Raw genomic sequence first — 57500 nt, 5'->3', positions numbered from 1 at the left:
GAAAAATCTGCGAAGAAGATTCGTGCTCCTGCATTGCCGCCGTCTACGGCTTCATAGATAACTTGGAGCATGTACTGAAAGCGCATCTATTGTCGAGTGCCCCTTGCGTGCATATTGTCGCACGTCAATCTTTCCGTCAAGCTGTGATAATAATCTTGAACGAAGTAAAACCCTCCAAGACTTTAGCCAGAGTACATGTTAATGATATAAGTCTCAAGTCAGACTCAATGTGATTTGGTGGATTAACTTTAGGAACTGGTGTAACGATTGATGATTTCAAAAGAGAAGGGAACGCCCCTTCTCTTAAGGACTGATTGTATAAGTCCTCTATGAGTGGCGCCAGCTCGTAGGCAAATTCTTTCAACGGCCTGTTAGGTTAGCAATCTGGTCCTATGGCTTTGGACACATTCACTGATGAGAGAGATCTAATGACCTCATCAACCGTTACATACAACTCTTCAGGGACAGGTTGAGCGCCAGTGTGGACTATTGGTGAAAAGTGGTCTGTAAGACTCACAAAGAACTTATTAATATCATCTGCCAGAGTTTTTGTGTCCATATTCGGTTCCAGGAATTGATGATACCATTCCTTCAGTGCAGCTTGGCCAGCTAACATTTTGATTTGCCTCCATCAAGTTCTTGGATTAGTGTTCTGTACATCTGCCACCTTGTTGCGATAGTAGAACAGCTTCGCTGACTTGATTTCACGCTGGCCTTTGTTTCGCCAAAGTTTATATGGGAAAGAACCTTTTTCATGGTTGAAAAATGCCGCCTGTCGTTTCCGTATCCATGACTTGATCTTACTTGTTATCCATGCGCGGTCTGTTGGATGTTTCTTCACAGTCCGTACAGGAAGGAATATATTAACTCCTGAGGTTAGCTCAGACATTAGTAGATTATATTTTTCCTCCCATGATGGAGCGTCCAGAACGGATTGCCAATCATTTTGGGTCATCCAGCGGGCTAGTGCAAGCCACGCACTATCGCGCATATCACGAGTCTTAGATTTGATGACTGTATGCTTTATCGTCGGAGCTATTGGTCTTGCTAGTATAGCGTAGTGGTCTGAAGAACCAATTTTAGGTAGTTGGAAAATGTCGCTGTCGTTTTTTCGCTGCAATACAATTGTCGCTGTCGCTTTTTTGCTAGAATACAAATGTTCCCTAAAAGTGCTTACTTTTTGCGTCCTATAATTTTGTTTAATTTGTATCGATAATCAAATGGTGTCAAGTGAATTTAGGGAATATAAAGGTTCGAGAAATTATTGGATTTTGGACAAAATGCGCGTGAACTTATTATCTAATTTCATAAGTAGAACATTTGATTAGCTATTAAATATCATGGGCAACAAATTACGTTCATAAGACGCCATTTTGTCACTGTAGGAAAAAAAGTTGCCATGGATGCATTGTAATTTAACATGTGAAATCATTAATTAACGCTGAAATTTCACGCCAAACATAAGGAGTAATTTGACACCCATGTTATTAAAAGAGTAAGCGCCCGTAAAAACTTCCTTGTTTTTAATACAAGATCAACCACTTTAATTTATAAAAAGTCTAATGTCTAGATAGCCTCTCGCGCAGACTCTCTTAGGGATTCATCACGCGTTCCTCCCCCACGAGCGTCTGCTGAAACGAGCCTTCCTTTCCTTTGTTTAATAAGAAACTGTCATCTGGAAATCACGTGCGGGTTACTTACGAACCAATCAGCGCTATGTAGATCTCCCCTGGGAGCGTCAATGCGTCAACTTCTTCTGAAAGGGACGAAACGGCCCTTTCAAGATATTCCACAGAAACATAAATTTTGAAACTTCGGTGGGTTATGCATTTGCACTCTCGCGAGTCAAAATGTGAGTGCTTAGTAAGGGTATGATGTCGTTTCATCTACTAGTAAAATTGAAGGCGCCGTGGAAATATATAAATACGAATACAAATATTAAAGTAATGCCAGTGTATTCGAACTGCACGAGAACCATTACCTTCAAGCGCAATAAACACCACTAGGATAGTAGCAAAAAGAAAGCTTAAAAAAAAATCCATTACTTTTAAGATTAAAATTTTCAGGCTGTTTTTGGCGATGGTCCTCTCTAACAATTGATTTAGTGTTTTTGTATTGCGAACTGATCGTTCGTAATCAGTGTTTCTTCGATTTGAAATATAAAGCAAACCTTAAATCAGTTGAATCGAAGGACAACAAGAAATGGGGTTATTCAAAGAAACAGCGCGGAAAGAAATGTAAATATGATATCAGTCCGAAGCGAACGCCACAAATAGGTTTGAATCGCACAGGAGCAAAATGTTTCAACCATACGAATTCTACCGTACTCATTCTGCCGATTCTGTGAAGGGCCGCAAACATCGAAGCCAAAGCATGAAATTTATACGTTCCAGTTTCTCTTTGATAAGAATTAAAGTCAGCCCAATACACGAAGCCTATCTTCTTGCAGTTTTCTCAGGGTCTAAAGTGCACTTCCTATTTTAGTGCATCTTTAAACAAAATATACCCTTATGGAGCTCAAGAATGGAACGTCAATTGGATAAACAAAACTGGCGGTGAAAAATAAATATCTGGAATCTTAAAAGTGAGGAGTAATGGACTTCGACAACAACTATCGCCCGTCGAGCCGAAATCAAAGTGAGCTGTATTTCTAATATTTTACCAAGTATGCTGTTATGTAGAACACTGAAACCAACTGGAAAATTCTCTGGTAACTTATGGGTTCAACAAAGATAGAGAAGGAATCGAACACCTTAAGTGGATCTGTGATCTCTGTTCTCAGGTAAAAAAAATAATTGGAAATGTGACAGCCAAGAATCTTTTGAAAGAAAGATTGCCTCTAATAGAGAATATGTTGTTTGTTTCAAAAAATATTTCGCTGGAAAAGGTGGCTTTTATGAATTCATCATGTTTTGTAATATGCGAGCTTAACTGGATAGTTTTTATGGTCATAGTAAAGCATTTTCGTGTCAAATTGAGGTTAGCTAGCGTCCTTTTGTTGTTAACTTAATTAAATATACCATGTCTCGTGAGTTTGTATTTATCGTCTGCCGTAAACTTGATTTCCACTCTCAAAATTACCTTCAGAACCTCCTTTTGGCGTAGAATAAGCTTTTAGAATGATGTTCTTGTCTTCTGTGGTGATAGTGGACGATTCGGGAACATTTTGTGAAAAAATATTTGTAACGGGTCACACGTGCAACTTGATAGACCGAACTTGCCCGATTATGCATAACATCCACTTGGCCTTTTGACATCCCATTGAAAAAACTCATAAAATATTCGCAGACCGGTCGATTTCCCTGAAATTTGAAAGGGTGATTGCTAACGAATAGAGAAAGATTTTCACAAGAACTAAAAATTCCTGTGTTAATCATGAGAATTCGACGAAGAGGTAAATGCGACTAAATTTGTTGCGTGTGTTTCTATTTTGTGTTTTGATTGTTGTGCAAATTTTGACAGAGAATATTATTATGAAACAATATCTACGGATAGATCGTTAAAAAATCTTTATTTTTAGCGGTTATTTGAACATAAAAGATGCAACGCTTGACCAGAAATAATATTTTTGTTAATATTTGAAAGAAGAAAAATTTCGCGGGAATCGGGAAGCGGTGAAAATGAGTTAACAAATTTGCATACGTGCGTTGAAATGTGATACGCGAGGAGACAGGAATTTTATTTCTCTGACAGATGATTTTGTCATTGTAGTGTAAAATGAAATTTATTTGGGAAGCCAACAATATTTCTTGAACTTCCTGGTTAATCCGATTCATTGCTACGACTTGCTAGTGCGAAGCTTGTTTACATGAAACTCACGCTTTTTTGCGAATTTCGATTGTCATGAAATAACATCATTTGCGTGATAATATATCCCTTTACTCTAACACAAAAACATTCAGATAGTAACAAACTTCATATTTATTAACCATTTCTTCTGCTTTTGTGCTTGTCAGCATTGTGATTTGCGATACGTTTCTCAGGAACCCGACAAAGAAGGCTTCCTGATCCGACAGATGAAATCTAAATATTCAGTTAAATATTACAACAAAATTAAAAAACCAAAGACGGAAGTTTCTTGGCTAAAAAGTACTTTGTTTTACTCTGAAAACGACGAACGATTAACATTCTTTCCCGTAGTTAATTCAGTTGACGCAAGGTGATCACGTGCACCTTTATGGTTGCCTAGCACGTGATCAATTTCTTCCTTTTGACAAAATATGACCTTTCCATTCGTTCATAAAAGTCAGAGACTGCAGAAATTTTCGTGTTTTTATGATCGATTGTCATTAATCTTTCGATGAGAATTTGATTCAGAGACATGCATGACATGCTGGAAAACGTCGGTCAGAGCAATTTGCAGTTAGTTTTTTGCAGACTAATACTATTTATTAAAAGAAGAAAGGAGTGAATTTCACTCAAGAGCGTGTTTTGTTATCTTTAAACTGAATTTATTACCAAAGCTTAAAAAACTAAAAGACCTCAAAATGGGACAGGACATTACAAAATAATTAAAGGTGTGAACGTGAAGGGCCTCTGCTGGCGCGACAAGTGGGTGACCCTCAAATGGTCTTGATGACCCCCCCTTGAAAAAATTAACTAGAACGCTGCAGTTCACTACCACCCTACCGAAAATTTGTATACTTCAAAACCAACACATGACAAGTACCTCAAGGAACACCAACTTCCATCTGCTGGCAACAAACCAGAGAAATTGAAGAGGATCACCGCAGATTTCTATCTCAGAAATGACAAGAAGGCCACCTCAGAAGACAAGCCAGCTGACCCTGAGAGTGATTCTGTTTGGGAATCTGACTCGGATGACGACGATGTCTTCGCCGTCATTGGTGATATTGACACCGATGAAGACTCTACAGTTGAGCCACTTCAGACCACGGAAACAGAGACGTGCCAATTTTCCAGATCTGGCCGGAGGGTTGGGTCATGGATGAGCCGCTACTATGAAAACTATGTGTGAAGCATCGGAGTAGAGGTAGGCACTCTGCGACAATAAGTACTCGAGAACTCAACAGGGATCTCATCACAACTGGATCTCAAGTCTCAATAACGGTAAATATATTTAATCCAGTCTAGCGATCTTTTTTCAGGGGAGCAAAGGAATTGAAGGAGGAAGTGGGGCTCCCAATCTTTTTCGACTACGAAAGAGGGAGGGGGGAGGGGGGCAAGGCTCCTAAAAAATTGAACCGCTAGCGAGGGGGGCTGCTAAAATTTCAAGGTTCGAGTTCCAATCTCTTCATTCCCCACCCCCTTGTCATAGTAAATGAACTTTCCCTTAATGGTTTGTTTAAGAAGAGTAGACAAAGTGAAAAGATGTCGCTCTGTCGAAATTGAAAATGGATTGTCGCTGTCGCAAATTGTCGTTTTTTTCCCGTTAGGTTATGTCGGCTGTCAGTCTTCTAGAACAAGTTTGTCGCTACATTTTTTGCAATTTTGGAGCGATGTCGCTTGTCGCCATAAACCCTTGGAAGGCCTCATTGCGACTTCATCTATCAAGGACAAGTTTGTTCCACGCTACGTTTTGCAGGAACAGGAAGCACAGTTTTGACGTAATTCTTGAAATAACAAAACAGATGAATTGTATTGTTCAAAAGGAGCAATTTAATGTTTGTTTTATGGCTCAGGTACACATCTTAAATAGGTCAATTTTGTGTCCACGAGTGATGGCTACGAATACTTTTTTTCCTGTAACTTTTTCTTCTGACGTAATTTTTTTTAATTTTACAGCACAGAGGATGAGTGAGAATAAAATTATGCCAAAAAAAAGATAGGTCACCAACCTCGTTTAGGAGAAAACAGAAAGCAAACCAAGTTCGACCCCTCGACAACACGTCTCCCCGATAGCGCGGTTTCACTTTCACTGTCGGACTGAAATGACACATCAAGGCTATCACTCGACTTTTTGTTTTGCGAGAGTCCAAAAAAGTTTCTAGTTTTGCTCATTACTGCTGTGCTCTGAAAATGGCCATTATTCTTTCTAGCGTGCTTTCCCGCACGAATTTCGAAAGGTCGCCATTTTGAAATGTTTTTGGCCACGTTCGATATATCAATATTCACACATGGCTACGAGTCTTTATAGTTAAATTTAAACATTGTTTTGTTTAGAAATATCCGTTGAGACAAAGGAAACAGAACTGAGCCGTGAAATTTGACCATAAAGCCTCTTAGCCATACCTGAATACGAACGTGGCCTACGCTGTGTTATGCACAGTGCAATACTAGGGAATCAAATTATTTTAGCTCCTTAATTGAAGAATTCCAAATACATGAAGTAAATGGTAAATACGTCATTATACTTCTTATAAAGCCGAGATTCCGTTCTTCTTTTGTACAGCAGTTTTTCTCATTTTAAAAGGAAATGGCCTTTATATAGCCAAGGAATAAAAGATTTATGGCTTATCCGGCCATTTCTCCATGAAGAACGAATGATACATTCTATACATAACTACACAAAACTCAAACTCTGAGCCAGTTGTATTCCTTGTTCTATATATATTTTTTTGCTTCGTAACCATTAAAAGGTGGATCAAAATTCACATTTAAAAAAGTGCTTATGGCACATAACTGCCAAAATTGATACACTGATAAACTTTTTCATTCTAAAGGAAGATGAAGAAAATTTGTAACCTGTGCAAAAATGTGTTGAAAGATAAGAATAAAGGACCCTTCATTTATCTGAAAAGTTTTTGTGAACTTGTAGTCTTTACAACAGCTAAAAGCGTCATTTTCCAGTCATTTGGAATTCAGTACTCAACGTACGCGTAATACTTAAGTTCACGTTCTTATAGAATAAGAGAGTCATAAGGTACCGATTCCATAAAATAAACGGACCTCTTATCCTCAAAATGGCAAAGAGTAACACTGGGCAGTATACGGATGAAAAGAAAAGGATAAAGCTTGTTTGAATATCACATTAAAAATACTCAACACTGCAATGGGCTAGGTAATTGGGCCGAAAAGAGAGATTTAAAAACACGTTTAGGGCAAACGTTAAGCCCAAATTTGAGTAACGTCATCTCATTTCTTGCATCAACTAAAGCTTTCGTACAGGTTGTCAAACTAGAGAAACAAGTTACTGAATGAGAATAAAAACAAAAAATGTATAACGAGCAGAAACACGCGGCCTTTGCCGTCAGCCGCAAACGAGTTCCTTATCTCTCTAAAAATGTAGTTCACATTTCGCTGACATATTTGTGGGTTAATAAATTCTACTGTGATGAATCTGAAAAAAAAAGTATAATTATTTATGGTTTGCCTATTCTCTCATAAAAGACAGAACAGAGCTTGCTTGAACGGAATAACCGTAGAAGTCCATTTTAAGTTTTTAGGAAAAATATAAACTCTTTGAAATAGCCAAGATATTCAAGTTTAGAAGAGAGGTAAGGTAGCCAACCACATAAGTCAAGTAAATCTAATTTGCTTCTGAGCCTCTCGAAACTTCAGACGCCTAAAGTATGTCGACTCACACACAAGTGTTAAGCGTCTAAGAGGGCGACTCATGACCCAAAGGGAGTGACAGACGTTTGGAGACATCAGATAATAGCTGGATAGTGTTAGTAGTAGGCGTTTCCATTGAAACACTACGGTTTAAGTCCACAAGTTTTACGAGTGGCGTAGTAATTTTCAATTGCGCAGAGCCGGGATCTTGTGTGAACATTTGTGGGTTGGTTACATAATGTGGAACTTGAATCGATAAGGCCTGCTGCACGGGAATTCCACTGACTGTGTTGCCCGCCTGATTTTTAATCACTACAAGCTGGGATTCCGCTGTCGTCACCAAGGGCGTGGCAGCAACAACTTGTTGATTTTCAACTATGGAGGAGACCTGGGACGAGTCCAAATGACCAGGCTCTGGAGTTGGAGTAAGAGACCTGGGACTGTACAACAATGGAGTGTTTACAGCTGGTGCCGTTATCCTAATCAGCTGATCAGGTGAAGGTGTAGAGTTACCTGAGGGAGGGGTAGGCGTTGCCCATAGGACAGAGGATCCATTGCTTGCCTGGTTGGGAATGTGCAAAAACAATGCATTTCCTGAACATGCATTGCCAACTTGAGATTGCGGTCTCTCGGAAGCAGGAAGAATTGGAATCGGTGAAAGCGCGTGCGGGTTGGATAGAGAATTGGCTGTCGATCCTGCCGCTGTCTGGAATTGTACAGGTGATGGCGTCGGGGAAGCTTGACTAGAACTTTGTAAGGAGTCTGAGTTATGCCAAAGCGGTTTTACCTTGCGATAATAGCTAAGGGGTTTAAGCGGACTAACGTCATCAATGAGGCTGGCTTGAATGGCGACTGAAGACTGTTCCACAAGTGCATCGTATGGTAATGGTGATGAAGACTGGTGGACCATCATGGGCCGGCCTGGACCACTCTTAGGAAAGGCTTTCTCCAGTTCGCGTTCGATTCGTTTCCACCGTTCGTCCTGAGAATCAAACCCTTGCTGCTCTTCTAACAGTTTCTGCTGCTTTTGTCTTTCCAATAGAATCTTTTGCTCGGGAGAGGGCAAATGAATTTTTACACAAGAATTCACAAGGACTGGACTTTTCGGCTTCTTATCGTTACTTATGCTTTTAAATGGTGAAGATATCGAGTGAAAGAAACTACCGTTGCCATCGCTCTTGATCGATGAAACATCGTCAGCACTTCGCCTTCGTTTCGGCAATGGAGAACCTGCGGGTTCCGCGTCCCCTGGAATGAACAGAGACCGCCGGCTCTTTTTGGCGTCGCAATCGTCCGACTGTCTGCAGGCAGATAGCAACTGCGACATGCGTGAAAATAAATTAAGGGTAAACAACTCTTCGAACAACAAAGACATCGGGAGCAAAGTAAATGAACATCCCATCTTCGTGCTGTATTCAAGATTAAAACCGTGCTCGTCGCATCAAAGCTTTGGAAACAGACTTAGAGGCATGCAGAGAACCCCAGTATTTTAGTGCGGTATCTCGACATTCGTTTGATTAAGTACGGGCACATATTCGTCCTCTTTCCGAGGACAAGAAAATTTCCAAAACAAAGCCAAAGGCAAAATTTTGAATAGCTTTAAAGACGTTCTATGACACGGCTTAATTTGTCACATTTTATCTGAACCCCGACTTTAGTACCTTAAATTAGCACTTCATTATTTTTATTGCGGAGCAGGCGCCTCAATAGAGTTTTCGATAACGATTTTTTTGCACACATTGTTTTTTCTGTTGTGCTTGGCCAGTGAACGCGAAGAGCTCACCACACGGACAAAACTGGGGTAAAGACAGGAATTTAAAGGTGTGCAGAGAAATAAAAATTGAACAAAAGGATATGATCTGGGTACTGCTGTTGGAGTTTCTGTAGTTCCGCGCGAAATTTCACTTCCGTCGGACTACCAGTTGACAGATCAGCACCTGAGAATCAATGAGAAAGAAAAGCGAATTGAGGCAAACAGTTAAAGACTCACGGAAAGGTTTAACACTCATGCTTGACTGACCTAGTGGGTGATTGAAGCACGACAAATTAAGAAACAAAAGAATGGCACGGCACGTTTCGGTCGGACCGGTCAAAGAGGACCACCTCCAGAGGTGGTCCAAAATATTCCGGTTAGACCGAACCGAAACGGACCTTTCCATTTAACTTCACAGGGCTCGAAATTGCGACTCACTGGTCGCCAATTCGACCAAAAATTGAGTGCTGCCGACTAGATTTTGAGAACTGGTCGCCAGCTGGGGAATCACGTTTTGTCTGGTAACCCAGAATAAACAGTAGACAACGTCTGTATTTGAATCTTTATATGATGAAATCATTCGAAACTGGTAGCTACAACACGACTCACCTTTCTTTTCCCACTAAAAGAATGTCCAAATACAACAAGAAAATAGGTTCCACACACAGTTAATTGATAGCGCACACATGCATTGCACGTAATTTTCTCCTCGATCCAGCTCTCTCTAAAGTTAGTAATGGCAGACCATTAAACAGAAAAATTCCAGTTCTCAATAAACAGGTTCTTTTTGAAATCAAGACATCAAACGTCGTAAAAAAGGTTGCTGTTAAAACTTCGATCAGTTACTGTTTAGTTAGCATAGTTTTGAAATCCAAAGATAAATTTTTTTTTGGTCGTAGTAGCACTTTAACGTAAAGTAGGTTGGAGAACTTGTCCCCTCTGTTAGAAGGCGGACAACTGCAAAATTGACTACACAAGTTGGTTAATAAAAGGAGATGAAAATCAGTAGAAAAGTACTTTAAGAAACCAAGTTCCTCTGATTCTAGAGGCCACTGAAACCGTACGAGCATTGCGGTTGTGTGGGGGCCGAGGCCGAGCAACTGTAGTATTGCGTTTACTCGCGAGCCTACGAAAGCTATAGGAGAATAAAGAACTACGTTTGAAGAGGTGAAAAGCAAGGATAGAGGCCCCATGTTTGCCTTGCTATGGAAAACACGGACTTAAAACGTTCTGTGCTTCGCCTCATTTCAAATAACCGTAAAGAACACCATCACCAAACTAAAAACAAAAGCCGAAAACAATAGTGGTTTTAGAGGACAGGTTTTTCTCGTGCTGTTTTTGATAATTATGACTTTCCTTGAACGCAAAGTAACATTTAAAATCAAGTTCTTACGTAAGTCATAAGTTGGCGACCAAAGTTTATGATCTGGCGACCAAATTTTTGCCATTTGTCGCCAGCTGGCACCTCAACAAAAAAAGTTAATTTTGAACCGTGCTTAAGCCCGAATTTTTTAAGAGACGACCAAGAGTAACACCAACTAGTGATCAGAGCGGGACTGGGACGGACTACCATACATGTCCAATTCCCTTTCTTTACGCAGAATTTTGACTTTTCAATATTTTACGGTTTACCTTACCATAAGGCAGCCTTGAGTTAAGGCCGCCCATAAGTTTCTGTGCACCGGCAGTGCAAGAAATAGAGGAGCGTTGTTGCTGAATTTGCGCAGTGCTTACTAACATGTACTTTTCAGAATGGAAACTTGATCACAGACTTACCGAATGAAGAGGTAATCTCTTGAACGGAAAACCCATCTTCCTCATTGTCATAAAGTGCCCTGTTTTTCGTGCCTAAAATTCTTTCTGATCGTGAACGTTGCAGCTTGCAATTCCTCGCGTCTGTGTCAGCCGATTTCACTCTAATTTGCTGTTGGCTAGGTCTCCGTCTGATAAGGCGTCCCACAGCACCTGATGAAAATGCCACTTATCAGCACGGTTAACACAATGTCACGCTTCACCGAGAGATGTGTCCCGCTCATTTTTGTTGCTTAGGCAGAAGCTAACAAGTGCAAAATCTGGGTTAACATTCCTGGCCAAAACGTTTTGAGAGACAGCCATTATCACTCCTTTCGGCAGATAAGTTTTAAGTTAAGTGTGGATGGGGAGGGAGGAGGAGTATTGAAACCTAGGGAAAGTGGAGGTTGTTTGACACATTGAAAGAACTTCCCTATGTAGTGATGTACATGTATACTCTTGACTTTCTTCACTTTGAGTTCTGTTGACCGTTTAACTTACTTTCCTCTCCATCAAGATTCTTTGCTGCACAGAATCTTTTCACAGCTGGTGGGTTCTGAATTTTTTCTGATTGGCAAAAAAAGGAACATCACATAATATAAACATCAAGCAATAGACAAAATCGGCCAACTCAATGTTGTACCCAATTCAAGTCTCCCGGGTTAAGATTCTTTGTGTATTGTATTTGTGTTATAATGTGCATTCAGGTTTAAATTGGATATGAAAATACCTGGAACAAAACGTTTTAATCCCAAAGGGTTTGAATTGGGTACAACATTGGGTTATACAATTAATTTGGTCTACCAGTCTTTACTGATCAAGTAATATAATAGCAAGGAACTGACTCAGTTGGGTCTGAGACAAAATAGAAAAGAATGAGAAAGTGAGGCAAAATAATTACAGGTTCAGATAATGTACTGTAAGTTGTGCATACCTTGACTGTAAGCGACTAATTCCAGCTTATCAGGGTCAATTCCTATCCATCTGAAGCCAGGTTTTCTTCCTGTTTGAATACTATGGATATGTACCTTTTCTATAAGCTGCAGGCTTGACAAAATGTTGGCAATGTCATAAAGACGACGCACTTTGGCTGAGGAAGGCAAAAAAAAAGTGATTTGGTACAAATAAATGTTTTAATTACAACTGTAGCTTTCCAATAACAATCTTGACAAACCAATTAAGTGTAGTGAGTTGCTAATTCCTTTACTTAGTTTTATTTGTTCACAAAAAATATAGCCAGTGATATGAAGTGAGTACCCAGGGTTCTCATTAGAATCTTTAACAACCGTTGCTGTGCTATTTTCTGCCATACATGTAACACTGCAACTGATTGACAAACTGTTCTACTTGATGGGGACAATTTTGAAGTTGTGACACCTACAAGTGACACCCGTGACAGGTGTTACAGGTTCAATTGAGAGCCCTGAGCACCTAGCGGAGCTCTGGTGGGAGCTGGGTCTTATTGAAAGCACTTCTTCAAATATTGGTAAGTGCTTCATTCACATTAATAGTTGCCACTACATTGTTAAGGTGACAAAAGGAAAGGGAAATTGAGAGAGAAGCAAGGTTTCAGTTGAAAATTGAAGAGCAAGAGAACAGCATTAAGTAACAGGAGAATTGTCTGAATGAGCAAATGCTGTTGCGACAAATAATGGTCACTAAGAGAAAAATTTAGTTAGAGAATTCCACCCAATACCTTATGAACAACCTTGAGAAGATGTCTTAACCTTATTAATTCTAACGAGAGTGATTATTAGTAGCCAAAGAGGTGATTGTTGTTTTAGTAAAGTCTTCTTACTTTTATACTTTGTCTGGCCTTCTTCTTCTTCACCTATAAGAACATTGGCAGCATCCTCTAGCGTCACATACCTTGTCTAGAAAGAAAAAAATGATTGAACTTTTGTAAGTGTTACAACTAAATTCATAAATGTTTTTGAACACCAGGAGATTTCTATGTATTTGTGTAACAGTTAACTAACTCCAAGATTAACCTTACCTCTGAAACTAAAAACATCATCAAGAATTTTTGACTGAGTACCCCTAAGGATTTGTCTTTTCTGCAGTATTCATTGATTGTATCTGCTGACAAAGAGAAGATCAAGTTTCAAGTTTAGACATCAAAAGAAAAGAAATATCAAATAAAGTGGGATTGAAAAAGTTCAGGAACAAATCATTTGCAGGGATGGCTGTAAATTTATAAACCCAGTGCCTATATATTTTTATCTTATCTGCTTTTTTCCAATCACTTTGCTGTAAGACCCCTACTCCTAAAGAATTATTGTCTTGTGCTGGGAAATGAGCATCTCCCTCTATATCATCTTTAAGGTAAGATTACATCTCCTCGAGTCTCCAACAAAACAAATGCCCCAGACAATGTAAGTTAGGATCCCTTCATTACATTACTGAATTGCTTACATTAACAAACAAAAGTAAAGGTGACAAGTTACATGTACCTTTATATTTTGTCTTTTTGCTGGCATTGCAGTTGGTTCCATTTGCCTGTGTAATTGGAGGTGGCATAAGATTCTGATCTTCACCAGAAGAAAGTGTTATTGCTTGAGACAGAGTCTTAAGATTGGTGTCCCTTGGAAGGATTAATGGCCATTTGGCAGAGATAGGCGTGGTTTGACTTTTCTTTACCTGAGATTTGAATCAATATTGATCCCACAAGTATTGATGTTACAATGTGAAACTTAATTATTGAAGTTTGCAGTGATAGTATATCCAGTGGAAGATGGTGCATTTTGTGTTTGGTGAATGGATGAATAAACATACTGGTAAAATCAGTGAGTGTCTTCAATGACAGAGCAGTTTTTACAATAAAAAAAACATGCAACAACTGAAACTACCAGTAAATCAAGAATGCTTGATATATATGATTGCAAAGCTGGACACCATGCACTTATTATTTTGCTGGCATCAGGAAGGAAAGTCTACTTTTGGAGAAAATAATAAGAAGAATTATTATTCCAAACTTGGCTGTATTGTAGATGCTACCTTTTCCTTTTTGTTTTCTTTAGCTTTTGAATTAACTTCCTTTTCGGCAGTTGATGGCTTTAATTTAAAACCTTGCAATCCAGCATAGTTCTGAAAAAAATGACAGAAGATTAATCAGTGTGTACAGGCTTGAGTATTAAAGATGAAAATAATGATATATGAGATGGATCATGTATGAACTGCGGATATGAAAACAAGTGAAGCTATGATCCTCGCAGTTATGAACGCAATTTTTGCAATTGCGTAAAGAAGCCTTAAAATTTCAGGACTTCAACGGGGTTTGAACCTGTGACCTCGCGATTCCGGTGCGACGCTCTAACCAACTGAGCTATGAAGCTACTGACGTTGGGAGCTGGTCATTTGTGGGTTCTAATGTTCCGTGAGGAATGAATCAACGATGAAATAATATATGAGATGGATCATATACAAGGTTGCTACCTAACGGTCGCCCAGTCCACCTTATTTGCGAGCACTGGCGACCAAATTTCTGAACAAGTAGCCCAAACGGGCGCCTTACTTGATTCATCCTCACTTTCTTGTAAATATGATCCAACCTGGAATTAATTATTTCTGGGCTCTACAAAAAATGACGCGGACTACTAACTTTTAATGTTGGAAGCCCGAAGGGCTCCCGGAAAACTTTCTTAGGCAGCAGCCTTGATATATATTAAAAAATAGCAATGACTTTCCACACAATCACTAGGAAGCATGAAACTCTTCATTTATCATCTTACCTTCAGTTTAATTAGAGTGGTGGGGAGTCTTGATTTGCCATGCCAGACATACCTGTTCTTGGCATATCTGCTAATAACTTCTACACTTTCTAGAACATTTACAATATCATAAATACGCCTTCTTTCCACACCTGTAAAATATTAAAATATACATTACTTTTGATCCACCTGAAAAAAAATGCCGAGGGGGATATATTTGACATGTTGAGTGAATCAGCAAAAATGAGCAGTGAAGTATCGTCCGCATTGATCTACAGCTTAAGCTATAAAAAATTTTTTTTGTGACTGTTGATTGATACTTATCAATAATATTCATATCAATTCACTATGTTTTATTTATTGATGTTGATTGCTGAGTTAATTTCCCATCACTAGGGGGGTTTGATGATTATTTCTGCAAAAATAGCAAATTAGATGATCTCGATCCATGAGTAGGTGCCTGTTAATCTATGTTAAAACAACAGAAAAAAGTTTCCTTACTAAGATCTCTTGCAACATCATCCAGTCCAATCTCTATGAATTCATTCACCTTGGGGTATTCAGGGTACTTTGATAGAAACCTGTTAAAGAGAAAGACAAATGTGCAAGCTTAACAAGCTCTTATGTGTCAAAGCAGACCTTAATTTAAATATCAAAAAGGTCAGAGGTAATCCTTGAATATCTCTAGGGACACAAGGAACAATATAAACAGAATAGGCTAGTGAGAAGTCTATTGTTTGTTTTTTTTTTTTGCACCTACACGGCGGTGCTGATGTAACATGCAAATAATGCACTTGCATCAAATGTGGTCAGTACGTGACCACATCCAATACAGTTATAGGAAGTAACGCAATGTCTGCTATATACATGTATGTAAAATATTTTCAGTTTAAATTTAGATTTGCTGTCTAAACGTCCTGGTCTTTACTAGTTGAAAATGAAACGAGTAAAAGAGCGACATTTACTTATAAAGATACCACAAGAGAACCAAATTTTTGGCGCGTATTGATTTCTGATCATAAATTCAAACATTGCCACGTCTCGCCGAATTTGGCGCTAAACGGTTTCCACGCTTGTACTTCGAACTTTCCACTTACTTCTGACACAAAAGTCCTAGTGACTTGTCTTTTCGGCTTATTGTTATCTTGTTTCCACCAGTATCCATCGGGGATGAATTCTCGTTAACACAGCTTTCGTCTTCAAGTGATCCAGGCCGGTTTGAATTTAAAACGAGGTTGGTTACGGCGGCTGTATGAAGAGCTTCGAAAGTGTTGGAATTTCGACCAGGAAAAAGTTCCCTTTTCTTTGTATCTCGATCACGAATTATAGGGCTGGCAGCGCTAACGAGCATTTTAAGATTCGCTGTAGGAGTCAGTGGATCGTCCCCGCTTTGATTTGTGCTGGTCTTTGCAGAGTCGGCCGCCTTCGGTGGAGTAGCGGGAAGGTCTTGATTCCAAATACTAGTAGTTTGATTGTATCTGCAACTTTCGGCTTTGGGTGCAGCCATCGCCGTCTTTTCTTCTTCGAGTAATACTTGAGAAACAACATTAGAGGTTTCACATCTTATAGCTACCGTAGAAAGCTCGTCTAAGGACGGATAGCGCATCAAAGGAATGGACTGTGATGAGCTATCACACTCGAGTTCGCTTTCCGTATCATCGCAACGACCGCTAACATCTTGGTTAATTTGGTCATCTCTCACATCCCAGCCTTCGGGTGTTAACAAAACCCGGCTTGTTTCCATAACGCGCTAAAAATGATTTAAAACGAAACCTTAAAAATTGAGAGTATAAAAAACGACTGAAATGTACAATGGAAAGAAAAGAGATTAACCAGTAGCCACACACACACACACACACATCTTCAGCTGTAGTCCTTGGAGTTTAGTAACGATAAGTTCATGGTTTTCACAGCTTTGGAAATTTCTGATAACAATATGATAATCGCTATCGGACGATATTCGATAGAGAATAAAAATAAAATACTTAAACAAGGCAAAATAAGGCAAATTAAAACAGCTGAAAGGTAAGATCAGGTGAGATGTGGGAGATCACGAAGCTACGGTCTGTGTCGATCGAGATGATCACGCTACTCTATTGTGTACTAACTTACCACTTGTTCAAAAGAAATCGTCAACTTCTCCTCGTAGACAACTCAGAGCCGTCACTTGCACGATTCATGAAGGTGAAAATTCATCTGCGGCTCATCTAGAGATAACAACGGAGGAAATAGTCGCGTCGCCTTTCTTTACAAACAGTGAGATAAGCGGTTGTGAGTTTTGGCGCGTTCAATTTTACGCGGGGATTTGGTAGATCACCCAACCTCCACCTTTTAACCAATGATATTCTCTTATGTGAATCATGTGATACAGTACGACTATTCCAAGCTCCCGTGGGAGCCTATTGAGGACCTGGCTGCTAAGTGATCACGCTCACTGCAAGCCACCAAAATGGCGGCTGCGAAAGGAGGTACCATGTCAGGTCTTCATTTATTCAGGCTGTTTTTGTAATGAAATTAAGAGGTTGTATTTTTTTTTCAGGAATATGGAGACCGTACAAGGAGCTTCAAGCTACTGTGGAGCGATCGCTTTTCAAAAAAAGAGCAGACGTCTACCATGAACTAGAAGTTGCGTTGAAAAAATTTAAACCGGACTTGATCTCTTTGTTGAAAAATCCAGTAAGTGAAATACTTTTAAAGAAAAAAGTAATGTGTCTGGTATCTGAATACATTATTCAGTCAATTTGGGTGTAATTGTAGTTTTTGGCGTAGTGTTGATTTGTCGCTTGTGCATCCAAATTTGATTTGGATATCCTAGGGTTTAAAGGAAGTGTTTATTTTATTGACTAAAATTAATATGTAGCGGCCTCTAAATACAACCTTGCATGAAGAGGCTCTTTTCTTTAATTTTTGGCCAACTGTCCAGTTTTCCTCAAATTGGAGCTCAATTCGAAAAAATCTGGATTTTTTCAAGGAACCAATTAAATATCAAGGAATAGCCCACTTCGGAAAATACCATAATACTCCTTGTTTGTCCCCCCAAATTTTGCATAAGCATTGTTTCCAGTTTCTCTTGGGACTTACAATAGTCCCAAGAGAAAACAAAAACAATGCTTATGCAAAATTTGGGGGGACAAACAAAAAGTATTATGGTATTATCCCAAGTGGACTATACACGTACAATGGAGCTGAATATTGGCCAATCAGTTAGACATGACTAGGTACCCTGTCAGTATCATCAACGATAAACAATTTGAATTGACGAGGAAGTCTTCAGGCAAAACAAAAAGAGCTGAAAAAAGCAGCTTAAACCACCAAAAAAAGGAAGATAGGGCAAATTGACGAGTCCGACTCAGATTAAACTTTACAAGTTATATTTTGCATCCTGTGCTTGCTGTAATGTTGATTTCTAATGTAAACGCCATTTACATAACTTAAATCTTTTATGAGCTTGTGCAAATTGTCATTAAAATAAGAACTTAAATCTCAGTATGCGTAATAATTATAATAAACATAATATGCCATGAAAAGTGTGCCCAAATGATATTTACATACTCGTTACCCAACTCGTGCTAAAAATCCTTTGAGCAAAGTGTCTTCTACCCATAACCTCTTGGTTAATATAAAATTTCAAGTTATAATGACAATAATATGGTCATCTTGCAGCCAAAAAACACAGACCACAGAGATCAAATAAAGAGAGCACCAACCACTGGCTTACAACTTGCTGGTCACACAGAAAAACAAAAACTTCCAGAACAATTTGTCCAGGAAACCTTGATTCTGAGTGATATCCTCCAACTGAACGAATTTGTGTGTATTGATTTGCTTCTTGCTGGGGAGCAGCAACAGCCTAACTTTCCTGGTTTGACAAGGGGCTTGGTAGCTGTACTTCTGTATCATGATGGCCGCAGGTGTCTGGTCAGTGCATTGAAAACATTGATCCAGTCCCGTGAAGGAATCACATGGACCCTAGGACTCTATGAGGATCTGTCTCGATTAGTGACAAAGTTCACAGATGAACTCTTGGAAGAGGGTACATTTTTTAGTTTTGCATATAGGTGAAATGAAGGGATAAACCTCATTAATCAGTACTGTTAAGTGTGCAGTCATGTTGACTTGTAGTTACATCAAGGTTTTTCCTACATGTATGTAGCACAGGTCAGAAATAAGCTACCAAACATGTGCAAAACAAACACTCTTCTGTTTTTTGTGTTAATACAATGTACAACTTCATTTTTGTTAAAAGCATTTCAAACTTATATGTGTTTGAAGCAAATCAATGCAAACATTCATGTCTGACCTCTACTATACCTGTCTATATCATTAATAATAATTTTTATTTATGACCACATTTTAAAAGGTGCTTATTTAAAAGAATTTCGGGTTTTCCAGTTAAATTTTTTTTTGTCATAATTTTTTTCACCTCAAGGGAATCCTATAAGGTGCTATTATATTAAAATGAGAAAGAGAAATAGCAAGATTATCACACTTTTAATTTTTTTGTCCAGTTTCAAAATACTTGTATAAATTTGTCAGCTATGACAACCCCCCCCCCCCCCCTCTCCCATTAATTTTTGCACAAATTTAAAAAATATATATTATGAAGAATCGTACAGTACCTTACCATAATATTTATTGTTGGTTACAGCATCGCACCAGTATTCTGAGGTTGCAGGTTCAAACCCTGTCGAAGTCCTGAATTTTTCAGGCTTCTCTACGCAATTGCATACATGCAGGGTTCTCAATAAGTTTTGGAGTAGACGGCTTAAATATAAAAGTAGGCGGCGGGAGAAGCGAGTGCCACTTGTTTATAGCAAGTTTATAACCGAAAAGTAGACGGCTCTAAATTTAAAGTAGCCGGTTTTTTAGCCGGCAGCCGGCACTTAATGAGAACCCTGACATGTACAATGTAACTGCATTTCATATATCATTTTATTCGTTAATAATAATTTATTGTTTTATTGGATTTTAGGATTAATAACAACAATTCTTCAACAACTTGATGAGCTTGATGTCCAAAAGGAACTTGACAAGCTGGAGAGAGGTCAAGGAATTGGAGACGAACGTCACAAGCAGCAACTCATTGACTTTATTACAGATCAAAGACAACTCCTGGCAGAATGTTTGTACTGCTTTGCATGTCAGTCACCTTTTCCTAAAAGAGAATCTCTGCAACTTTTGTCCTCCCTAAAGAAGTGTCCTTCAACTGATGCTGATGGCACGTTGGATAGTGTGACTCTCACATTGCTGATGGCAATGTTGTATTGTTTAAATGTTGATCCTCTCGATGAAGCAGCAGAACTGCAAACTTCTGTGAGAGGTACTGTGATTAAACTTGTCCAAGAATGTGCATGTACATGTGCTTGTGGTTGCCTTAACAACACATAAATGAGTAGTATTAGATTATACTTGTTCCCAAAACAAACCTCATCACCTATCTACTCTAGCTCTCTAGAGTCTCTGTTGCAATAATTATGGAAAAGCAGTTTTCCTGTTATCTCAAATTGCGAAGGCCTTCCTTTCGGTAATTAAGATTTAAAGCATTATTTTGCCGACAAGGCCCCAAACTATTGAACATTAACCCATTCACCCCTAAAGTGGCACCATTGACCAGTAAAATTGTCTGGCGTTCGACTGGATAAAATCTGTAAGCGTCACTCTCAGTAGGCAAAGGGTTAATTAATTAATGTATGCTCATGTACGCCAATGAAACAAAGATCCATTCCAGTTATCCATACTTCTTCCTACTTGTAAGAAGCCATAGGCAGCAGAACAAGGGGTAAGGGTGTTTACCTGAAATCGATTTCATTTACGCTATTGCATTGGCGTGACTCCTCCATTTTATCAGTGCTACAAGATTTACAACATATGCATGGCTCTGGTGTCCAAATGTGAATAAATCAAAGTTTGGACAGAGAATGGCCTGGGATGAATAATAAAATATTTAATTATAAATTTTGATGAGAGGATTGTTTGAGTTGCTTGTGTGGTCAAGTGGATAAGAGAGTGGACAGCAGATCCAGAGATAGGGGTTCAAGTTCAAGTTTCATCGAATGTTTATGGGAACTCGTAATCTCCAGAGTGTTTGGAGGCATTCTGCTCAAATGCAATGCATTCTGGTAAAAGTTGGTGAATGGCGCAGTGCATTTTGGCTATTCATGATGCATTCTGGGAAAAAGTGGAAATTCGAGAATTTATCCTACCTTCTTACGAATACAGAATATGTTGCTGCTTTCTTTGCTGCGCTCTCTCTGCAGCAAGAAATTGTTTTTAATCTAGGTGGACATTTCATCAGTATAGATCTTTATTACACATAACACGAGAATTTCATTCCATAAAGCTCATTTGTACAAATCTATACGCTTTATTTTCACATGTGAAAAAAGCCTATACAGCCAATCAGAATTGCGTACAGCTATTTCACATGTGAAAGTATAACCAATCAACGATAGCGTAAAGGCGTTTCCATGCCAATCACTCGTGCATCTCGTGCAAATCGTGCAAATCGTACTTTGTTATTGAATTAAATTAAATTTGCATTTGGTTCTATTGTTAGTGAGTTTTTGTTTATAATTCGCGTTCAGAAAACTATTTTAATGAAAATTCTCATGTTATGTGTAATAAACAGTTTACGACATAGAAAGTGCTTTGTACGGGGTTTATTCACTCGTTGTTTGTGTCAAAAACCCTCACTCGCTCGTTCCTCGCTCGTTCGGGTTTTTGACACAAACAACTCGTGCATAAAACCCCGTACGGCGCACTTTCTATGAAGTAATCTATTTATATAACAAACAGAACATACATGTATTTACATGGCTGCTTGGGGATACAAACTTTGTATCCGCATGCTGATACCTGTAGTATCTTGCACTTGTTTGCTGCTATCAGCCATGAGAGATACTATCAGCACTCGAAGATAAAATTCTTATCCCTGTGCAGCCATGTACAGCTGTAAGTAACATCCTCTGTTTATTGCACAAGACTTTGTGGTTCAATTTAATATTATTTGCTTATTTAAATAATATTTGTTGCTCCAAACTTCCATCTACTAGGTCTTCTAAGGTAAATGTCAAGTGCATGATTATACATAACTGTCATGTACTTTTATTGTCATTTCAAGTTTAGATAATGATAATAATAATAATAATAATAATAATAATTGTTGTGGTTAATCGCCGTCACAAGTACAGCAACGATGCAGCTCAACAAGGTCGAACCGAAAGCATACAAAGACGCCTCTGGCAACCGCTATACGGTCCATAATTATAATGTGTGACCTTGGAGCACAACTTACAGCCAGCTGGAATCAGCTGTATGTTGGCTTTTGCTATGGGGGAAAAACCAGAGAAAAACCCTCAAAGCAGAGAAGAGAACCAGGGTTTGAGCCAGGCTGCACCATTGCGCCAATCCTGCGATGATAATGAAATTGTCCCTTACAAAAAAGGCCAAGGGGACAATTTGTCCCCTTCAAAATCTGGGGGGAAAACTCAGAAGGAAGCACACAAGAAGAAATACAGTTCAGTACAAAAAAACAAGCTGAAACACAGACTGTGGGAGAAATTTTATTGCCCGTTTACATGTACTTTTCAGTCACGCACTACTGAACATGTAGGTCTCATGCACAACCAAGCGTGATGCATCTGGGAATTAATGTCACAGTGAAAACGTATTCGTACGATAGGTGATAGCTGTTTCACCAGATTGAATCAGAAAAAAAATACAGAAGAACAGTGTATTAATGAGGAAGAAACAGATGGGGGTCAAGGGAAACGAACAAAATCACAATATTTCTAGAAAACTTGGTTCCGAGATCACACTTGGTTGCGATATGAAAAGGAGGCGATGTTCCGCTTTTTTTTGTCTGAAATCTAAAAAAAACAAACCCCTTTGCATCTGGAGTACAGGTATAGAGCATAGTCATTGATTCTTGGTTTAAATAATTATGAACAGAAAAAAAGTCTTGACACCATTTCCTTAACTTTTGTTGTTTGTATTAATTCTTTTAGTTACAAGTAACAGGTGAAAATGTCCCCCATAATTTTAGCCAAGGGGACAAACTGTCCCCTAGTGATCAATTACTAGCTCAAACCCTGGAGAACCAACACAAACTCAACCCACGGTGTTTGGACAGTTTCATTTTCAAAGTTTGAAGAGTTGATCAAATTCTATTCTTTTATACAGAGGACTTGTTTCCCTTGTTGTCAGACCACAGCTTTATTCCAGAGTTTCACCAAGAAATTACACAGCAAGATCCTTGGCAAAATCGTGGGATGTGTGCATGTGTGCAGTTTGCCTGGGCCTTGGTTCTTCGTTCTTGCAGCCAGTGGCCAAATGTTGTTGGAGCTGTTGAGGTTCTAGAGGAAGATGAAGGAGTTTTAGACTTAGCTGTAGATGAGAGTGTGTTTGGTTTCCTTCGCTATTGTGTTGTGGGATCATCTAGTTTTCACCAAGAGGTAAATGTGAAAAGTAACAGCATTTAAATCAAAGTAGTTATAATGTTAACTTGGCTACCATTGACAGGATTTGATTGCATCATTATCTGGCCCGAACGTAGCCTAAACCCATTGATCCCTCAGGCACGTGGGACATTCCCAGGTGACAAGTAAACTCAATCCATGTAGCATTAGACAGAGTAAAATTTGTTAAGTCTCACTCCCAGGAGTCAATGGTTAACTTTGCTTTTGTTTACTTAATTAAGGCCAGGATTGTATTTTTGTCCAAATTAGAACATAAAATTTGTGACAGTTGATTAAATTTTGTTGAAGCCACATTTTAACTTAAATTTACAAAGATCAAGTCAAAATAAAGTACATGTATGTTGGGTATGTTTACTTGCAGGAATACTTTGTACAAAGATTACATTCCCTTGTTACAGGCTTTATTGTCAAGATGCCACTTAAGGTACTAAACATGTTTACGTACTGTGTATGTTTAAGGGATAATTAAAAGAGAAAATAGTATATTTTAATCACTTGCCTTGCTCAAGTGGAAGGTGGGTTTTAGGGATATTCAGTGGCATCCACTGTTCTCAGACAGGTGATCACAGAGTGGCTGCTGCAGTCTAGCTGCACAGTTTAGAGTGAGCTGTGGTACTGATTTCAGGGTATAATATTGCTACAGGGTCAGTGGAGTTCTGAAGAGAAGAATGATAATGTATGGGGCAGAAGAGGAGCTATGCGTAACGTGCGTAGCTGGACATTTAAAGTGTTTTTAGGCAAATCATCTGCCTATTAGTGGTTTACGAATTGAAGGCACTTGTTATAATTTTTTTGGCACCCACAAACAAGTAAACATTGTTGCAGAAACAATGTTTCCCAAAATGTTTCCTCTGCATGCAAACAAGGAAACATTTGCTGAGGAAGCAAAATGTTTCTGAACAAGTTCTGAAACATTTTTGCTTCTAGGGAAGCAAATTTTGCTTCTGCAACAAATGTTTCCTGACAAACAACTGCTTCGGCAACAATGTTTCCGCAATCAACCCTTACTCTTCGAAGAATGATACTCTAACAGCAGACACTCCAGACAGTGGAGAAAAGTGTAGTAAAATCGCATTATGCCCTTTTGTGGTAGGGCTTGGCTCTCTCTTAAATGACAAGGGTATCTACAGTGGTGGTTAAAATTCTTGGGACCTTTTGTGGCATGAAAATGAATCTATGCCACCCCTTCCCCCCTCCTCCTCCTCTTTCCCCGAAACAACGTTGAATTTTCTGCACCGTACGTTCTAAACTTCCTGTATGTTAACTATTTCCTTTTAACAACATTGTACAAGGGCAAAGTGGGGAGGGCAGTGAACACAACACCCCCTGCTATTGCAAAATAAGCTGTTCTCACTCAGTTTACATAAACAATGTTTTTTTGTATTTCCTCAACTGTGCCAAGGAATTTTTTACCCCATTGTACTTAGCTATGCATGCTGCATCGCCCTTAATCCTACATGTATAAGCTTTACATGTAGATTAACAATTGAACTCTTTGGAATGGCGAACCATATGATTGATGCATTTGATGATCTAGACCTGTAGTAGACACCTGAATTGACTGTTGTTGACTCTTATATACATCTACATTGTTCTGTTGATGAAACAGAGATCCTGAAGGAGTTGAAAACAACCACAGTGACTATAAAATGGATCCTGGCCAACAAATGGTCATGATTACGAGAATTGAGAGGGCATTAAATTAAATTCAATTCTTTATTCATACTATCCAAAGCATTTACACACAATTTATAATTATAAATAATAAACAAAAAAAAGAGAAGAAGAATGATATTAGGCCATAATATAAACAGTTAATAGGTGTACATGCAGTGTTCAAAGGAGTATCTAGAGCTTTCCAGATGCATGGACACCACCATAGCTATGTAAATAAGTAATGGTAGCGGCGTAAGCATTGATAAAATTAAATTAGCTTAATGATTAATGGAGTGTAAGTAAAGTAAAGCGAGATGAAATTATTTTATTAGGTATTTCTTTAAGTTTAGAGGCAGGAGGGAGTCAGATTATTTTATTCAGCATCAAGCCAGCTGTAAGCTAAGCTTTGGTTAATCAAATTAAAGACGACATTTCCATTCTTTTTTTGAAGGAAATAAGTGACAGACACTTACGTAATTTCAGGGGGCACAGATTCCCATATCTTGAATCCAGCAAAATTGAAAGACGATTTTCCAGAATTGGTTGATATTTGCACTCTAAAAAGATTGAGTTTACTAGCAAATCTTTTACTATTACCTATGGTACTAGATGCAGGCTCAGGATATCAGAGAAGTTACTGTTACTGTATTTTATAATGTACATGGCTTTTCTAGAAAATTGGACTCATTCAATGTGGGATTTCTTTCTTTTTTCTACATGATAATTTAAAAAGTCGCAAAGAATGCTGATGCAATTACACATACTCCTTAGCTACACTTGCTGTTTTACAGCGTGTATGTACTTACAAACCACGATAGAGTACACAATCATGTAATTCTTTCAATTACATGTGGGTACAGTGTAGTTCAACTAATAAGAGATGATGTGGTTGTTCATTCACGCTCTTAGGTAGTAATAAGTTTTATTTTTGGTTAATAGGTGAAGGAACTTCGTAATCATGGTGATGAAGCTTCGCGCATTATTCAAGCACACCTGCAAGATGGTGTTGAGCCGCCACCTGGTCTACCTAGACATTTTGAAGACTTCATGAAAATGGTGAGCAGTATTTGTTGATAATTCTAATAATTGTCATAACTGTTGCACTGATAACAATTAATAGCTATAAACAGTGACAAAATTAATAGCAATTAATAATATCAATTAATGAGTAATTAATTAAAATTAATTAATTAATTAATTAATAACTAGCACTAATGACTATTAGTATCACCCAACTAGTGGATTAATGCCAATCCTGCATTTTGATTGGCTATGCTACTAGAGGACTATTAGTAATAGTCCTCGAGTAACGAAAAGCGTGACGTTTTCTTTCGTTTTATTTCCAAATAAATATTTCTTCAACTTGCATTTGCGAAACTGTATTATTGCCTTTTCTGTCCGACTAGTTGGGTGATACTAAAATAATTAGATCCTTTGCCCTCAAGGGCCACGGGTCAATAGCCCATGCAGCTTCGCCTCATGGCCTCATGGTCTAATTGTATTTACAAGGCTAAAAATGCCAAAAACTTTCGGTCTTTCACTTTTTAAAATTTTTAGCCTTGTAAATACGTCATGTTTACTGAGCGAATATTATGGTCAATTAACACTAATATTATTAACACTTAATAAATAATTAAATAAATACTTAAGTAATAATTAATAATAATTATAGCAATTAAACAGTGACAAAATTAATAGCAATTAATACAAATGTAGCAGCTATGAAGGGTGACAAAATTGCCATGCATTCCGCATTGTATACTTCTGATTGTACGACAATCTTTTTTACCTGTATAAATAAGGAGATAGATGATTGTTAAGTACGTATCCCTAAAAAAAAATAAGGACTCTGCCTATGTCCAGATTTATCAGATAATGGTTGGTACATGTATTAAAATGTAAGGATATTTTTATTTTGTGGCAGATTGGAGGGCTGTATGATAAGGATCCCTGTGGTCTGGAGCTCGCAGCAGATTTCTGGTGTCCAATGGATACAGGTTCCTTCACTTCTTTCTCACCTTACAATACAGGAATGTCACCTGCATTGCGACAACGTGCATCTCAGAAGCAAGTGAGTATTCTTGATGTCAAAGTGCTGCAAGGGCAAAAATGATGCAAAATACTTGCTGGTCAACCATGATTTGTACTTTCCATCAACCTTTGTTTATTTCAAAAGATTTAATTATTTGTATTTAATGGTCTGCTATAACCCCTAGAGCTGTCTCTAAAAGCAACATCGGTTTACAGTGGAACTTAGCCAGTGAGTTTAGACAATCCTACGTGTAAAACCATTGTGGTTGGGTTGAATTATAGGCAAGAAAGAGATTTCTTTCAGCTTATTAATTAAACAGGGTTTTCAATGAGAGCCTACTGCTGGCAAAATTGGCAGGGTTTTACACATCAACTCACGGGCTATTTTTCCTTAGAAATTACAGTAAATTTTACAAATAACTTGAGAAACATTTGCACAGGACATGATCCTCTGATCCTCAAAGTCATGAAAAACAAAAGAGACGCCTGAATTCTGAGCAATTATTTTGGCGTCAATTTCTGTTTCCCTGTCCATGTCAAAGGCGGTGATCAAAGATCAAGCAATAATTCTATCTGTGGAATAAGTCGTTCAAAAAACCATTGTCTGACAATGAAAACTTGTGCATGCTAGCCTGTGTGTGGATGGTCACATGATTATTTTTTATATTAAGCAAAGTAACAAACTTAAAATAATAATTTATTGTCTTTCCTAGGTTAGCCTGAACAAATTTCTACGTCTGGCTGGTGATCTGTTGCTTCCTCCACTGTTTGTCCCGTATTTGGACATGTTGACGGGACTTGCCAATAGCCCTGAAGCTGCTCACCATTGTTTTAATCTACTGAAGTCTGCTGCCAATGGACCTTTGTCCTGGGATCACTTCTTTGGCTCATTCAAACAATATTACATGGATTTGAGGCAAGATGGTGGCCACTCAGGTAACTTCTTTTTATTGAATGTGGTGAAGATAGAAATACTAGTTGCTAGGAATTTTCTGAAAAATACTCAAATTGCCTTACAATCTGGAAAATACATAATTATATTGTATTCTAGGAGTAGACCATACATTACACATCCTCAGAGGTGGAAAAGGAATAATTGGATCACAGTTATTTTTTAATTCGTTATTCCATATTGAAAATTTGTTCGATATTCATTTTTCTGTATTCCTTGTTCTTTAACAGAAAACCGTAAAATTCCTTTTTCTGAATGTTCGAACCCTAAATATTCCTTATTCTTTTCCTTTTTTGAGCCATTATTCAAATATTCATTATTCCACTTCCAACCCTGAACATCCTGTCATATTTCATTTCAGGTCACATGTACAACTGTAATTTATATGATGTTTGTTGCCATTATTATATTATCACATGGCTACCATGCATTGTGAGAATTTTAATATCTCCTGTAAGATAATTTGGGAGGCGCGGTGGCCTCATGGTTAGTGTGCTCGACTCCGGAACGAATATGTCATTTGTTCATTTTTACCTCAGTGATGATGTATGGCAGTTTAACAAGGGAGATTGGTCGTGACCATAGGCCAGACTTGTCAAATTACAATATAACAGCAGAAGAGTTGGAAGGCCTGGAAGCAGTGCTGAGATTGACAGAAAGAGTGGCTGACAAAGTGAGTTACCGGTAGTTAAAGAGGAATAATAAAGTGTATTTTGATTGTTTCCTAAAAGCCATTGACTCCTGCACCACCCCTTCCCCTATTGATGAGTAAAATCGTCTGGCATTAGGCAAAGTAAATTCTATCAAGTCTCACTCCCAGGACTCAATGGGTTAAACTTAAAGACGCAGTTTCTTGGGTCTCTACTCTGCACCGAGAGGTTTTCTCCAGGTACTCCGGTTTCCCCTCTCCTCAAAAACCAACATTTGACTTGATTTGCGTTAATTGTTAATTTCAGTTTACAGTGTCCCCCAATTAGCGCTCAAGCGCTAGAAGGACTAGACACTTCAATAAAGTTCCTTTCCTTTCCTTTCATAATCTCAAATCTGTGTCAATAAACTTACTGTAAAGTCAGAAATTGCCAAATTGTGTATTGGTCCCGACTTTATGCTGCACTGGGGGCTAAGTGATTCTGCATGTACATACTCTGGATGGTGATTGGTTATCTTTTTTCACATGCGAAGAATGCTATAGGTAAAGCTGATTGGACGTATCACTTTCTTCAGAATAATGTGAAATATACCAATAAGAATTCTATTTGCAAGGTTTATCGTATAAATTGATTCCTGCTATACATGTGATAAATACATGTACTATAATTATACTAGAGAACTTGAATTCAGTTTTATAATCTTGAGACTTTTTCAGGTGTGTATTTGAGGATAATTGTAATGTTTAATTTAATGTAACAGTAGGGCAGCTGACAAGTATTGATTACATTATTTTACTTTGATCTGATCTATTGTCTGTAGGATGAAAAGGCCCGTTTGGCAATGTGTGAAAGTCAAGCCTGGCTGCCCATTGCATCCCTGTTTGGTTTGCTTGGATGTCCAGTGCCAGTGAGACTTAAGGCTCAGATTCTTTCTACCCTGGCCGCATTTGCAAAGTCTCCTGAAATAGCCTCTTCAATGTGGCACACCTTGGAACTATCACAGGTCCATTGCTTAGTAGTTTTCTTCTTGCATATAAACTGTGTTTCTTTCAACTTGAACATTGTTTATTAGAGATTGTAGTTGTACAAGCAAGTTTGGATCAAAGTTCTGACTAGTCCATGTGCACTGTTTACATGAAACCATTGTAATCAAGTAATTGAACATGCAGTGGTGTTATAAATATCTTTATTTCATAGGTACTGAGATTTATCCACGAAAATCATAGTGAATAAAATTTGTGTTGATTCTAAATGTAACCAATCATTAACACACAAAAAAAATAAAATAAAATGGAAGTTATTCTAGCGGTTAAGCAGAGCACATCAACAAATTTATCTCTGGCCACAGTCCACTCTAAAGATTACAATAAGTACATGTACGAGCTGACTTCCCCTCGAAATTTAGTGGCTAGCTTCAAATGACTCCTGAAGAAGAAGGGCTGGCCATTCTGCAAGCATTAACAAACAAAATTAATTAGGATTTGGGAAAACCAGAAGAGTTCTTCAGTTCAAACAAAAAAAACTAAAGAAGCAAGGAAAGGAAAATACACTCTAAGCATCAGTAGCTTTGACAAGTGACTAATTAAAAATATTGTACGAGAAGAGTGGCTCGGTTTGTGTACTCCCTTGGCACTCTTACAGTGTAAACACACTCTGGCTAAACAACACTCTTCACTTTGGACGACTTTGGACAACTTTGGAATACTTTAAACACAGTAAGTGTTGTAAATTTTATTAACTTAAATAAGTTGTCGGTTGAGCGATTTTAAACCATTTTTCATTGCTTCATCGCCCCACTCCATTTGTGGGAAGTAAATTTGTCTCAATATCCACTACACAAAAAAAATCTCAGTACCTATGAAATCAACTCATTAAAAACACTTTGTACGATTTTCATTCACTTGTTGATTCGTATCAGAAAACTCACCCCTTCGCTGCGCTCTTTCATTTATTTTCTGATACTACTCAACTCAAGAATAAAAATCCTACGGTCACATTTTCCATGAAGTAATCTCTATTTTTTTTGTCATGGTACAACTGTACATGTAAGTCTTAAAACGTTACTCCATGGTTGTAAAATAAGCTAAGTAACAGCTGTTATAAAAGCTGTACAAACTAATTTTTAATCAATCTGGTTCCAGTAGTATGCAAACTTCTTGTAACTGTCAGATTCATAGCATCAACGAAATGTATTATTATTATTATTTTTAAATTAATAGTAATAGTTTCACACTATCACATGCACCATTTTGCAGTTTACAAGTCGATTTTCTGTAGTTCCAAAGTCTCTCTTGTGGAAAATGTGAGGGAATTATGAATGATTATCTTGTCTTACTTAATTTATGTGTAGATTCTTCAAACTGTAACCCCATCTGGTCAAGCTGTGCAACAAGGAGGAATACAGGTACAGTAACATGATTACTTTAACAGTCTTGTTCTTATGCATACTGTAAAGTATTAAAGGAAGGAGATACATTCGGGGCTGTTATTAGAACATCTAGAGATATGTCCAGCTTGCTTGTGCATTCAATTGCATGTTTAAGACCTGCACTTCTTATTTCTTATACTGCATGCTCACAAGAATCTTCTTATGAGAAGGAGGTGGGCCGCAAAGTAAGAAGAAGAAGTAGAAGAAATGTACGGAATTAGATGTGCGGGGATTTCAATAAGTGGCACACACTGTCCCCTTGCTCTTTTCTATAACTTCAGCATCACTTGTGTCTCGGAATACAGAAAATTAACATCACAAAGTGTCTCCCAGATGCTGCTTCTCAGATAACGATAAACTGTTGCATTTACCCTATTGAGCTAAAAACAATGCTAACCTTCACCCTAACCTTATTGCTAGAAATATAACAAAATAATGCTTAGACTTAAAGGGACACGGCAATAGTTTTAAGATCGTTTTGGTAACAGGTCAGCGATAAAAGACAACGTTTTCAAGTCATCATGACTTCATTTTCAAATGAATCAAATAACGATCATTTGAAATTATAAATTAAGGGTCTGCATTGTACGTGTACATGTACATCATCCAATGAATCAGTGTGTACGTGGTAAAGTGTTTTATGCGAACGTTTTTGCCTGAATTGACTAATTGAGTGAGTGGTCAATTTTGGTTTCCTCTGACAGATGAATAACGTCATTTCAAAAATCAAACACTCCGGTTGTCACTTGCATTTCTTCAATTTCAAATTCAATATGAAACCTGAAATGATTTTTGAACAAGTTTTGTATTATACAATTCATTAAATTTTTGCAACACATTGTCCAAAATAATGCAACCATCAAGCTAACCTTCTTATTTTTAATCTTTTTGTTCCTTGTATTTTAGGTTGAATTAAATGAACTTGAATCACGCAGTGAAACGTACCCAGAAACAAGGGCCTTTATAAAGCTACTGGATCATCTTACAGACATCCCTCTTCCTTCTGCCCTGGGTTCAGGATATCGGGTGCCAGGCTTTGAGCCATACCTGAGATTCTTAAGAGATGATGTATTTCTTAAGTTTAATTCAAGAGGATACCAAAACCCTGATGAAAAGGTGATTGTATATCATTCAATACTATTATTTTAATGTAAAGTAATAATCTTGTTGTCCTGACTTGCACCTGTAACCTCCATTAGTTTCATGCCAAATGTGATTCTCATTTAGTATAGTTCAAAAGACAAAGGTAATCTCTTTTTTTTTGTTGTTGATTATTTCTTTTCTGTCAACAGTGGACTGTTGCTAAGGATGTTCTTCAGATCCTATTCAAGTTGCTTGAAGGTTACATCCCAAAACCAGAAGATTTTGTTGACCAATTTGTTGAGCTGCAAGGTGGGGAGAGAGCAGTTGTCCCCAAACCTCCTGGGTGTAGCCTCATGATTCACTTGTTAAAAGATACGCCGACATTTAGAATGGTGAGTTGTTTAGAGCGCTTACTAAGTTTTGGGTGGACTACATACTAGTTATTGTAAAACCCAAAGAATCATTTTTTTCAGTAGATGGAGATCACTGTGAGCATTAAATTTTAAAGCTAAACCACCCTGTTGTACTAGAGGGTTTTCAAACGAGTGTCGTAAAACCAAGACCAAAGCAATTACTTTGGCCAATCAAAAAGGACGGAGACAATCCAGTAAACCAATCCAAATTCGAAGTAATTACATGTAGCCGACACAAAGCGCGTGGAATTGTGCACGGGTGAGCCACGATTGGTTTTGGCGTCACTTCTGATTGGTTGAAAAAGTGGCGCGAAAACTTTGACCCAATCACTGAGTGAAGTAATCATAAACCAAAGTAATTTGCTAATTACTTTCGATACTCATTTGAAAATCGCTCTAACAAAACAGTTTCAATATAATGTCAGTGATCCTCACCCTTACTTAGCCATTTTAAGCAATTTTCTCATAAAGACACTTAAAAAAATTAGTGTGGTTTCAAGAGGATCCGAACCCATGACCTCTGCAATGCCGGTACAATGCTCTACCAACTGGTCTATGAAGCCACTTTGTTGCGAGCAGGTCAATTTTGTTAGGCTCATGTGTTCCTGGGAGCACCTGTCATGGGTTTGAATCCCGTTGAACGCCACCTGAATTTTTCAGGTGTCTCGATAACAGACAATTATTGCTTAAATTATCCAGATACATGTAATTATGAGGTCACGATTCCTTCTATCTCTCATCTACATTTATAAAATTTAATGAAACCCGCACTTCAAACGTAATTTATACCTTTATTTCAAAACAAGCCTTCATCAATTTTGGTAGTGTATCTGTAAATGTATCTTAACTATAATATGTGTTTTCCATATCCTTAGCTGTTGAATGTTATTGACGGTGCATCATCTGCATTGGAACATCTCTCCATCACTTCAGGTATTAAATTTGCTCCCTCTCTTCTGAAATGTGGCCAAGAAGACTCAATTTCATGCACCGTCTGTATTTATTATAGAACCCACCAAAAAATTATTTTAGTTTAGAGTTGCATGCAAGTCATCCTTTCTCGGGCCAAATCCCACTTGTTGGAAAAAAAAAAAACAAAATAATAGAGTAAATGGTAATTTGACAATGTTTGGAGTCAACCCACTCAGTTTTAAGCTGGTTTGCCAAGCACGTTCTGACATAGTGGAGTTTTACTTTTTGCAGAGGAACTGACCTTTGGTGTATGCAACGCGTGTTGTGTTCACTGACATCATGAAATTGAACAAAGACTTTTAGTTTGTTGTTTCCACAATTCTGGATCCATAGGATCAAAAGACATTACTTAGGATTCTTTCCATTTGACAGAACTGACTGGCCAGACTCAACAATAATTAGAATTTTGGAAGGTCTAACTCTTAAACGCATTCAAATTAACACACTTCAAGGATGATACATACTCCTCCAGAAGAATGTGAGGGATTATCATGCAAGTGTTCTTTAAATTTTTGCATGTTCTTTTCAACATAATGGGTCTGGCCGGCCTGTCATTTCTGACAAAAGGAAAGTGCCCTTAATGTAATGTCTGGGCCTAAGGTTTTGGGCAACTTTGACATTGTGGCAGCATAAAATTCTCAGACGTTTGCTGAGGTTGTGAATCCTAATTATGTAAGGTACATTTCAGAGCCTGATCATCAAACCAACTCTTGTGGTCCTCCTGGCTGCAATGTGAACTTAAACTTACTACGGAATAATAAATAACTCTTCTTCTTTTATAGATGGAAGAGGAGAGCTTGAAAAGGCTGCTCTGCTCTGCCTAAGAATGGTCGAGACAGCTCTGGAGAAACAAGAGCAATTTGTGAACACATTTCGCAGTATTATGCAGCAGTCGTCTGTCATGGTGTCACGTTTAGAGGACCTGCTCTTGAGCATCAACCCACAATCAAGTGCCCCTGATTACCTCATGAAGATAATGAGGTAGAATGTAAAGATGAAATTAAAAATTATGAGATTAGGTGTTATGAAAAAAGAAACAGGTCTCAGTTCAAATCTTGCTTGTATCAGCCTCGTGAAAGAAAGAAAAGTTATTATATTGTAGACCCCACAGGGCTGATCCCTGCTTGATCCCAATCACATTCGCTGTTGACGTGCCGTCCCTAAAGGATACCTGGAATGGCTCCCCAGTAAAGCTTCTTGGCCTAAATATAAGCTTGCACTGTAACTGACCCATTTTGTCATTTTGAAACGCTATAGCCAGATGCCTTTCCAAAACTGACAAAAGGAATTAAGATTAAAATGCAACACAAAGAATTGTTTTCATCCTCTTGCTTTCGTTTTGTAATTTAATCATGGGATATTGCTCAATTGATGAAAATTGTTGTGGAAACTTGCAAAAGGTACTCAAGCTACATATATAATTCCACTTGATGACTTTCTGTCCTTTCCTCTGGCTCTCCACAGCCAGGTAGTGTTGCACCTGGTCACTGATTATTTTTTTTATTTCAGATACGTTTGTCATCTTCACACCGGAGCAGAGCTAAGCCTGTCTGTTGTGAAAATCTTGTGTTTGGTTTGCCAATCCACCTCAGTTCAGCAACACCTTATCAGTCTTTTGATTGGTAATCAGGTGCGCACAAACATTGTGGTCTACAGACCTTTCTTTAAAGGAGAAACGTTTGCCTAGTGTTTTTATTTTTCGGTTGTTTGTTTTTCCTTATCTATTATTACTTCAAACAGTAATTGGTGTTATTTAATTCAGCTTTTGAGCATTCCATTGTCTGCCAACAAATCCATAAAGTATTGTACATATTGAAACTTCAGTTTATTTTGAAACTGTTGTTTACTGGCTTTGTTTTGGCCTATTTTGCAGTCTTTGTCTCAGCAAATTTTAATTGGATTTGTTGACCATTTGGAAATCAATGAACCTGAAGATATTCATGAAAACGATGAACAGGAACTCGGAAAAGGTAAACTGGAAGAGAAACCTTTTAAAGTAGATTTTTTAATCATCCTCTTGAGCTCTAAGACAGTTGGACTTAACGTTTGTTGACCTGAAAAATCAATAAAAAAGGGAACAAATTTGGCATAACCTTCGAATGGGTGACATAGTCTGTATCACGTTTATCACCTTTGGAATTTGAAGTTGAACTAGCAGGTTGTAGAGCGAGTTTCAATCGAGTGTCGTAAAACCAAAACCAAAGTAATTACTTTGGCCAATCAAAAAGGACGGAGACAATCCAGTAAACCAATCAAGACTCGAAGTAATTACACGTAGCCGACATAAAGTGCAGGAAAATGTGCACGCGCGAGCCACGATTGGTTTTGGTTTCACTTCTGATTGGTTGAAAAAGTGGCGCGAGAATTTTGAACCAATCACTGAGTGAAGTAAGTGCAAAACCAAAGCAATTGAAAACCGCTCTATTACCGGTATGTTAACATGTTGGAGAACTCGAAGATGAGATGATTAAGGCTGCTTTACACGTACGATGCAAGCATAAGCATAAGCAGCATATGCAGGCGCATTAACTTGTTCAGTGTTGATTAATGTCTTTTGTTCTCACGAAAGCTACCAAATATCAAAAGACTACTGCGTCGGCGTATGTTGCTTGTAGTTATGCTTGCGTCATGTGTAAACCAGCGTTTACTAGTAAGTTTATCTTAGGGTGCGTTCGATTGACCGTATTCCGGAATAGGAATACATGGAATATAAGTTAGAAATCCTTCCTTTTTACGGAGATTCACATTAAAATTGTCAAACGTCTTCTAAAATGCTATTTTAAACATATTTTTATTATCCTTGCTGCTTCGAAACGCACCAAACATACCGTTTTAACCATCACTCGACATATTCTTATTCCGGAATAGAGTCAATCGAACGCGCGACTTTGTAAATTTGTTTCCTTTGACTAATGTAGCCAGTGCCGTGGATGCATGTCATTTCTTATGCCAGTATTTTTGCTTCCTCAGAGTTCGTTGATGAGAAGTCCTTTAATACCTCCCAGATTCGCAATGCAGTACGGCAGAATATCCTGCGACTGATTCTTCACTCACTTCAGCACAGTTCGCCCAGTCTAGCTCACTTCCTTTTGGGATATGACCTAAGGAAGTCTGTGGCAAAGACCAACCTTCAGGATCCTGGTAGGTGGGACACAAGTCTGTCGCTCTTTGAAGGCGATTCTCAAGCACTTTAGCCCTCTGTTGAAAACCCTAAATTATTGGATGCCGCTGTTCTGTTCATGCCGTTGTTGCCAAGATTTGCTGAAATCCTTCACCGCTGAAACGAAAATATAGTCCGCCTGCAGTCTACAATGGACGTGGCTCAGTTGGTTCGGGTTATTGTGCGGCTTTCCGAGCGAGATGCCCATAGTCAGATCCTCGATGACTTAAAATTCTGTTGGGACTCTTTCCTCTTATTAATGTAGTTAGAGCTTTAAATATCCATTAGCCAGATCACTGACTGTGGAGGGGAGGAACTTGAGACCGTAAGGAGGAGCGCATCCTCGGCTTCCATTGATATCAGTTAAAAAGTAGACATACATTGTACGATTTTAACCCGCTTATCATTGCATAATTTCACCATTTTTAGCTTCCCCAAAACTGCCCGTGAACTTCCATGAGCCCAAGACTTCTGAACATTCTTTTTTTACTTTGTTCTTGTAGGAGTTCTAGGGGCCTCCAAGACCTGCCTTCACGCAGTTTTAGATTTGTTGAACAAAGGAGTAGATACGCCTCAAGGGCCCTCATGTGTTACAGAAACTCCGAAATTTGCAGAACTTGCATATCAACTGATCTACAGTCTTTGCGCCAACAAGGACACTGCAACACCAACGCTGCGCTACTTGAGAACGAGCCACAACTTTTTGTATCGACATCTCCAACATTTGCCATTCAAAAATCTCGCCAGAGTTGACGAAGATGACGGACAGACTTCGTTGCCCCTGCAAACAATTACCAGTCAACAGTCATGGCTGCTTAAGACGGCGGCAATTGAACTTCGGATGACTGCGCAGGGACGTCAAAGATCTCACGCACAGAGACTTCTGGGGCTCTTAATGGGAGAGCCTTCGGCACAGCGGGCAGTCTTGGCGGGTATGACGCAGATACCGGAATTGGTGCCAAGGCGACTCGAAGAAGACTTCACGGCGGCTGACACCAGCCAGGCAATTTTTCCTGACATGGGGCAGTCACATACGCGGCGCAAGCTCTTAGCCATCTTGGAATCTTTAGAATTTACACAAGATGTCCCTCCGCCACTGCAATTGAATTATTTTGATGCGTCAGTCACTGAGAAGGCCATCGCTTCGTGTGAACAGAAGGCTGAGGATATTAGTGTGATGTTTTGTAATGTTCCTGTTCTGCACAAGTTGTTGATGGGTGAGATAACAGGGGTGCAAGGAAATGCAACAGCTGGCCAGAGAAACTTTTTGTTACAGGTTTGTTCCAGTAGTGTTTCTACATGCATGTTGCACCTTGGCACTGCTCTCGTAAACGACTATGCAAATAAATAAATAAATAAATAAATAAATGATGCATCGCAGACCTTTGGGCATCTGAAAATGTAATTTTTAGTGCTATATGATTATTTTTCCCAAGGCTGTAACTTATTGTCGTGGGCGAGTTTTCCCCACGACCATCTGACCTTGAAACCAGTTTATACAGTTGCTGTTAAAAGTAAATGAAGCCAACCTTATTGGTACGATAAATATTCCACCGTTAGAATTTGAGCAGAGTGATAAGCATTATTGTTGAAGGAGGTCTCAAATTTTTGTGACGCTAAGTATATATCTTTCTTTCGTAGGAAGTCCGAGACATTCTTCAAAATGTTGTTCTTCGTAACATGATGCGAGAAAGTTTGCATATCAAGAAAGAGGCATTTGAGGCGTGGAGGCGCGTGATAGAAGTGACATTGGCGTCATGTCCTGTAGAGATTTTGCCAAGAGACGCAAGACAAACTGTCATAGTAGAAGTACTGCAGGATATGCTCTGCAGGGTATGTTATTTTTTACATTTAAGTTCCCCTCATGGTAGTAGGAGCTACATATGAGAGCGTGGCTCCAATTATGATGTGCCCTGCACCCTGATGTGTCCCGCTCCTCTCATTGTATAATGCCTCGTTCCTTTGAAAACTGAATTAATTTTTCGCAATCCCGCACCTCACTCAAATAACACTAATAGCCCTTATCGGACTTATCAGCGGTTTTGTCGCATAAACGAGGCTAAGGGGTCATTTTGTATCGAATTGACCCGTAAGCCTCTTTCGCATGTAGTTTTAAACAAAAGAAAATGTGCCTGCGGGCTCAACTCCAATAAGGCCTATTAGTGAGCATATAAAAGGACTCGTGTAACAGCTTTAGATCACCCCTGACGAAATTACTAGGCAAGAGTTTCGAACGTCGAGTATTGAATCGTAACTTTTTAAGTTGCATTCATTTTAAGCCGGATTAGCGTGAAACTGTTTGATTGTCCAGCTGGCTGCTTTGTGAACTGTAATCTACCAGGTCTATTCTATTTCTGCATATTGGATTGACCAACTGGCTGTAAAGTGGACACGTATCATTATTATTTCCAGTCGTTGACTGTTTCTGACTTCCTATAGATATCGGATGAGAATGCAAGATCTGAACTGACATCACCAGTATCAGGGGTCATTTTATCTCTCATGGCACATCTCAGACAGTGCACCATTTCCTTGAACTCCGACATCACGCCCATGCCACTTTCGGACAGCTCGGTAGGAAGCAGATCCCTCCAACAAGCGGGTGCCTCTCTCCCTGTTGGTGCGTCAGTGGCTATCCTGAAGGGGTTAATTGAGACTGTACTGCGATCTGGAGGGGGTCTTCAGCGTGTTCGAGCCAACTTGTACGCTGCTCTGTTGTACTTCATGCAGACTGCGCCGGAAACACAACAAACAAAGGAAAGAGGTGCCGAGCAGGACTTCCTTTTTGTTTTTTTACAAATCCTTTATGAGTGCAGAACTGTATCGCTGGTTTTTTTTTTTTTTTACTAAATGCAAAAGTCACATTTTTCAGATATCGTGTCATACGGCCTCATTTGTTGGAGAGAATAGGCCAGACCATTACACAGTGGCCTACTCTTTGCGAACAGTTTGTAGGTTCTCTAATGTTCACAGAATTTTACGAACAACGATTGTGAGATAGGGCCTATGTGCGGTTTATAATGCCCCTCTGGAAATGCTTGAAAGTCCAACCCTTTGCAGCTTTTCTCCTTAGTTATTCAAGAACCCCGACCGCAGATCGAGCCTGCGATCTCCCACAGTAAAGTGCAGTGCGTTCTCATTCACTTTTTGTGGGACTGGAACGATGTATCTTCTCACGGTACAATAGGTATCTCGATATAAGGCCACGATACCATGCACGATACCAGGAAGCTCCACTCTGGAAGACAACACTAACCATCAACGTCGCTGACTTCTTTTAAACACTATATTTTCCATGTTTAAATTTAAAAAAAAAACGAATAACACACCATCAATAATTCGATGTTTAAAAATTCAAAAAAAAAAAAAAGCGAATAACAGCATAAACAATTTGTTTGTAAGCCTTGTTGTTCTCCATATTGGGTATTACGTTTCTTGTGTCCAGGATTGTTAGTGATGAGATGCGCACTCTATTTTGACAAACGTCGAAAAGTGTCCCGTTGAGTCTAACTAAGCGTTAACATTTCGTGTTATGTATTCATAAGTTGGAATCTTTATAAATTATGTGTCTCTGTTTGGTTGAGGGAGCAAGGTTCCCTTTCACTCCCGTGATCTAAAAGTTAATTCTCTTAAGTAGGGCCATAGATTTCTTTGTTGGCTAGTCATGAGAACTTGGTGTTATATAAAAATTATATCCCTGAACTGATATTAGTATAAATACACAGGTGATTATACAAAATCGCGCGCTCTCATTGGCTCGCTATCTCGGATTATCAGCCGATAATCACCTCGACGGACAAAATGGCTGCCAGTAGTCGTTTTGCCACTGTAAATGAAGATGAGTTCGCGTTTTTTTTTAATTGTTAAATAGTCTTCATTTTCAATACTTGTTTACCGGACAGTGTTTGAAAATTGTTAGGAGAATTAACATATAGATTACTCCTTGGTGTCAAAGGGTTTTAAGGAGCACTTCGTCCCCATTATTACGCCTTACCTTGAGAAAGGTAATTTTATTCTCTTAGGTGTGATGGAAAACGTTCTTTCTCTCTACCCTGGCCAATCATGGGACACCAGTATTCTCCCAGTTTTGTCAAGTTACGGTGAACCATTCATGGATGCTGTCTGCAGGGACTCTTGTGATGGGCATGATGTAGGCCGAGTAAGTTGCTGCACCTTACAATATTTTTTTCTGGAGATTGCATGCGTCAGGGGTCTATCAAGCCGGATCAACACGGTTGAACCTCTGACGGGTTTTCTTTCTTAAATAAACTTGTGCTGCGTTGGTGGGTGAGAGATAGCTGACGTTTCGAGCGTTAGCCCTTCGTCAGCAGCGAAGGTCAAACGCGCGAAAACGTCAGCTTCAAAATCTCAACGCGGTATTCAATTTACCTCTGTCAACTCGTTCAAAACGAAAATTGGGTGAACTTGAACGTGAATGCATATGGCACTTCAAATTCATCAAAACGTATTTAACGCATTTGCTTCGTGCTGCTCCATGCAGATGCTGGCGTTCTCTCTTCTGGATGCAATTATTGCCGTTGACTGGCAACAGCGATGGTTAAACTATCTCAGCCTCAAAGGGTATCTTAGGCACATGATCGAGGCGCTACCTCACGAGGACCACATTCTGCAATCCATGCTGGACCCTTCACCTGAGCCCCTCAAGGTAATGTTTATTCTTTTGAGTACAACGACTTCTTTAACTTGAAATGAAAGGGTTTAACAGTGTTAAATCGTTGCATATACTCTGCCGCCGCTTTAGCACTTTTGCGCTTGATAATGGGGGTACACTTTAGCGGAGAGAGGTGTCTTCATGGAGCATAATAGAGTAGTAATATCTTCGACTAATGACGAATGAAGGAGGCATTTAAATAAGGTAATTGTAGCGCAAAACTAATGTAATATGCAACCAGCGAACAAGCTGGATGCTGCCAGCGAGCAAATCACAGTATATTTTTGTTGTTTTTTTTTTTACCTTTTAACGGTTGATTGGCAGAGTATGTCCGCTTGGCCAAAATTTTTAATGCAGTCGAAACTGCCAGTCGTAGCAGAATAGGCCATGCAAAGCAAAATAGAAGCAAGCGCAAATAAAATCAATGCGCAAGTTTAATAATGAACTTTATTTGTCAACTGTGTTTATTGAGGCCTTATGTGCCACATGGCACGAAGAAGATAGGTAACAGGTATTTATCGCTTCAGCACTAATTTGGGACACTGTACTGAAATCAAGTCAACTCGTATCAAATCCGACGTACATTTCTTTTTGATGAGAGGGAAAATCCGGAGTACCCGGGAAAAACCTCTCGGAGCAGAGTAGAGAACCAACAAAAGTAGCCCACATGTGACGTCTTGGAATCGAACCCGCGGGCCACATTGGTGAAAGGCGATTGCTCTCACCACTGCACCATCCCTGCTCATTCGTTCCCTTTGATCAAATCAAACATTAACGATTTTTCCAAGAGTTTTACGCAGTAGTGTCTTTTCTGCAGGCTTTGTACAACTATGAGTCAAAGATGGCGTTGTTTACACGCATTGCTCAGTCCTTTGAAGGCGCCAAAGTGCTTCTTCAAGCAGGCTTGCTATCTCGTCTGGCAGAATGCGCCTTCCTTGATCAAAGACCAGAACAGGAAAGGGCAGCTCTATCCAGCGGTCTGTATGGTTACGATCAGGACATGAGTGATGGTTTGCAGGATTCGTTTGTGCCGTCGGTTATTGAGCGATACAGGCAGTTGCTAATGCCCGCTCTGAAAGTCGTACAGGCCATATTAACATCCCTGGGATCTCAACACAAAGAAGCTTCTGTTAAGGTAATTTGTCGATGGTTGAATTGTATGGAAATGTTTATGACTTCGCGCGACAAGAACTGATTGTAGTTTGATAGTGTGTTGTCCATTTTGTATTCATTCAGCTATTCATTACTTATTTATAAATTTGCCACCTAAGCTACGCATAAATGAGTAAGATTCTTAATAAAATACTTGATAAAATGAGACCATAAAAAACTGCAAAGCTTATGTTAGATGAATCTCAAAAAACTTAGGAAAAAAATTAGAAAAAGCTGGGTGAACGATATGGAACTCGGTTCAATAGCTAAAGAACAAACGCATTTATCCACTACACTACCGAGATCACCACTCCTAACAACGCACTTTTAAAGTATTTAAATGAAGCTAACCCTAACAATTCATTGAAAGCTAACCGAATAAAAAGGCTTGGTTAATAAAAATGGCATCGACCGTCGAAACGTTTACGAAACGGAAATTAGCGTCGGTGGTAGACTGGGTCACAGGAAACACTTTAAGATCCCAACGTGATTTAACTCTAAATTTGTGTACGCTCGGAAAAAAGAGACAGCACAGGCATTGACCATTACTTAAGGTAACAGTCACGACAGCGACATTTGAGAAGATCGGATCCTTTTATACGGGATTGGTGTTTTGTGTGTAAACCCCCAAAACGAATCCGGTTATCAAAATGTTCCGGAGTGGTCACAGATTTGGGAGTTTTGCTCGAGTGTACGCTGTCTGAATTCTGAATACTCAAACAGCATGGTAATAGCCCAGTTATCCACTTCTCTAAATTTTTCAAAGGGCAGTTGAATACTTTTGTTGAAAAAGTGAGATAAAAAATTCGTTGTTGATATATTTTTAGCATAACTCTGAAAGCAGAGCCCCATAATTTTGTCATTTATGATAGCTGGTGTCATGATCTACAGTCTTTGCGGAACGTTAATTATTGAGATACCATGATAAACTGAAATCGATTTTTTTTTACACTAGTAAATATGCCCTGTATTTAAGAAATCGAAAACATGTACCTTGTTTTTATCGAGTTATAGAAACACGAGTGAAAGTTTAAGAAAACGAGAAATTTAGAAAAGCTTGTTAACTCTTAATTATCAAAATGTAAATTCTCTTTGCTCGCGCCATCACTACGTCAACAGCTCGCGCTAGTTCTGTGTCTCCATCGAGTTATAGAAACACGAATTTTAACCAATCAGCGCGCGTATTTTCTTAGGACTGTTTTCTAATTCACTTTATTATATGGAGGAGAGTGTTTTACTGGGAACTAAACCACTCGTAGATTCCATACGCCACTTCATCCGGGACCCGAGTGGCTTATTTTCCGTATGTCACCTTTGTGAGTGTCGTATCGTTCAATGACGTCACGATTCCCGCCTTTTTTTATCCCGCCTTTTTTATAAAGCCCAGCCGTATTTGTAAAACTTGACTACTTTGAAACACAGTAAAATCGGAAATATTGAATATTTAGTTTCCATATAATAAAAAGAACATTACACGTTGGCTCGAAGATATGAATTTTATGTTCTTGCCACTCGAACATAAAATTCATATCTTCTCGCCACCGTGTAATATCCTCTATTTATGTGGTGATCTATTGCATCCAAATTGTCAGGAGGAGGGAAGGAGGGCCATTTTTTTTACGCAGACGCCATTATACAATACAATACACACTTTAAAATTGACCGCTCCCCATGAGGGGCTTTTCAGGGCCAATGAAACAATCAACGAAACAACAGAACACAACAACAACTGTTAAGAATCCCAACTGGCCTATTTACAAGTGCAGCTAGGAAGTTGAACCCGGAATCTCCGGATCTCAAGGCAAGCGCCCTAACCACTCGGCCACACTGCCTCCATATCATGGCGAATGCCACATGGTGACTAAAATGGCTTTTGTCCAATGCAGGTGCTGCACTTTGTGGTGTCCCACGTGGATGTTTTCTTGAGCGTTCTTCAAGATCGCCAAACGGTACACACATCCGGATCACTGCAGGAGCTGGGCCTTGCCACTGGCATCATTTGTAACATGAGACTGACTGAAGCCAATCTGATGGTTGATGAGGAACTGGGGCAAGAGCAAGTCCAACTCAGAGGACCCCTGGCGAGGATCCAACGTCTCATGATTGGCTTATTACCGAGATATTCTACCAGTGAAAACTGGGAGAAGGTTTGTTGAGTAGTTCATCCTTTCCACGTCAAATTTTGTTGCTCTGATAAATCGTTGTCCCTTTACTCGACCGAAGACTTGAAGTGCCCATCACCTCAACGAACGCTTCCATTCTGCTCATTCTCCGACATTGTCCCAAATATATTATGTTGTTTTACTACTTTTTATCGAAAAGTCAGTTTTCTTTTGGGGAAACGTGGTCCCAGTTTCAGCCATGACTGAGCCAATGAAGGGAAATGGGCTCGATATGTTGTGACGTCACATATTACTTTGCATCGCCGTTATCAAATAACCCTCCCAATGCAAGGTTGTCTGTGACGGCAAGCCGGTATTAAACCCATTCTTCTTCCTTTCGCGCTGGTAGATAAAATTTCAACTACTTTCTCCACTTCTTAGGAACCTCTAAAACGTTGAATTCGAAGGAGACAGTTAAGCGCACGAAATAATTAGTTTTAGACAACTTGAATGCAGAGAATTATTGAGGCGAAAGGGTTTGTGAAGTGATGGACACTTTAAGTTGAGGGGTTGAAACTTTTTTTTACTTTGTAAATCTTGTTAATCGTTTGGCTTAAGAAACAGGGCATCCTCCGGTAATTGGTGCACGGGTCTCGGGCTTGGGGAATTGTGCTAACACAAGGGTCTTAAAAGAACCGGGGACAACGGTGTTGACATCCACCAAAAGAGGTGAATGGTCACTATAAGGACGAAGATCCGTCCGGCCTATAACACAAGAATTCAAGTAGTTAGTTTGGAAGGAAATGTAAACAACAGTTTCTTTCCAGAGACGTCCACATGGGCAGTATGCACGCTCTGTCGCAAGAAATGTGAATGCAATTTTTCGCGTTTCCAGTGGTGGACGTCAAGAGGAAGCGACTTCCCTTCTCAAAAATTATTACTTGCGTAAATTTCACCAAAGTTGGTGAATATAACTGCGTCTCAGTACTTTTCCCCTCGCTCTTTTTCTCTTGCATTTGCAAAAAAAAAGCTAGAGCTCTTAGTCTTCTTGGATAAAAACGACGAACCGCATACCTCTTTTCACGACAGAAGAATATGTAAGTAATAAATTGGAACTGTGGTTGTGAAACGATTTTCCAGGCGAAAGATCCTCACAGTTAAGAATCAATCATTTGCTGGTTACATTTTCCAAGATTTGGGACTTCCACTTTGTTCAGCTGGCCTTTTCATAAAAAAATGTCGACAATTTAGGATGCAATCTCAACTGTTGCAAAGAAGTTTGTTTAAAAATATGTCTTGAATGGTTCTTATCAAGCATGGCTTGTATTTGTTCTATTTGTGTGATGAAAATCGGTATAAAGTAACATTCGTTTTCAATGTTCAGATCATCAAATCCGTGATGGAACAGCACAACGAGGAACCTGGTGCCAAGTACAGTTTGATTGCTATGGAAACTACCGAAAAATTGCAACGAATCTGTTCCAACATTGTTGGCTTCTGCAAGACAGTCATGAATGCGACAGGTTGGTTCCCAAATAAAAGACTTGAGATCGTAAAAAAAATTTAAACGGTTACCATATTAGAACAAGGGGGGATGGCACAGTCTTGGTTCGCTTGCCGTGTGGTCTTCTTGTGGTGTAACTGTGTGTTTTGACCAGCGAAATATGGGAGCAAGAATTGCGTGATGTTCTAGCTTTTCCAATCCGTTTTGGTGAGCCATTTTCCCGTTTTCCCATTTTCTACCGTTGCTCCTTTTCCTAATTTTTTGTGTCATGCTCGAGGGACTAGACAAATTTACGTTGTTGCTTTAACTAATAATTTCGTTCTGTCTTCCGCTTGTCAACCAAGTCTGCCATCCGAGACCATGGCGAGGTCTGCTGCTAAGACAAAAAAGTACATTCTCATTTTAGATTTAAATATTTCTTGACGAGCCTTCTGGCTCGTAAGCGGAGACTTTACCTTTTTTTTTTTTTTTTTTTTTTGTATTGTTGTACGTATGTTTTTGCCTGGACGGCAATTTGGACCAAAACATTTACGCTGTCGAAGTCCAGCTTTTTCTTTTTTCTGTAAAAATGAAACTTTTCTAGACCCTGGTAGCAGAAATCCATTGCTGTAGAGTTTTGACTCCAACATTCATGTTTTTTTAATTAAATGCCTTCCAGCATAGAGCGGTTTCAAATGAGTGCCGTAAAACCACAACCAAAACCAAAGTAATTACTTTGGCCAATCAAAAAGGACGGAGACAACCCAGTAAACCAATCAAAACATGTAGCCGACACAAATCGCGGGAAAATGTGCACGCGCGAGCCACGATTGGTTTTGCTTCCACTTTTGATTGATTGAAAAAGAGGCGCGAGAACTTGGAACCAATCACAGAGTGAAGTAATGCAAAACCAAAGTAATTCGCTAATTACTTTCGACACTCAATTGAAAACCGCTCTATTAACTCCAATAAAAGCTCTAACTTGTCCTCGTTTCAATTTTCGTCTCTTTGTCTCTTTCGCCAGGCTCAGTCGCCTCTCATTGTCATGTGCTATTCGCACCCAGTTTGACCGAGTCGTTGTCTCGGGATTCTCGCTCAAACAGGGAAGGTAAGAAAGTGGGAGATAATCGGCGGTGTCTTCCGTTAACAAGGGCGACTGCAATCTTAGACAAAAAGATTTAATGACTTCGGCATTTCTCGAACGTTTGCACCGTAGACTAACAATGCCCCACTTCACCCCACCCCCAAGACAATGTTGCTCAGAACAAAGTGAAAATAATGCAGCGGCGTCTCAGCTTTGTTTTTGGTGGGGGAGGGGTGCCGTAATGTTATATTTTACGTCATGATAAAGAGTTTTTACAGTGATGGAATAGGAAGTAAATATGAATCAACAATTTTGTCAAGGCTTTGCTCTTACTATCGGCTGGATTTTTCTTCAGTGGTCGCGAATGACCACGGTGTTCAGTCGGTATTTTTTTCCATTATTTCCAAGTCACCATCGACAAATACTTTATTTAAGTTATTTTGGGAACAGAAGTACGCATTTTGAATATCCCAACACCACAGTTAACACTAACGTATAATCTCAAGTAATAGTAAGCCGTTTTGCTCCGTTCAAAAAAGTTTGGAGACCGACGTGAGTCTACTCAGGTGGGCGGTGAGTACCTTTTACCCAAGGCGCGTGTGAATCGATTCGAGGAACCCATGCTAACATGATGGACAGACTTCACATACCATTTACAAAGGAAATGCTTATTTGCCAAGCTGTGAAATCCCAGGCTAGTTGTTAAATACTTTATTCTTTTTTTTTTTAAAGGCCGTGTATTCGTTTGTTTCTTGTTAGTTGCTCGTCCCGTGGCTGCACTGTCCACATACCGACCGATTAGTCTTGGTCTGCCTGTGTCATTCGTGAAAAAATGCAGTGATCAGATTCTACAGACAGCTGAGTTATGTTCGCAGACGCAGTTGAAGCTGCAGAACCTGACTGAGCTATCCAGCGATGAACTGAGAGAAGTATGGATTTTTTAATCGTCTTCTATGGCCCAAAAGAGAGTTGCGTTAAATGTAGTTTCGTTTATCAGTGCAAATAAAACTTTAAACATGTAAGCTGCGGAGAAGCTGTGCATTAACCCATTCACCCTAAAGGCCGTTAGACAGCCTGCAATCCAGTCTCATTCTCAGCTTATTGGAACTCATTTCATTAACGGTCAGATTTTAACGAAAGTCAATGTTGACGCTTCTTCTATTGCATTATAAAGCCATGTAAATGTCCCTCCTATTATCGGTTCTTTGTCAGAGTTGCATGTATATAAAATTCTCTGCTTTTAGCAAATGTCTGGCTCGTTAGAGCCAATACTGAATTCGCTCTGACGAAGGGTCAACGCTCGAAACGTCAGCTTACAGATCTTTCTCGCTTACGGTGATTAATTTTCCTTTATCAAGTGAACTTGCTTGATAAAATTGAATTTTCGTGGTCTATTCTCTAGCGCTGCGCTCTGCCTTATAGAAAACATTTCCCATATAAACACTGGAGGAAACAGGTGCAATCTTACGCTTCCTTTAACACTCGTGAAGTTTATCTAAGGATCAATGTAACGACCGAGGAAAAAAAACTACCAGGAGTAAAGTGACCGAGATGGATGGTTGGCGTCAAGTGAATGTTACAAATCATAGAGTGTGTTCATATGACGTTAAGGAGGCCATGTTAGAGGAGTGAAACAAAGAAACAGTATTCTTTTGGGAATTGAACTCCATTTTTATGGAAATTCTTCCATTTGTTTTACTATTCAAATATGGCTGCTGCATGGCCACATGAGCGAAACCACTCTATAAATAGCTGACAGATCCAAATACCAAACATAGCAACAATGCGTGTACCCATGGGAAGTACATTTCCCCCTCATCTTGGCCGTTTGTTTTCTGTGCTACACCTGATAATTTGGAGTTTTGGGGTTAGAATCACCGTTGGGAATTGTTTTTTAAGATCATGACCCGGGACAACTCTTCAGCCACACTTTTACAGTACCAAAGCTCGCGCCTTCTTCCTGCAAGGGGCTAACTTAATTTTGACGACGTGTTATCTTTTTCAGCTGAGCCAAGCTGAGTTCAACCGCGGAGCTGTCCAGGAGAGACTTTCCACTCAGCAGAGACATCAACTGGCGCAAAAATGCCTCACACAGATCGTACGTTTTAAGGAAAACGAGATTTCGTCTCTCTTGTGTATCTTTTGATCTGAACGTAAGCTTTATGCAACGGGAACCCTGCTTTCTCCATAGTCAAAAGTAGGAAGAGGAAGTTGGCCGTAGTTTCTCTTTCCGAATTCTCTAAATCGATGGTGCGGTGCTTCAGAAGTTGAAGTAAAAGCTTTCAAACTCGTTTATCTTAAGAAGAACCTTTGCAACGACATGTTTGTCTAAGCTTATTAAACGTTCTCCGCGTTTTCGTGCGTTGAAATAGAATCTCTGTTAGTCGGTCAAAGGGAAACGATCGTAATTCAGTCACTCGGATTGAAATAACTGCTTTCAAACGAGAACAAGAATTTACCCTTGACTCTGGCAACAGACATTATTGAGAATTATTTGTTCATCATCTGGCATCACCTGGATTTCTACTTCTTACATTGCATCCCGTCAGACGAGGAACGACGCATGCGTGGTGGTCCTACGCTGACAGACAGTCGAATGAGACGACTTCAAGGTATTCTGGGGGAAATGGTTTTGTTATCCACAGGAATCTTTAAGTGAACTCAGCAAACGAGCACAAATAGTAAGGGATATGGGATATTTCGTTATTTGTTCTGTTGGTTATATATACCGTTGCAAATCCGATCACATTTATTTATTTATTTATTTATTTATTTATTTATTCCATTTTCACTGCATTAGAGAAAACAATTCGTACTACATACTATATACTACATACTAAAAGAGAAAACAAAAATTACTGCAGTGGGGAAGGACTAGAAGGGAACATACGAACCATTCGAGCTAGTCCACTTCGCGCTTCACGCAAAAAAAGATTTTTTTCTCATAAGTTCTATGTTTCGAGTACAAGGTGGACAATAAATCACTTATAAGATGTATGACTAGTAGTAACGTGAAATATTCTTACTCGTTTATTGTATTTTTACGCGGTTACGGGTACGTCAAAATGCAGCAAAAATTCTCCAAAAAATACTCTTTATAGTAGAGGCGAAAACATGTTATAAGATGTTTATGTGCCCCCTTTATTTTGCGTATGTTCAATTTCCAAGCTAATTTTCTTTTGTCAAAGCAGCTTGCGTACTGTTGCTATTTTTCGTTAAATTTGAAATACTCTTACATTTGATTTGATTCTCAGCTATGCAACAATTTATGCAATTTTCCCTTATAGACACCTCAGTGATAAATTCAGATGGCTTCGTCTGTAACCCACACTTCACAAAAATATATATACATTTATTTCATTCATCAAATCCTTTCACGGGAACACATGAGCCCAGCAAATTGACCTGCTCCCAATTTAGTGGCTTTAGAGCTTCAGTTAGTACAGCATCGCACCGGCATCGCAGAGCTCGTTAAAGCCGCCCGAATTGTTTAGGTGTCTATAAAAACACAGTTGCTCAAAGTGCGAGGATCACTTTTACCTTTCGCACTATTTATTGTTAGATAGCTGAATTTTCCTCCAACAGCGCGTGCTCTCATTGGTTACTTCGAGGTCACATGACTTCTAACAATAAAACTGTTTCCCGCCAAAAGTCTCTGAGCGGGCAACAGTGCAAACTCTATGACGTCAGAGGGTAACATTGCACTGTTACCCGCGTATGTTGACCGACGACCACCATTGTTGTTGCCATTGCTCGTTTTTCTTTTTGTGCTATATAACAAATCACTTAATGACTGGTCCCTCGGGAAACAGTTCATTTTGTTTCCCTCGGATGCGCCTCGGGGAAACATTGAGATTCTCAGGAAACAAAATGAACTGTTTCCCTTGGGACCAGTCATTAAGTGTTTATTATTGTTCAGCTGCGGATTTGTTATTTTTGCCATGTTCCGTGGAGCCAATAAGATGTTATTTTTTTTTAAATATATTTCTGTTATATCGTGCAGACTGGACCTTGCCACCTGGAGATTCGATTTCCTCCAATCCTGCCTTTGAAACACAACATCTTGGAGATGGTGTTACACGCGAGGAAATCGAGACGGTAAGTAGGGCTTGAAAAGGTCTCCTAGACCGATTGCCGGGATTGCGTTTTGTTGGACAATGAACCTGATAAACTGATGTTCAAATATACTTAGCTTGTAAACTGTAAAATCTAAATCAGCTTCCGATAAATAATATTAGTATATACTAAAACAGTGGATAGCGTTGAACGCATGCGCTGATTGGCTAATCAAACTCCGGATATCCTTTGCTATTCACCTCCGAGAAACTCGCGCGGAATTTGCGCCCGAAAATGTTGTAATCTTTGCAGGAATAAATAAGTTTATTATTCCACTGTTATGCCATTTTGCCATATTTGGTCAAGAGAACGCCCAAACTATGAGACGGTAATACACTGTAGTGTCCCGGTTTGACCGGTTTAGAACAGAGCAAATACGGACGGAACGGCAGTTTTTCAATCAAAGAAATTGTTTTCAATACGATAAAAAGCCTGAGAATTTAGCTCGTCATCACTTGTCAATTGTCATTTCGTTTATACAATGGAATAAAGGACATTTGGCTGTCTTTCTGTGCTGCTTTCTCTCTTTCACAAGCACCCTGAAGGACAGATGATACATTTTTTTTTAGAAACACTCTTACCAAATAAAATTGAAGCAATATAACACCTTTTTGTAGTGGAATAATAAATCTCTTATTCGATGATTTAACATATAATACGCCCCTGCGGGGTCGGAAAAATACTACGCAACTCGCAAAATATCCGCGCGTATTATATGTGAAACCATCGAATAAGATGTATTGAAATCATATTTTTGGGCTGTATTATCTCACTGTTTTAGTATATACTAAAACAACTATTCACCTCAGTGTCCGTGGCTAGCGTTGGATATTTACCGAGCCGGCAAGAGGGTGGACAGCAAAGGTTATTTGGAGTTTGATTAACCAATCAGTGCGCGCATTCAACGCTATCCACAGTTTTAGTAGATACTAAAAGAGTTTAACAGTGGAAGCGCCCGCTCATGTTGTCTGTTCCTTAAAATAATTTGCTGGAAGCTGTATTTCACGACACGTTCTTATCACGAACTTCTAACGCAAGAAAGACTTATCTGTATTCTCAACTAAGATGACTTACAAACCTTCAAGATAATTTGCCTAAAAAGTGGACATACCGTTACTTTTCCTGTCAAATTCTTTTATATTTATATTTATTATATGGCTCTGTCTCACAAGGACTGGGAACTACCAAATTCACGAATTTGATTGGCTGAAATTGATATTGACTGCGGTTTAGATTTCCCATCTAGACAGGCAACTAGACCGGTAATCTTTTGCGGTGAAAAACTGGCAAACTAAAATGAGCAAGTGCCAAAAAGTGTGATGAGAAAAAAAGGTAAGGAGGACAAGCAAACTTTGGCTGAATTAAGTTCAGCTCATCGCCAATCATCGTCGTTCGCAAGCAAAATGTCACTCAGTACAAACCAGTTACAATAAACGAATTAAATTGTTCTTGTTTGCCATATAATAAACATCTTGTTAACCGAGCTTAGTCAGTCTGTATGAGAGAATCTTGACTTCGGTCAAGATTCTTCCATACAGACCTCCTTCTCGGTTAATAAGAGCTAAGTCTAGGGAATCGTATGAACGCAAGTGCATTTCGTGATTTATGGGCACAATTGATGTTTTTGGCGCGTGCAATTTGAGAAATGCACAAGCAAGTTCATACCAATTTTTTTTTAATATCTTACATACTCAACAAAATTACACCATCGCTGTGTTTCCATAGCAACTGTATTGCACTCTGTAACCTCCATTGCACTCCGTAACCTATTTATGCATTACATTTCGTCATTGACCAATCAGAAACACAGTATGCTACTATTGACCAATCAGAAACACAATCTGACTATATAATAATTGTTTGTTACCTTTAGTAACAAGGGGTGGTACTTACCTCTAAAAGGAAGGAAAGGAACTTTGTTGAAGTGTCTGGTCGTTCTAGTGCTGGAGCACTAATTGGGGACACTGGTTTACATTGTTTGAGACGTAGTGAGGCTCTTTTGCAAACTACGTGGTCATGACAGATCACTCAATAAACCATTGAAAAGCACCGTGTATTCAATTTCTAAGGTCTTCATTTTATTGTTTGCGAAAACCTGACCACAAATCTCCATAGGCAAGCTTGCCTTTTTTAGCGTACTCTGCTATTTCGCTTAAAATCGTTATTTGTCTTATGTTGTTGTTGTAGCTGAAAAGAGAGTCAATCAGCACGCTGACGGAGCCCTTTTTTAAGAAACTTGTTGAAATCGAACAGGTATCCAAGAAGTAGTCTTGTAGGAGATTTTTAATTAACTAGATGATGAAGTTGGCCTTGGATGTAGTTTGAGGAGTGGCCGAAATTCAAAGGGAAAGATTCACATTCCCTTTTGAGTCACTTTTCCAAAATTTGTTTTCGAAAAATGAACAGCAAGGATCCCAAAAGATTAATGTCTCGCATTCTTATGTGTGAGTATTTACTGGCCAATCAGAGGCCAGGGAAGGCCGTCTTCGGCTTGTAATTGGATAACGATAAAATGATTTATGAAATGAATCATATATTGAAGTGCGGATATGAAATCAAGTGAAGCTATGATCCTCGCAATTATGAACGCAATTTTAGCAAATGCGTAGAGAAGCCCGACAAATTCAGTTCAGTATATGATTCATTTCATATATCATTTCATCGTTGATTCATTCATCACGGGAACTTTGGAACCCACGAATGACCTGCTCCCAACTTCAGTGGATTCATGGCTCAGTTGGTTAGAGCGTCGCACCGGTATCACGAGGTCACGGGTTCAAACCCCGTTGAAGTCCTAAATTTTTCAGGCCTCTCTACGCAATTGCTAAAATTGCGTTCATAACTGCGAGGATCATAGCTTCACTTGATGTAACTGGATAGTCATCTGACTAAGGCACCTTTCATAATTTAAATGCAGAACAATCGTCCGGGTGAGTGTAGTCCTGAGAAGGACTGTTCGGGATGACATTGACTGACGTTTTGACAACCTGACAACCTGACATCCATCATAACATCACGACTTCGTAGACCAATCACATCAGTGACCAGAGTATTTATATACCATCTACTGTTGTTATACAAATTTACTTGACTCTGAAGACGACTGCCGCTCAGGTTGTCGAAACCTCACTCAATGATATTGATGCAAACAACCAAAGAATATAATGTTAATGTACTCTTAGTAAAGCTAATGAACTGCAGTGGTCTTGCCAAAGTCAGGCATTCTTTCTCTGTCCTTAGGTGCACGGGAAGGGACGCTCCAGACTCAGTTTTCTTCAAGTTATTGTGCGCCGCATTAAAGGGCTCTTGACAATACACGGGACGTCTGCACGCAATGAAGCCATTACCAGCGGATTACGATGAAACTTGAGATCAGTGTCTGGAGACAAGGATCGCTTCCGCATTTGTGGAGACTGGACAAGAATATCGCTGGAGACTTGACGCGTACCAAACTTGGTTGGCATGATATGGCCTTTTGTTACCCTTAATGTCGACGTGCTAGGTTCTGTGATCTCGTATCCAATGAGGGCGGAATAAATAACCTATGCTGCTCGGTCAGTAACAAAACGACGGCGACGAAAACCAAAGCTTCCTCAATGCTACTGTAGATACTTCAGTTTCCAATTGAAGGAGCATTGAAAGATAGAGAATAATAAATTATTCATCGTCACGTGTTCGCATTGGCTGCGGAAGACTGAGTAGGATTTGTAATTTGATGTCGTCGTTTGTAGAGGGTGACCAAGAATAGGCAGAGCTATTTACTTCGTCTCGCTGGCATTACCATACAGTCAAAAGGGAACAGAAAATCTCCAAGCTGGTAACGACTTAGTGTTCTTAGAAAACTCTCCGGCTTTCTCTTTGTGACCGTGTAATTTGTGTATTCCTGCCGTTTTCCTAATCGAGTTTGACCTTGTATTGAGTATCATTCATCGCCTAGTGTATTAAAACAATGGATTTCTGTTAAAGCTCCTTATCTCCGTTTGACGGGGAGTGATGGAATGTAGTTTTGGTCTTCATTTTGTCTTGGTGAAGCGAGAATATAGATGTCAAGTGTTCACAGCCGTTTGTCGCCTGACTCTGCTCACGGGTAAACGCTGATACGGTGAATAAGTGATGAATATTCGAAGTTCGATGTCGTGGCTGCATGATTCCTCGTGAAGCTAGAGGCGACAGTGAGTTTCAATCAAAGCCGAATATCTGGACGTCCAGCAAGACCTTGAACATCTGGCACAAAGTTTCCTTGCTTCGAGTTTCATTTCCTGTGTTCATTTTCATTGGTTTAGTGATCGAACAACACAAAACACAAACTCTAGTCATTGTTTCCGTCTTTTTGTTATACACCTAGATTTTCATGTGGCAACAAAACGAGCACAGTGATTAGTTGATTCGTCGGCACGTGCCCCTGATCAACTGTATCCCTTCTGGGATACAATTTCGCAGTTGTTGCGCGCGCGGAAAGTCTAAATATATAACAAACTTTATGTATGGTCCCTCGTTAGGCCTTTACACAAATATCCCGATATTTTTTGAGATATTTAGAAGTTTCCGAGATTTTTAGAATATTTTAAAAAAATTTAAGATATTTAGAAAATGTTGGGTATTCCTTCAATACAGAGAAAGAGAAGTAGTTTCGCTGCTGGACCCGCTGAGATCGCCAGCTGCAAGTGAGTTGTCAAGAAAAAGAAAGCTTTCGGTCAACTCCGTCAACTCGCCTGGAAATCGTCGGTCGCAGACCATTGTGTCGAGGAAGGCAAATGAGCCTATGAAAGTTTCTGCAAGTCGAAGAGTGCAAGAGTTTAAAGAAGAGTCCTTTATTGTTAACCAGAATGATGCATTTTTCTGCCAATCTTGCCGGGAAGAGCTAAATTTAATTGCTTATCGAGGAAAAGAAGCAGACGTGTCTCTCCCTCACCCGCCATGTTCTTACTTCTTGCTCCACCGACGTCAAGACCTTTCAGCGTTTATCCAGGAAGTACATGTCCTTGCTCTTGCAGTTCCGGGGGCTCGACTGTTCATTAAGGAGATCAATATTGCTATTGCAAAAGGTCTCCGCTCTTCTCGCCCAATAACTGTTTCGGGTTCTTTGAAAGAAGAAAGTCGACATTGGTTGTTCGTTGAGTCCTGGACGGGTTTCCTTCCTGGGCGCCAAGAACTCCATCATCAAATTAGGTTATGCTCTGATACTTCTTCCTTCGCTTGGGCTTGCACCCTTGGTCCCAACTCTCATGACGCCATCATACGCAATTACTGACCTCCGGAACAGCGCACTCTTCACATAAATTAATGTTAACCCTTGTCAATGCCCTAGAGGCCTTATCGTTCCGTAATAGCTGGGTAGACTTATTTACTGATAGCCAAGTTCTCATTAGAGCCTGGCAGTCTCAAGGTGCAAGGTCACATACCCTTTCTAACGCTCTGAAGAAGCTGTTTGGGTTGTCACCAAAACTAATATTTGTTATATCCCCTCTGTTGTTAATCCTGCGGATCCTGCAGAGGTAAAACTCGCGATGGGTGGTGCCAAGCTATCCCCGTCTGCCTGGTCCCTCGTTCGGGCTAAATTTGGAGGTCAGTTTGGTCACTCCGTGGATTTGATGGCTTTGCCGTCGAATGTACAATGCGCTTTGCCTTTCTTTTCTCCATACCCAACTCCTGGTTCTACAGGGGTTTTTGCGCAGCTTCCGGCCAATCATTGTGTCCTGTCTTCTAACCCTTATATTTTCCCTCCCATTATACTAATTCCCCAAGTTTTGCGTTTTGCTAAAAGCCAGTCCTTTTCTTGCGCTCTTGTTGTTCCTGATGTTCGACCTCGCAAATTTTGGTGGCGTCTTCTTCAATCATTTCCTTCTTTTCTATTAGCACCTGAAAGTACGCCGGATATAGTTTTTTCTCCCTCCTCCCATGATTTTTCTTCTTCCTGGCCCCTACCCTTAGACCTATGGGTTTTCCTCATTGTTATGCCATAAGATAATTTTCCTGGGCTTCCTGTGCAATATCCTTATCCTTAATACCATTGTTAAGATAATATGGTAACCCTTGGATGCGAGAATCTTGGTTTTATAACCATGACATCATCAACCGTCCGTACATACGTCCACCCCTCCATGTATGCCAATATGACCAGTATCATGCTGGTTTACAGCATACATCTTTGATATTGGACATCCATCTTTTAATCAATTGACACCTGTCAAAACAAGGTATCTGCTGACCAGTATCACGTGACCACATCGTGGGCTCAAGCTCAGAGCTCACCGATGTCAGCTGTTTTTTTTTTTAAGTTTACCGCTGACCAGGTACTGATTTTCAATTGGATTGCAGGCTCAACCCAGATTACCTCACCTAAACATAAGCGAGGCTTCG

At 39.3% G+C, this 57500-nt stretch overlaps 2 protein-coding genes across 5 annotated transcripts; one reads left to right on the top strand and one right to left on the bottom strand.

Annotated features, from left to right (window-relative positions):
- Positions 1–5612: 5612 nt before the first annotated feature.
- Positions 5613–17004, bottom strand: LOC138007888 (transcription factor E2F8-like). Of its 4 annotated transcripts, none has more exons than XM_068854996.1 (13): positions 16822–17004; positions 15807–16459; positions 15211–15290; positions 14731–14861; positions 13997–14086; positions 13453–13639; positions 12996–13081; positions 12798–12873; positions 11934–12089; positions 11501–11566; positions 10985–11173; positions 9313–9392; positions 5613–8785 (listed from the first exon to the last, which is right to left on the bottom strand). In XM_068854996.1, exons 2-13 carry the CDS (start codon positions 16451–16453, stop codon positions 7502–7504), a joined length of 3072 nt encoding a protein of 1023 aa, XP_068711097.1. In that variant the 5' UTR covers positions 16454–16459; positions 16822–17004; the 3' UTR covers positions 5613–7501. The 4 variants fall into 4 exon arrangements, with proteins under 4 accessions (XP_068711097.1, XP_068711098.1, XP_068711099.1 ...); XM_068854997.1 differs by having other exon boundaries at positions 12996–13078; XM_068854998.1 differs by having other exon boundaries at positions 13453–13498.
- Positions 17005–17118: 114 nt separating this feature from the next.
- LOC138007886 (nuclear pore complex protein Nup205-like) lies at positions 17119–55468 on the top strand. The gene is made up of 34 exons (XM_068854993.1): positions 17119–17177; positions 17249–17385; positions 18373–18742; positions 19682–20029; positions 22891–23162; positions 23548–23610; positions 25782–25898; positions 26767–26913; positions 27587–27809; positions 28365–28498; positions 29296–29478; positions 30826–30879; positions 31810–32019; positions 32196–32378; positions 33275–33332; positions 34154–34352; positions 34881–35001; positions 35245–35341; positions 36342–36512; positions 37035–37807; positions 38173–38364; positions 38971–39295; positions 40554–40690; positions 41033–41197; positions 42021–42338; positions 44242–44502; positions 45842–45980; positions 46965–47048; positions 47784–47953; positions 49030–49159; positions 49502–49636; positions 51028–51122; positions 53328–53393; positions 54381–55468. Exons 1-34 carry the CDS (start codon positions 17159–17161, stop codon positions 54501–54503), a joined length of 6219 nt encoding a protein of 2072 aa, XP_068711094.1. The 5' UTR covers positions 17119–17158; the 3' UTR covers positions 54504–55468.
- The last annotated feature ends 2032 nt before the right edge of the window (positions 55469–57500 follow it).

This window comes from Montipora foliosa, chromosome 6, assembly GCF_036669935.1.
Source record: "Montipora foliosa isolate CH-2021 chromosome 6, ASM3666993v2, whole genome shotgun sequence".
NCBI classification, from domain to species: domain Eukaryota; kingdom Metazoa; phylum Cnidaria; class Anthozoa; order Scleractinia; family Acroporidae; genus Montipora; species Montipora foliosa.
This window is presented reverse-complemented; position numbering and strand designations above follow the sequence as displayed.

Coding starts and splice junctions, on each gene's coding strand:
- LOC138007888 (XM_068854996.1), bottom strand. CDS start 16,453: ATGGAAACAAGCCGGGTTTTGTTAACACCCGAAGGCTGGGATGTGAGA. Junction 14,087..14,730: donor CCACTCTAATTAAACTGAAG/GTAAGATGATAA, acceptor CATTTTTTTCAG/AACTATGCTGGATTGCAAGG. Junction 12,874..12,995: donor TGATGTTTTTAGTTTCAGAG/GTAAGGTTAATC, acceptor TTTTCTTTCTAG/ACAAGGTATGTGACGCTAGA.
- LOC138007886 (XM_068854993.1), top strand. Junction 17,386..18,372: donor TCTCTTTGTTGAAAAATCCA/GTAAGTGAAATA, acceptor GTCATCTTGCAG/CCAAAAAACACAGACCACAG. Junction 47,954..49,029: donor CCAGCGATGAACTGAGAGAA/GTATGGATTTTT, acceptor TATCTTTTTCAG/CTGAGCCAAGCTGAGTTCAA.